The following is a 71,525-nucleotide window of genomic DNA, read 5'->3' as shown; positions in this document are numbered from 1 at the left end:
CTCATGTCTTGGAGTAAAGCTTCTCTAAGATGGAATAACATACCTTGGATGGTGGTGTGGTTCTTGCTCATGTAGTTGAACTTGTGTGGGTGCTCAAGGTTGATGTAGCTCATCAAGAGTTGGGAGCACCACTTGGAGTTTGAGTTCATCTACCTACATGGGTTAGTTCTTGCAAGGAAGAGCACTTGTGTATCCAAAAATGACAATCATGAAGCTCAACATAGAATTTGTCAAAGGATATGTTTGAATGGTTTTGTGCTTCCTTGTCTTCAACCACCATTGTGTAGAGTCTTGGTGATGTAGAGATTGCTCAAGATGTGAGTGAGTCGCAATCTCATGGAATTAGATTCAACCAAGCACCTACATGGGTTAGACAACATGCAAGGTGCAAATATATCCAAGACATAAGATAGTTATCATAAGAGATATATCATGGATTAGTCATAAGCTCATGTCTTGCATGTATCCAATGGAGTTTCTACTCCAAGTTCGAAGCATCAATGATGTTCAATTCTCCTCTCAACCTGCAAAACACTTTCTCATCAAGTGGTTTAGTAAATATATCCGCTAATTGCTTATCGGTGCGAACGTGCTTAAGATTAATGTCACCCTTAGCAACATGATCTCGAATGAAATGATGACGAACTTCAATATGCTTAGTTCGAGAGTGTTGTACAGGATTATGACCAATTTTGATAGCACTTTCATTGTCACAAAGTAGTGGAACATGTTTCACATAGATCCCATAATCTTTAAGAGTTTGGGTCATCCAAAGTAATTGAGCACAACATGAACCAGCGGCAATGTATTCCGCTTCGGCGGTGGATAAGGATACCAAGTTTTGTTTCTTGGAAGACCAAGACACAAGAGATCTACCAAGAAATTGACAAGTACCCGAAGTGGACTTTCTATCAACCTTCTCTCCGGCATAATCCGAGTCGGAATAGCCAACAAGATCAAAAGAAGACCTCTTAGGATACCAAATTCCAAAATTTGGTGTATGGATTAAATATCTCACTATCCTTTTCACAGCCTTAAGATGTCATTCTTTAGGAGCAGCTTGATATCGTGCACATATGCACACACTTAGCATAATATCGGGACGTGAAGCACATAGGTATAACAATGAACCAATCATAGAGCGATAAACCTTTTGATCAACCGGTTCACCATCTTTGGTCAAATCATTATGTCCACTAGTAGGCATGGGTGTAGACATACCTTTGCATTCTTGCATATTGAACTTCTTGAATAAGTCCTTGGTGTACTTTGTTTGAGAGACAAATGTACCTTCCTTAGTTTGCTTGATTTGCAAACCAAGAAAGAATTTGAGTTCACTCATCATAGACATCTCAAACTTCTCTGACATTAGCTTTCCAAACTTTTCACTAAAGAGAGGGTTAGTTGAACCAAATATGATATCATCAACATAAATTTGGCATACAAATAGTTCTCCATTAACCCTTTTAGTAAAAAGAGTAGAATCAATTTTACCAATTTCAAAACCACTTGTACTAAGGAACTTGGTCAAGCATTTATACCATGCTCTAGGAGCTTGTTTAAGACCATAAAGAGCTTTGTGAAGTTTGTAAACATGATTTGGTTTCTTAGGATTGATAAAGCCTGGAGGTTGTTTGACATAAACTTCCTCCTCTATTTCACCATTTAGAAAAGCACTTTTAATGTCCATTTGGTACAAGGTGATATTATGGTGATTAGCATAGGCAAGTAAGATGCGAATGGACTTAAGTCTAGCAACGGGAGCATATGTCTCACCATAGTCCATACCTTCGACTTGTGTGTATCCTTGGGCGACGAGACGTGCTTTGTTGCGAACCACTTGTCCATCTTCATCTTGCTTGTTGCGAAACACCCATTTGGTACCAATGATGTTGTGGTTGTTGTCGGGCTTCTCAACCAATGTCCAAACTTGGTTTCTCTCAAAATTGTGTAGCTCTTCATGCATAGCGTTTATCCAATCCGGATCTTCCAATGCTTCTTCAACCTTCATAGGTTCAATGCTAGAGATGAATGAATAGTTTTCACAAAAGTTAGCTAAACAAGTTTTTGAGCGAGTGATTCTCCCGGTTTGTATATCATTGAGGATTTGCTCGACGGGATGATCTTTGGCAATTCTTGCTCGAACTCGTGAGAGCTTTTGCTTGGGTCTTCGTTGAACATCTTCTTCATCTTGTTCTTCTTCTTGGCCTTCTTCATTGTTGACGTCGTCGTTCTCTTGTCGTGGTGGAGAAAGAGGTTGTTGATGTTCGTCTTGATGCATTTCCTTGTCTTCTTCATCTTGGTGTGTCCCACTTGTGGATGCTTCCGTGTCAATTCTTGGTTCACCTTGTCGTGAAGTAGAAGCTTCCACTTGGACGGATGAAGTACTCTCCTTCACCTTTGTTGGACGAATTTTGCCAATGGACAAGTCTTGGATTGCTTCTGAAGGGTCTTTGTCTCCTACATCAATTGGCAATTGCTCCACTTGCGAGCCATTAGATTCATCAAACTTCACATCTACCGTCTCTTCAACCTTTCGGGTGAAATTGTTGTAGACACGGTAAGTGTGAGAGTTTGAGCCATAACCAAGTAGAAAACCTTCATGAGATTTAGGAGCAAACTTTGAACGACGATGCTTATCAAGAATGTAGCACTTTGAGCCGAATACTCGAAAGTATCCAACTTGGGGTTTGTTACCGGTGAGAAGCTCGTATGTCGTCTTGCCGAGTAGCTTGTGAAGATATAAGCGATTTGTTGCGTGACAAGCTGTCTCAACCGCTTCTACCCAAAAGTGCTTCGGCGTCTTGTATTCATCAAGCATCGTTCTTGCCATTTCGATGAGCGTACGGTTCTTCCTCTCAACAACTCCATTTTGTTGAGGTGTGTACGTAGCCGAGAACTCGTGTGAAATCCCTTTTTCATCAAGAAAGGTGTCCACATTTGCATTCTTGAACTCCGTTCCGTTGTCACTCCGAACCTTCTTGATCTTCACGTCAAACTGATTTTGGGCCTTCCTAGCGAAGTTTCTGAAGATCTTCTGGACCTGCGACTTGTCATTAAGAAAGAACACCCACGTAAATCTTGAAAAATCATCAACTATAACTAGACCAAAAGAATTTCCACCGAGACTCTTGTAGGCGTTGGGACCAAAAAGATCCATATGAAGTAGCTCAAGTGGCCTTCTTGTGGTCATGATGTTCTTCACGGGATGCCTTCCTCCAACCTGTTTACCTGCTTGACAAGCACTGCAAAGTCTATCCTTATCAAATATGACATCGTTAACTCCAAGGATATGATTTCCTTTAATAAGCTTGTCAAGGTTTCTCATGCCAACGTGACCTAGTCGTCTATGCCACAACCAACCTTTTGAGGATTTAGCAACAAAGCAAGTTTTAGGTTGTGCCTTTTTAGAGAAATCGACAATGCAAAGATCACCTCTACGCATACCGGTAAAGACCATTTTATGATTGTCTCAACGAAAGACTTGGCAATCTACCTTAGTAAATAGGACATTCAAACCGAAATCAGCAAGTCTAGATACTGAAAGTAAGTTGTAGCCGAGTGATTCAACGAGCATGACATTTTGAATGGAACTATCATGTGAGATGGCCACCTTACCAAGGCCAACCACTTTACCCTTTGAGTTATCACCAAAGGTGACATATTTCCGAGGGCCGTCATTTTCAGCAATCTCACAGAACATCCCTTCATCTCCAGTCATATGATCAGTACATCCACTATCAAGAACCCATTCCTTTCCTCCTGACGCATATTCCCGAAGATTTGCCGTAAGGCCAAAATGTCTCATTGCATCGTCAAGATCGAAGTCACTATCATCATCATCATCATAGTATCCATGTTCATCATGATCATGTGACTCATCATTTCCTAGAGAGGGTAATTCATTAGATAAATGATCATCAAAGTGGTCACTTTTATGAATTCTTATAGCTTCGAATATAATATCACTAATGATTCCAACATCTCCTTTAGCATGCTTAAGATTGGTAAGTTCAAATAGACAATTGCCAAAACTAGGATCACTAGAGTTCATCTTACTCAAGGCAATAGATTTATGGAGAATTTCATCCAAAGTTTTCAAGGAATGATCGGGAAATCGTTCCTCAAGAAATTTCCATATAGTATAGGCACAATTAAGAGTAGGCAAACTAGCAATCAAATTTTTGGGCAATCCTCTAATGATGAGCTCAATAGTTCTAAGATTGCGAATCATGTCAATATCTTCATCTAGGGTAGGATGCAAAGGATCAATATGAGGTGCACAAGGGCTAGCAATATACTTGTTTAAATGATATTGATTGAAAATTACAAGCATCTCATTTTTCCACTCATGAAAATACTCTCCATCGAGAATAGGCACTCTATGTCTAAGACTCCCTAAGGTAGACACATCCATCTTCCTCCAATGGTGATTAAACCAAGGCAATGGAGACCAAAGCTCTGATACCACTTGTACGATCTAGAAGTAGATGTGTCTAGAGGGGGGTGATTAGACACTTAGTGCTAAAGTTGCAATTTTTAGGCCTTTTTGGTTTGAGTGGAGTTTTAGGCACAATTTCAACATACACAATACATATCAAGCAAGCATGCAAAGAGTATATGAGCAGCGGAATGTAAAGCATGCAACTTGCAAGAATATAAGGGGAAGGGTTTGGAGAATTCAAACGCAATTGGAGACACGGATGTTTTTCCCGTGGTTCGGATAGGTGGTGCTATCCTACATCCACGTTGATGGAGACTTCAACCCACGAAGGGTAACGGTTGCGCGAGTCCACGGAGGGCTCCACCCACAAAGGGTAACGGTTGCGCGAGTCCACGGAGGGCTCCACCCACGAAGGGTCCACAAAGAAGCAACCACCCACGAAGGGTCCACGAAGAAGCAACCTTGTCTATCCCACCATGGCCATCGCCCACGAAGGACTTGCCTCACTAGCGGTAGATCTTCACGAAGTAGGCGATCTCCTTGCCCTTACAAACTCCTTGGTTCAACTCCACAATCTTGTCGGAGGCTCCCAAGTGACACCTAGCCAATCTAGGAGACACCACTCTCCAAGAAGTAACAAATGGTGTGTAGGTAATGAACTCCTTGCTCTTGTGCTTCAAATGATAGTCTCCCCAACACTCAACTCTCTCTCATAGGATTTGGATCTGGAGGAAAGAAGATTTGAGTGGAAAGCAACTTGGGAAGGCTAGAGATCAAGATTCATATGGTAGGAATGGAATATCTTGGTCTCAACACATGAGTAGGTGGTTCTCTCTCAGAACATATGAGTTGGAATTGTGTATGTGTTCTGATGGCTCTCTCCATGAATGAAGAGGAGGTGGAGGGGTATATATAGCCTCCACACAAAATCCAACCGTTACACACAGTTTTCCAATCTCGGTGGGACCGAATCAACAAACTCGGTCGGACCGAAAAGGTAAACCTAGTGACCGTTAGAGATTTTCGGTGGGACTGACATGCAACTCGGTAGGACCGATATGGTTAGGGTTTGGGCATAACGTAATCTCAGTGAGACCGATTACACAAACTCGGTGAGACCGATTTTGGTAATTAGCTAACCAGAGAGTTGGTCAGGCAAACTCGGTGGGACCGATTTGCTCTTTCGGTGAGACCAAAAAGTTATAAAAAGGAAACACTGAATTTACATTGCAATTTAGGTGGGACCGATTCGCTTTTTCGGTGAGACCGAAAAGTTACGAAAGGGAAACAGAGAGTTTGCAATCCCATCTCGGTGAGACCGAGATCCCTATCGGTAGAACCGAATTGCTAGGGTTTGGCAGTGGCTTATGACAAGTGAAACTCGGTGGCGCCGGATAGAAAGAATCGGTAGGACCGAGTTTGGCTTTGGGTTTAGGTCATATGTGGAAGTGGGAAAGTAGCTGAGAATTTTGGAGCATATCATTAAGCACATGAAGGAAGAGGCTCATTAAGCAACACCTCATCCCTTCTTGATAGTATTGGCTTTTCCTATGGACTCAATGTGATCTTGGATCACTAAAATGTAAAATGAAGAGTCTTGAGCTTGAAGCTTTAGCCAATCCTTTGTCCTTAGCATCTTGAAGGAGTTCCCACAACCTTTAGTCCATGCCACTCCATTGTTGAACTTATCTGAAACATGCTAGATAGAAATGTTAGTCCAACAAGAGATATGTTGTCATCAATTATCAAAACCACCTAGGGAGCACTTGTGCTTTCAAGTCCCTGAAGCTGGTGAGGCGCCGCGGACGATCGGCCGAGAGGCCTCAGCAGTTTCTCTTTCCGGGTGCTCAACACATGGTCTTTGATTAACTTCTGCCGGGCCGACTAGGAGGAATCGGACTCGCTCGATTCGGACTCACTCAATTCCGACTCGCACAATGTTTCGAACGTCGTGGTGGGATCCAAGTGGCGTGCTAGCTAAGCCTCCAGGCCGCCGCCCGTTCTTGGCCTGTCACGCGACGGCACGTGACTGGGCCGTCTTGCCAGCCTACGCGCGCGACGGGACAGGCCCATAGGCGGGGCCCACCACTACCGTGCCTCGGCACCCGAGCGGATCCGCTGCGGCCCCGGCGGACGGTTGGGATTACCGTGGAGTTACTGCACGCAGTAACTTTATCGTGGATCGTGGGGGTTGTGGGGCCGTGGGCGCAGTAAATCCCCACGACCGCCCCCTCAGCTTCGCAGCCCACAGGGCTATAAGTAGGGGGAAGAGGGGGGCACGCGCACCCCTCCTTCCCACTACTCCTCACTCTCTTCCTTCTCACTGCTCCTCGCTCTACTCCCTCTTCTTCTTCTTCGCTTCGCTGCGCGCCCAAGCTCCGGCGAACGCCGCGGCGATCAGCTCGCGATGAGTTTTTCCTCCGCCGCCGCGCCTCCCCCGGTGCGCTCCAGCACCTGGGACGGCTCCGAAGTTCATGAAGACCACATCGAGTTCCTCCGCCGGACTCGTCGGCTCCCCGGCGAGGATCGCGTGCAGGTGCGTCTTGCGCCGAAGGGGGAGATTTCCCCCGCGCCGCAGGAGGGCGAGCGGGTTATCTTCTGCTCGCACTGCCTCTGCGGGTTGGGGCTGCCGGCGAGCAGTTTCTTCCGATCCTTCCTGGAGTTCTACGACCTCCAGCCGCACCACCTCACCCCCAACGCAGTGGTGCTGTTGTCCGCCTTCGTGGCCTTGTGCGAAGGCTTCCTCGGAGTCCTCCCCACCCTCGAGCTCTGGGGGGAGTTCTTCTTCTCCAAGCTTGGCACCCAGGCTACGGGCGTGCCGGCTCAGTGCGGCGCTTTCATCGTCGTGCGAAGGTCGGGGGCCGACAATCCCTTCCCCTCCATCTCGCTGATAAAGTCGGTGAAGATGTGGCAGAGATCCTACTTCTACGTCAGGAACGCCTCCGCGAGGGGGGACTGGGTTAACCTGCCGGCTTTCGAAGCCGGCCCGCCGGCTGGGCGACTGCCCAACTGGTCGTACCGGGCCAAGTCGCTGACGCCTGCGGGAGCCGGCGCCATCACGCGACTCTGAGTGCTGACGCAGTCAGAGGGTTTGACTGGTCCAGACCTACTGGCCGCCTTCGTGGCGCACCGAGTTCTCCCACTCCAAGCCCCCCCCACATGATATGCCAGATGAGCGGGCACCATGACCCGAGTCAGATGTGCACCAAGGACATGCCTCACAAAGAGGTGGCCTTCATGGTGAACTACCTCTCGGACAGCAAGCTCCTGGAGTATTGGCGGTTCGGCAAGGAGTCGTACTCCCACGCCAACCCCCCGCCCGTGGTGAGTTGCCTTTCCTTTCTTTCTTTGGACTGTCTTCTTTCTTGCCGAGTTTGTTTTGACCAGTCAGCTTTGGTCCGAATCCCCTCCTCCACCCGCCAGCCGGCACCTTAGGGCCGGCCCGCGAGTTCCTCGCCGACCGAGCGGAGAGCGACGTCGACGACCCCGATGTGGGGGCGGCGGCTCTGGAAGACGACGCCGAGGGAGGAGGAGGAACAGCAGGCGACTTCAGGCCTTCGGCCACTTTCACCGACTGGCCTGACGACGACGCCGAGGGAGAGGTCGCCCCTCGCCATCGGCCAGGAGCCAGCCAGCCTGGCGCAGGCTCTTCTGCCGTGCCAGGCGCTCCAGGCGGCGGGAAGAAGCGCAGGGCCGTGCCGACCTTGTTCGGCAGTCGGCCAAAGAAGCCCAAGGGCTCGGCTGTGGCGACCCGGCGGGACGAGGCGGCTGCGAAGGCCATCCACTTCCGTAAGGAAGTGAAGAAGCCGTCATTGATCTCCGTGTGAGTATTCTGTCTCGATGCTTTATTCTTTCTCTGTGGCTTTGCCTGAGTCTTTTGCTTGCTTCCCTTTCTTCAAGGCTCCCCTCACTCTTGAGAGGGTCACCGCCGCCTCCGTCATGGGGTCAGCGGAGACGTCCGCCACCACTCGGCGGATTGACCCCGCTGCTGACCTCCGGGAGGCGACGAAGCGGAATGCGCAGGAGAAGCACAACGAAGAAGAGGCCCTTCACCTGGAGAAGGCGGAGGCCGACAGGGCGGAGGCCTCCGCCAAGAAAAAATTGGCGGAGCCCGAAGCCGTCGCCGCGACGAAGCGGCAGGCTGAGGAAGCCGCACGCCGCCAGTCGGCGGTGCTCGTCACCCCGTTGAACTCTGTGCCGCCGCCTCCGGAGTTCACGGGGTAGACTGGGGAAGCCGGCGGGGAGAACCCCGTTGTGGAGAGGGAAGGCGGCGACCCCTCTGCGCCGGACGTGAACGTTCCGCCGCCGCCTCCGCCGCCATCTGAAGGTGTGCAAGGCAAGCAGCCAGCGGACCCTCCGGTGCCGCCGACCGAAGATGAGGCCGTGGCGAGGCTACTCCTCCAAGTCGGCTCACCAACGCGCCGCCTTCTGGAGAAGGCGACTTTGGCACCCCGCCCCCTGGAAGCCGGCACCGCCAGCTCGGCGATCCCAGACGCTGAAGCGACGAGCGCCGCGCCCATTGGGTGGGTGTGAGGAGGCGGCACAGGGCCGCTGAACCAGGCGCTTCTGGACGTCCAGGCGAAGCTTCGTGCCAAGGGCGACGCTCTCCAGAATTGCACCAAGGCGTACCTGGCATCACGGGCAGCCATCCGAGTATGTTTTTCCTTTGGTCTTTGTTTTCTTGTTCCTCTCTGTGAGGGCGCGCCAGCGCACCCACTGGGTTTAGTCCCCGAGTTTCAGGCTGGCTGCTGAGCAGGCGGCCCGGAACTCCAATTGATGAACTCTGGGTATTAACTTTTTGTCTGAAACGTTTGTTGCAGGACTACCACAACCTCCGCGTTACTGCCTTCAACCGTAACGTTGAAGAGCTAGGCAAGAGGACCGCCGATCTGTCGGAGAGCCGGAGTAAGTCTTTTTCCTTCTTTGCGGGGGCGCGCTGGCGCACCCGCGGGCTGTAGTACCCGAGATTCGGGCCGACTGCTGAGCAGTCGGGCCGGATCTCTCCGGCGACCGTCTTTACCTGATAACTTAATGCCTTCTTTCTTCCTTCTTTTCAGGAGCCAACGCTGCTCTTCAACAGCAGCTGAGCGATGCCAACTCCACTTTGCGTGCCAAAGAGGAGGAGTGTAGCAGCTCGCCACGGAGCGCGATCTGCTGGCCACTCAATTGGCAGATCAGAAGGAGCTGCTTGTGAAGACGCAGAGGAAGGCAGAGGAGACGAAAACCGCCCTCCTGGCTGAGTTCGCAAGCGAGCGCTCCTCTTGGTCTGACAAGGAGGCGATGCTGGCCTCCGGCTTCCATGAGATTGAAGACATCGTTGATGGTGAGTTTCTTTTTACTTTCTTTCTTCGAGCTGCCGATTTAAGTCGTGCCGACTCCTTGTTTTTGACTTGCTTCTTTGTTTCTTCTTGTCTTTGCAGACTTCTTTCCTGGGCACTCGCAGGCCGCCATCCAAGCCATCGAGGCTGACCGTGAAGGTTGGAGGGCGGAGGGTGCAGAGATTGCCGCCGACGCCCCCCGAACTCTTGACGAGCACATCCTGAGCATCGAGGCTCACCTTCGGCCGGCTCACCGGATGCTGCGCCGGCTTCAGTGTGTTGGTGCCCAGGCGATTGCCGCCCTGTGGCTGGACATGCAGGCTCCGCACACCCCCAGCCTGACGGCCGATTGGCTAGAGGTCATGGCTGGTCGTCTTGAGGCCTGGAAGGGCTCTTCGGCCCGAGATGGAGCGCTCCAGGCCTTGGAGTTCGTCAAGGATGGTATCCGGGGCTGGATCTAGACCGGCTGGCCACGCTTCGGTCGGAGGCCCAGCCGGAGCTGGTAGCTGCGGAAGACACCCTCGTCAAGCATGCTGTGGCGATCACCGAGTACACCGACACCAGCATCTTCGTCCCCGAGCGGTCTGAAGACGGCGAGGAGGTACCACCAGAGTGGTTTGGGATGAACCCAGACTACGGCGAGGACTCGGCGGAGGTGATTGGCTCCAGCGTCGAGGAAGAAGGCGAGGCGGAGGACGGAGGCAAGACGGGGGCACCAGAAGACGGAGCAGACGGCCAGCCTCAGCTTGACCGCGCCTCCAGCAACGAGCCGCGTGCGACCGACCCGACTGCTGCCGGAGGCGATCAAGCCGAGACTAGCCAGCCGGCCGCCCTGATGCCTGACGCTGCCGCCTCCTCCGATCCTCCGAATCCGTCTGCTGCTTCCTAAGCTGCCGCTTTACCTTTATTTTATCTGCTTCAGTAGTCTTTGAAGAACTTGTTAATTCGCACAATTCCACCTGCCCGCAGGGTGTATTTTGAACTTCTGCTCGAAAATTCGGCCAAGGGCCTATGTTATGTAAATATATTTATCCGAGTTCTATCTCTTCTTGCTCATTGTTCTTTTGGCTTTTTTTCCTTTGCCGCTTTTTCTTAGTTGCCTGCCTTGCCAATCAGACAGCCGCTCTGCGGACTGTCGCTAGATCAAGTGCTTGGCTACTTTGGGAAAGCAAGTACTTAGCTGTTTTTAAGAGTTTTTGAGCAAGTTGAATAGAAGGCGGCAATCCGACTATTCAAGAATCGGTTTGCGAAAAAAGGCTCGAAGCCGTCTTGAGCTATGCTTTATGCTTTGAGTCCTTAACCATTTTTCATGCGAACACCCATTCTACCTTACCTCTGCCCACCGTACAGTCGCTCTGCGAGCTGCGGCTTCTGACAGAAGACGGTTTAGGTGTTACACACTACTTGTCCGGCTGCAGGAAGCATTTCATAGTGCAAGGCGGCAAGTCCCCGGGCCGACTTGTCGAGCCCGGTGCCAAGCGGTATGACAAAAAGTAACATACTTGTAGGCATAATTTTTATCATACAGACAAAAGAGGGCAGTCCCCGAGCTCGTCTCGGGGGGCCCGAAGTCTTGGTACTTTAATACAAAAGGTAGCATGGTACATACTGCATCAACTGTAAAATCTTCGGAGGAGATTTGCATTCCATGGCTGCTCTGTCTCCTTGCTGGAGTCGTCCCTCTTGCGTGCTCGGGGCTTCTGAGCGTCAATCAGGTAGTAGGAATCGTTGCCCAGTACTTTGCTGATGATGAAAGGGCCTTCCCACGGCGCTGACAGCTTGTGCTGGCCGGCTGTTCACTGGATCAGCCGGAGCACAAGGTCGCCTTCTTGGAAAGATCTTGGCCTAACCTTCCTGTTGTGGTATCGGTGCAGGCTCTGCTGGTAGATGCTGGACCGGCTGAGTGCCAACAGCCGGCCCTCTTCCAGTAGATTGACGCCGTCTTGTCGTGCTTCTTCTGCTTCCTCCTTGGTGTACATGGTGACTCGCGGGGAGTCGAACTCTATGTCCGTTGGGATGACGGCTTCAGCACCGTAGATGAGGAAGAAGGGCGTGAAGCCGGTTGACTTGTTTGGAGTCGTGCGCAGACTCCAAAGGACGGCTGGCAGCTCGTCGAGCCAGCAGCCAGCCGAGCACTCCAGAGGCTCAATCAGCCGAGGCTTGATGCCGGACAGGATGAGGCCATTTGCTCGCTCCACTTGGTCGTTTGACTGTGGATGGGCGATGGACGCTAGGTCCAGACGGATGCCCTGTGTTGCGCAAAAACGGGCCAAGGCGCCTTTGGCGAAATTTGTGTCGTTGTCGGTGATGATGCTGTGTGGTATGCCGTACCGAATTGTGATATCGGAGATGAAAGTTATGGCAGTCGGACCGTTCAGCTTCTTGATTGGCTTTGCTTCTATCCACTTGGTGAACTTGTCCACTACGACAAGTAAGTGAGTTAAACCACCTCGTGCTGTCTTGAATGGTCCCACCATGTCTAGACCCCAAACTGCGAAAGGCCAGGCAATGGGGATGGTCTTGAGTGCAGAAGCTGGCTGGTGCGGCTTGGAGCTGAACTTCTGGCACCCTTTGCATTTTTGGACCAACTCCTTGGCCTCTTCCAAGGCAGTTGGCCAGAAGAAACCATGTCGAAAGGCTTTGGCGACGAGTGCTCTTGAAGCCGCATGGTGGCCGCACTCACCTTGATGGATGTCTTTGAGAATCGCTTGGCCTTGCTCTGGCTCTACGCAGCGCTGGTAGACACCAGTGACGCTGCACCTGACCAGCTCTCTGTTGACTATGTTGTAGGCTGCCGCCCGGCGTTGTATTTGCCGAGCTGAGGTCTCATCAGTCGGCAGCTCTTTGTTCACCAGGAATTTGAGGATGGGTTGGGCCCATGAGGGTGCTGCTATTTCTTCGACTGCCAGAACTGCGACTTGGACGAGGGCGGTTGGGCTGGGAGGCAGCGGGTTGGAGTCAACAACCGCTTGCTGGGTTAATGAAGTCCCCAGGCCAACTGGCGCGGTCCTTGGGCCGAGTTCTGGAGTCTTCGAGTCCGCCACCGCAGTCCCCGGGCCGGGTTTGATTGTGGCGGCTTTGGAGTCATCCGCCAAAATCCCCGCGCCGACTGCCAGGGCTCTGGAGTCGGATCCGATGTCTTCGGGAGGAGCCGGCACAAAAATGGAGTCTGATTCTGGTGAAGGCTTGGCAGACGGCTTGAGGAGGCGTTGAAGGGCGACGCCAGATGGTATTGCTTGGCGGGTAGAGCCGATTCGTGCCAAGGCATCTGCTTGGTCGTTGTCGTTTCTTGGCACATGGAGGAACTCGCACCCTTCGAAATACCCGCTGAGTTGCTGTACGAGGAAACGGTAACTCGCCATGTTTGCATCTTTCGCGTCCCAGTCGCCAGATGATTGCTGGACCACTAAGTCCGAGTCGCCATAACACAAGATCCGGCGGATACCAAGCTCTTTAGCAAGCCGGAGCCCATGAATGAGCGCCTCGTACTCGGCGACATTGTTGGAGGCGGCAAAATGGATTTCAAGTGCGTATTTGAGCTTGTCGCCTTTAGGAGAGGTGAGGATGACGCCGGCTCCCAAGCCGGTGCGCATCTTGGAGCCGTCGAAATGCATCCGCCAATGGGTGGAGTCAGGCGCTGGAGGTAGGTACTGGGTCTCGGCCCAATCGACGAGGAAGTCGGCCAGTGCTTGTGACTTGATAGCGGTGCGGGGCTGGTAGTAGATGGTGTAAGGAGCCAGCTCTATGGCCCACTTGGCCACTCGGCCAGAAGCATCTCGGCTGCCAATGATCTCGGCAAGTGGGGCCATGCAGACCACCGTGATTGGATGCTCTTGAAAGTAAGGCTTCAATTTCTTGGCAGAAAAGTGTACGCCATAGCACATCTTCTGGTAGTGGGGGTAGTTCTGCTTGGAGATCGACAGTACCTCGCTCAGGTAATATACCGGTCTCTGGATAGGTAGCGCCTTGCCTTCCTCCTTGCGTTCCACTACAATGACCGTGCTGACTGCCCGGCTGGTGGCGGCGATGTATAGGAGCATAGGTTCTTTGGGAGTCAGAGCCGCCAGGATGGGTGGAGTAGTCAGCACCTTCTTCAACTGGTGAAAAGCTTCGTCCGCCTTATGGTTCCACTCGAAAAAAGTGGTCTTCTTCATGAGTTGGTATAAGGGGAGAGCTTTCTCGCCCAGCTAACTGATGAATCCGCTGATGGATGCCAAGCAGCCGGTGAACTTCTGCACATCCAGTAGTCGGCTGGGTACCTCCATTCTCTCAATGGACTTGATCTTTACTGGGTTGCATTCTATGCCGTGTTCAGAGACCAGGAAGCCGAGGAGCTGGCCGGCTGGTACTCCGAAGACACACTTCTCGGGGTTAAGCTTGATCTGGAATCGACGTAGGTTCTCAAAGGTCTCCTTGAGATCTTCCAGCAGCGTTCCATGCTTTTCCGTCTTCACCACCACGTCATCTACGTAGACGTGGGCGTTCCTGCCGAGCTGCTTGAGGAGGCACTTCTGCATGCAACGCTGAAAGGTGGTGTCGGCGTTCCTTAAGCCGAACGTCATGGTGAGGTAGCAGAAGGCTCCAAACGGCGTGATGAAGGCGGTCTTCAGTCTGTCAGCTGGGTTTAGCTTGATCTGGTGATATCCTGAGTATGCATACAAAAAACTCAACAGCTCGCATCCGGCTGTGGAGTCTATCACCTGATCGATTCTTGGTAGAGCAAATGGGTCCTTGGGGCAGGCCTTGTTGAGGCTCGTGTAGTCAATACACATTCGCCACTGCTTGTTCTTCCTCAGTACTAGGACCGGATTTGCTAGCCATTCTGGAAAGAACACTTCCATAATGAAGCCGGCTTCTAGGAGTCGGGCTATCTCTTCTCCGACAACTCTTCTCTTCTCTTCTGATAGGCGGCGCAGGGGCTGCCTGGCCGGCTTTGCATCAGATCGGTCATGTAACTTGTGCTCGGCGAATTCCATCGGTACACCTAGCATGTCTTTGGGGGACCATGCGAAGATGTCCCGATTCTCACGGAGGAAATCGACGAGCTCGCCTTCCTATTTGCTGTCGAGGTTTGCCCCTATGACGGCGTACCTCTCTGGGTGCTCCGGATCCAAGGGTATCTTCTTTGTCTCTTTGGCCGGCTTGAACGAACCCTCAGCCTCCGACTCTTTTGGGTTGGGCGATACCTCAGGCTGCTTGCCGGCCATCGCCACAACTCGCTCAAGGAGCCGCTTCTCGGCCGCAATTACCAGGGACTCGGCCAGCCGACTGCGATCAGCCGCGAAGGAGACGACTTCCGGTAGTCGCCAGCCACAGTCAGAATTCCCTTGTAATTGGGCATCTTCATCTTGAGGTAGGCGTAGTGGGGGACCGCCATGAACTTGGCCAAGGCAGGTCGGCCAAGTAGCGCATGGTATGGCTCTCAAGGTCCACCACCTCAAACCAAACAGACTCTCTGCGGAAGTGATCTTTGTATCCAAAGAGGACGTCCATCAGGACCTTACCGATTGGCGAGCAGGAAAGCCCAAGAACAATGCTGTGGAACACAGTTCGGCTGTTCTGAAGCTGTCTTTGCTTGATTCCTAACTTCTCCATGGTGTCCTTGTATAGGATATTGATGCTGCTGCCTCTGTCTATCAGAACTCGCGAGAAACGCGCGGCTCGTCTGTCCGTAGCAAAGGTGGCGTCCAGGACCAAGGCATAGGAGCCCGGACTCGGCATCACTTCTGGGTGGTCAGCCATGCTCCAGCTGATGGGCTTCTCAGACCAGTGCATGAACTCTGGCGTCTCCGATGCTACTGCATTCACCTCTTTTCGCTGCAGCCGCCTGCTGCGTTGATCATCAGCCAGACTGGTAAACACCATGTAGGCTCCATGCTCTTCAGGGTATTCGTCTTGTACTGCACCGACTGGCCTGACAGCCGGCTGCTGGGGCGGCGGCGGAGGCGGCTGCCCAGCAGGCAGGGGAGGCAGGAGGTCGTCTCCCTTGGCGATCCTGGTGAGCCAGTGGCACTTCCGGGTGGTGTGATTCGATGGCTTCGCGCCGCTATGGAACTTGCAAGGTCCATCCAGGGTCTGTTCGTAGGAGAAGGCCGGCAACCAGTTTGGCTTGCCGCCTTTCTGTCGCTTGGGCGGAGGCTGCTCATCTGGCTGCTGGGCTTCAATGGTCGCGACCTGCCGGCTGCTGGAAGCCGGCTGAGGGGCCTTGCGCTTGTGGTCGCCCTACTGTTGTCGCCGGCTGGCGTCTGCCGCCGGAGTTCTTGGAGCTTGAGGAGCCACTTTGCCAGTTGTGCTGATTTGAATCTCCGCCTTCATGGAGGAGTCGGCCGTGGCGTACTTGTCCGCTATGATCAGCAGCTCGTCGAGGGTTTCTGGCTCGTCGCAGAGGAGCTTGTGCTTGAGGAGGATGCCTTCTCTGCACCCGGATGTGAAGTACTCGATGGCCTGCACCTCGTGCACGCCCTCGCAGGAGTTCCGAAGCTCGGCCCAACGCGTGAGGTAATCGCGAGTCGACTCGTCGGGGCCTTGCACGCACAAGCAGAGCTGACGAGGCTTGGAAGGACGCTTGTACGTGTTGGTGAAGTTGCGGACGAACGCTTCGGTGAAGTCGACCCAGCTGTTGATGCTGCGGGGCTTTAGGTTGTTCAGCCATGTCCGGGCCGTGCCCTCGAGCATGAGCGGAACGTACTTTACGGCAACACGCTTGTTGCCGTTCGCTATGCTAACAGCCGTGGAGTAGTCGACTAGACAGTCTTCCGGCTTCACGGAGCCGGTATACTTGGGCGTGTCTCTTGGGAGCGTGAACCCTCTGGAAAAGGGCTCGTCCCGAATGCGGGGCCCGAAACAAGGCGGACCCAGCTCGTCTTCTTCTTCCAGCGCTAAGTATCGGTGAAGTCGGTCGATCCGGTGGCGGGCGTCATTCTCTCCAACTCCCTCTCAGCGGCCAAGGCGGTCGCCGAGAGTCGAATGGTCAACAGGCGGCAGGGAGACTCGCCTCTCCTTGCGGGGAGGGGGGCGGACAGTCGTCCCGTCGTTCCACTGCTCTCGGGCGGCCGTCTCGGTCGCGCTCTATGGTAATGCGAGTCCGACTGTGGCTGACAGCCGGCATCTTGTCTCTTCTTCCTCGGGCGCCACCAGTCGGTGTCCGAGACGTCGCGCCTTGATCTCGGTGAAGGTCGTCGTTTGGACGCTGCGGCGCCTCCATGCGGCAGCCGGCCTCGTTCTGCGCGGCGACCGCGTCGAGGAGTCGCTGGACTCGCTCCATCATGAGGCGGCGCTCTTCGCCCTCAAAATTGTCCAGCTCATCCGCCGCTGCCTGGCCGGCTCGGATGTTCACCGCTGGTGTAGCGTACACAGGGCGGCTTGCCCCAAACAGGTTGGCGGTGGCCACGCCGCGCTGCTGGACCACGCCAAGGCGGCTCGGCCCCGCCGGGGCCGGCGAGCCGCCGACGGCACGATCCATTTCCCGCTGGTAGGCTTCTGACAAGCGTCTCATGCTGGCCAGCTTCTTCGCGCCTTCACCGAGCTGAAGGTGGCGCGCCTCCAACGTCTCTGTGTCAGCGTCTTCTGGAATGGGCGCAGTTAGGTCTTGCAGCGCCGCACTGAGTGAGTCGTGCGCTCCTCCGCCGGGGAGCTCATCATGACTGATGACTAGCACCTCGGTGACGGTGCTTCGTTGCTCTCCGTGCGAGGGAGAGGTTCGTCGTAGACCACCACATTGGTGGGGAACGCGTCGAGCAACGCGGTGTCGGAGTCAACCAGCATCGGGTCAGTGGAGCCTACGGAATCCAAGTCTACGTCAGGCTCACCAGAAACATGGAGTTGATCGAGGAGGCCTGCGAGGAGGTTCTCGGGGCCGCCCGTGCCTGCATTGGACGCAGGTTCGTCGGAGAGGCGGACCTTGCCGACAAGTTCGGCCAGGCAGCTGGCTGCGCTGGCGATCTCAACGCCGCTTAGCGCGTCGGCGCAAACTCCGTCTGGCGTGCCTGGCTGGCTGCGCTCGCCAGGGAGAAAAAGGGTTCCTATCCAGAACAGGTCTCCGGACGGCGGTGCACCAGGCCCCACGGTGGGCGCCAAATGTCGGGGGTTTGGCGCGACATATGCCAAAGGATGGCTTATCATGGTGGGGGCGAGTAGAACTTCGCCGGTGCATGGAAACGGGATGAGGCGAAGACATGCACGCCGGCGAATCTTACCCAGCTTCAGGGCTCTCCGAGGAGATAATACCCCTACTGCTGCTCTGCGGGGTCTACGCATGATCACTATGGCAAAGTGTTTACACGGTTGCTCCTTGAGCTGTTTCTAGGAGGTAGGAGAGGGCAGGGCTAGCTCTCTCCCTTCTATATGATCTGGTCTAGAGCTAATGGGTTCCAACCCTTTGCATGGGTGCCCTGGGGGTTTATATAGGCCTACCCCCCAGGGGTACAATGGTAATCCGGCTGAACACGGGCCCCGCCGTCAGTGCCTCTGGCCTCCGTCTTCTCTGCCAACCGCTGGGGCCCGCCGACGGGCGGGCCCCGCCGATTGGCCTGGTACAGAGCCGACAGGTCGCGTCCGCCGTGGGCGGGTCTTGCCGGCTGCTGATTACTGTAGCCGTGCTTCTGATGACGCGGGCTTGATCATGAGGTCGTGGCAACAGCCCCGTCGCCCGGCGGGTGATCACTGTCGCCACTCCCCATCACATCTTGATTAATGGCGCATGGGCCCCGAGGGAGGGCTCGACCGACCCCCCGGGCCGACTCCCGACGGGTCCGACTGGTGGTCCCCTTGCCGTCTCCTAGGGTCTCACCGACTGGTGGGACCTGCTGCCTCTAGGCCGTACAGATAAGCCGTCGTGGGTGCAGGATTCGGTCCTGTGGTGTTGATGTCAGGGCCGGCATGGCAACAGTGCCACGCTGCACGGAGATCTTCCGAGGTACGGCGTGCTGTGGCCATGCCTGCCCTTGGTAAAGGGCAGGAGCGGGCTTCATTGTTGCCACTCCCCTGCCCCGTCCCACTTGATGAGATCGTGAGGGGTGTTGGAGTGTAGGATCGAAAGTATGTCTAGAGGGGGGTGATTAGACTACTTGACCAAATAAAAACTTAACCTTTTCCCAATTTTAGTTCTTGGCAGATTTTAGCTAATTTAGGACAAGTCAAGCAATCATCACATAATTCAAGCAAGCATGCAAAGAGTATATAGGCAGTGGAAAGTAAAGCATGCAACTTGCGAGAATGTAAAGGGAAGGGTTTGGAGAATTCAAACGATATTGGAGACATGGATGTTTTTCCCGTGGTTCGGATAGGTGGTGCTATCCTACATCCACGTTGATGGAGACTTCAACCCACGAAGGGTAACGGTTGCGCGAGTCCACACAGGGCTCCACCCAAGGGTAACGGTTGCGCGAGTCCACACAGGGCTCCACCCACGGAGGGTCCACGAAGAAGCAACCACCCACAAAGGGTCCACGAAGAAGCAACCTTGCCTATCCCACCATGGCCATCGCCCACAACGGACTTGCCTCACTAGCGGTAGATCTTCACGAAGTAGGCGATCTCCTTGCCCTTACAAACTCCTTGGTTCAACTCCACAATCTTGTCGGAGGCTCCCAAGTGACACCTAGCCAATCTAGGAGACACCACTCTCCAAGAAGTAACAAATGGTGTGTAGGTAATGAACTCCTTGCTCTTGTGCTTCAAATGATAGTCTCCCCAACACTCAACTCTCTCTCATAGGATTTGGATTTGGTGGAAAGAGGGTTTGAGTGGAAAGCAACTTGGGAAGGCTAGAGATCAAGATTCATATGGTAGGAATGGAATGTCTTGATCTCAACACATGAGTAGGTGGTTCTCTCTCAGAACATATGAGTTGGAATGGTGTGTGTGTTCTGATGGCTCTCTCACTGAATGAGAAGAAGGTGGAGGCGTATATATAGCCTCCACACAAAATCCAACCGTTACATAGTTTTCCAATCTCGGTGGGACCGAATCAATAAACTCGGTCGGACCGAAAATGTAAACCTAGTGACCGTTAGTGATTTTCGGTGGGACTGACATCCAACTCAGTAGGACCGATATGGTTAGGGTTTGGGCATAACGTAATCTCGGTGAGACCGATTACACAAACTCGGTGAGACCGAATTTGGTAATTAGCTAACCAGAGAGTTGGTCAGCCAAACTCGGTGAGACCGATTTGCTCTTTCGGTGAGACCGAGTGGAACTCGGTGAGACCGAAAAGTTACAAAGGGGAAACACTGAGTTTACATTGCAATCTCGGTGGGACCGATTCGCTCTTTCGGTGGGACCGAAAAGTTACGAAAGGGAAATAGAGAGTTTGCAACCCCATCTCGGTGAGACCGAGATCCCTATCGGTAGGACCGAATTGCTAGGGTTTGGCAGTGGCTAATGACAAGTGAAACTCGGTGGCGCCGGATAGGAAGAATCGGTAGGACCGAGTTTGGCTTAGGGTTTAGGTCAAATGTGGATATGGGAAAGTAGTTGAGGGTTTTGGAGCATATCACTAAGCACATGAAGCAAGAGGCTCATTAAGCAACACCTCATCCCTCCTTGATAGTATTGGCTTTTCCTAAAGACTCAATGTGATCTTGGATCACTAAAATATAAAATGAAGAGTCTTGAGCTTTTGAGCTTGAGCCAATCCTTTGTCCTTAGCATTTTGAGGGTTCCACTTTCACATCCATGCCATGCCAATCATTGAGCTTTCCTGAAATAATCATCTTGGAATAGTATTAGCTCAATGAGCTATATGTTGTTATGAATTACCAAAACCACCTAGGGATAGTTGCACTTTCATGGAGTCGCAGGCCGACTCCCCAAAGCGGGCTTCTCTGGAAGTCACTAGTCAGGAGTCGGCTTTCCCTGAAGTCGTCCCTGGGACTCGACCATGGGTGGTCAGTCGGCCGTCTTGCCGTTGACGTCCTGAAGGCGGCTCTTCGTCCTGGGGCCTTGAGGGGCGCAGCCTGCCCCGATGTCTTGAAAGGTTCTGGGGCTCGGGTTGGCCTACCCGTGGCCCATTACTCCGACAAGTATTTTACGGTGGGTGAAGAAATTACTGTTGAGCAATTGACAGAATTGAGCATAGTTATGAGAATATCTAGGTATGATCATGAATAGAGGCATCACGCCCGAGACAAGTAAACCGACTACTGTCTTCATCTACTACTATTACTCCACACATCGACCGCTATCCAGCATGCATCTAGAGTATTAAGTTCATAAGAACAGAGTAACGCCTTAAGCAAGATGACATGATGTAGAGGGATAAACTCATGAAATATGATGAAAACCCCATCTTGTTATCCTCAATGGCAATAATACAATACGTGCCTTGCTGCCCCTACTATCACTGGGAAAGGACACCGCAAGATTGAACCCAAAGCTAAGCACTTCTCCCATTGCAAGAAAGATCAATCTAGTAGGCCAAACCAAACTGATAATTCGAATAGACTTGCAAAGATAACCAATCATACATAAAAGAATTCAGAGAAGATTCAAATATTGTTCATAGATAAACTTGATCATAAACCCACAATTCATCGGTCTCAACAAACACACTGCAAAAGAAGATTACATTGAATAGATCTCCACAAGAGAGGGGGAGAACTTAGTATTGAGATCCAAAAAGAGAGAAGAAGCCATCTAGCTAATAACTATGGACCCGAAGGTCTGAGGCAAACTACTCACACTTCATCGGAGAGGATATGGTGTTGATGTAGAAGCCCTCCATGATCGATGCCCCCTCCGACGGAGCTCCAGAACAGGCCCCAAGATGGGATCTCATGGATACAGAAAGTTACGGCGGTGGAATTAGGGTTTTGGCTCTGTATCAGATCGTTTGGGGGTACGTAGGTATATATAGGAGGAAGAAGTACATCGGTGGAGCAACAGGGGGGCCACGAGGGTGGAGGGCGCACCTGGGGGGGTAGGCACGCCCCCTACCTCGTGGCCTCCCTGTTGGTTGCTTGATGTAGGGTCCAAGTCTCCTGGATCTTGTTCGTTCCTAAAATGACGTTTCCGAAGGTTTCATTCCGTTTGGACTCCGTTTGATATTCCTTTTCTTCAAAACCCTAAAATAGGCAAAAAAAACAACAATTCTGGGCTGGGCCTCCGGTTAATAGGTTAGTCCCAAAAATAATATAAAAGTGTATAATAAAGCCCAATAATGTCCAAAATAGAAGATAATATAGCACGGAGCAATCAAAAATTATAGATACATTGGAGACGTATCAAGCATCCCCAAGCTTAATTCCTGCTCGTCCTCGAGTAGGTAAATGATAAAAACAGAATTTTTGATGTGGAATGCTACTTGGCATATTTTCAATGTAATTCTTCTTAATTGTGGTATGAATATTCAGATCCGAAAGATTCAATACAAAAGTTTAATATTGACATAAAAAATAATAATACTTCAAGCATACTAACTAAGCAATTATGTCTTCTCAAAATAACATGGCCAAAGAAAGTTATCCCTACAAAATTATATAGTCTGGCTATGCTCTATCTTCACCACACAAAGTATTTAAATCATGCACAACCCCGATGACAAGCCAAGCAATTATTTCATACTTTTGGTGTTTTCAAACTTTTTCAATCTTCACGCAATACATGAGCGTGAGCCATGGACATAGCACTTTAGGTGGAATAGAATGGTGGTTGTGGAGAAGACAAAAAGGGAGAAGATAGTCTCACATCAACCAGGCGTATCAACGGGCTATGGAGATGCCCATCAATAGATCTCAATGCGAGTGAGTAGGGATTGCCATGCAACGGATGCACTAGAGCTATAAGTATATGAAAGCTCAAAAAGAAACTAAGTGGGTGTGCATCCAACTTGCTTGCTCACGAAGACCTAGGGCATTTTGAGGAAGCCCATCATTGGAATATACAAGCCAAGTTCTATAATGAAAAATTCCCACTAGTATATGAAAGTGATAACATAGGAGACTCTCTACTATGAAGATCATGGTGCTACTTTGAAGCACAAGTGTGGTAAAAGGATAGTAGCATTGTCCCTTCTCTCTTTTTCTCTCATATTTTTTTATTTGGGCCTTTTCTCTTTTTTATAGACTCTTTTTTTTGTCCGGAGTCTCATCCCGACTTGTGGGGGAATCATAGTCTCCATCATCCTTTCCTCACTGGGAAAATGCTCTAATAATGATGATCATCACACTTTTATTTTCTTACAACTCAAGAATTACAACTCGATACTTAGAACGAGATATGACTATATGAATGCCTCCGGCGGTGTACCGGGATATGCAATGATTCATGAGTGACGTGTATGAAAGAATTATGAACGGTGGCTTTGCCACAAATACAATGTCAACTACATGATCATGCAAAGCAATATGACAATGATGGAGCGTGTCATAGTAAACGGAACGGTGGAAAGTTGCATGGCATATTATCTCAGAATGGCTATGGAAATGCCATGATAGGTAGGTATGGTGGCTGTTTTGAGGAAGGTATATGGTGGGTGTATGATACCGGCGAAAAGTGCGCGGTATTAGAGAGGCTAGCAATGATGGAAGGGTGAGAGTGCGTATGATCCATGGACTCAACATTAGTCATAAAGAACTCATATACTTATTGCAAAAATCTACAAGTTATCAAAGCAAAGTATTACGCGCATGCTCCTAGGGGGATAGATTGGTAGGAAAAGACCATCGCTCGTCCCCGACCGCCACTCATAAGGAAGACAATCAATAAATAAATCATGCTCCAACTTCATCACATAACGGTTCACCATACGTGCATGCTACGGGAATCACAAACTTTAACACAAGTATTTCTCAAATTCACAACTACTCAACTAGCACAAATTTAATATCACCATCTCCATATCTCAAAACAATTATCAAGTATCAAACTTCTCTTAGTATTCAACACACTCATAAGAAAGTTTTTACTAATCTTGAATACCTAGCATATTAGGATTATTTAAGCAAATTACCATGCTATTTAAGACTCTCAAAATAACCGAAGTGAAGCATGAGAGATCAATAGTTTCTATAAAACAAATCCACCACCGTGCTCTAAAAAGATATAAGTGAAGTACTAGAGCAAAACTATATAACTCAAAAGATATAAGTGAAGCACATAGAGTATTCTAATAATTTACGAATCATATGTGTCTCTCTCAAAAGGTGTGTACAGCAAGGATGATTGTGGTAAACTAAAAAATAAAGACTCAAATCATACAAGATGCTCCAAGCAAAACACATATCATGTGGTGAATAAAAATATAGCTCCAAGTAAAGTTACCGATAGAAGTAGACGAAAGAGGGGATGCCATCCGGGGCATCCCAAAGATTTGGCTTTTAGGTGTCCTTAGATTATCTTGGGGGTGCCATGGGCATCCCCAAGCTTAGGCTCTTGCCACTCCTTGTTCCATAATCCATCAAATCTTTACCCAAAACTTGAAAACTTCACAACACAAAACTTAAAGTAGAAAATCTCGTGAGCTCCGTTAGCGAAAGAAAACAAAAGACCACTTCAAGGTACTGTAATGAACTCATTATTTATTTATATTGGTGTTAAACCTACTGTATTCCAACTTCTCTATGGTTTATAAAATATTTTACTAGCCATAGATTCAAAAATAAGCAAACAACACACGAAAAACAGAATCTGTCAAAAACAGAACAGTCTGTAGTAATCTGTAGCTAGCGCAAGATCTGGAACCCTAAAAATTCTAAAATAAATTTCTGGACGTGAGGAATTTATCTATTAATCATCTGTTAAAATAATTAACTAAATATAACCTTCCAAATAAAAATGGCAGCAGTTCTCGTGAGCGCTAAAGTTTCTGTTTTTTACAGCAAGATTAACAAGACTTTCCCCAAGTCTTCCCCACGGTTCTACTTGGCACAAACACTAATTAAACACAACAAAAACAGAGGCTAGATCAATTATTTATTACTAAACAGGAGCAAAAGGCAAGGAATAAAAAATAAAATTGGGTTGCCTCCCAACAAGCGCTATCATTTAACGCCACTAGCTAGGCATAAAAGGCAAGGATAGATCTAGGTATTGTCATCTTTGGTTTTAAGGAAGAAAAGAGCAAACTTGCTATCTATGGAATTAATCTTTCTATTTTGATAAAGCACATGGCTATTAATGGTAGAAGAAAGATTAAGTATGTTACGGAAATTTGTATCTAAGCTAGACCTCATCTCTTTGATAGATTCGTTTTGGTAAGAGAGCAAAAGAGATGTAGATTCAACTTTCTCATTCATGGGGTGCCCAAATATGGTTTTCATATTCTCATAAGTGTCTACGGCATCCCCTTCAAGAAAGACTTCTTCAAATATGGAATCTAAGACATGCTTAAAAGAAGAAGGAAGGACAATATAAAAGCTTTTTAAGTAAATTTCAATTTGGTATTGAGGCACATAGCTAGCCCTGATCCTTAATAGTCTATACCAAGCATCTTTCAAAGATTCATCAAGTAAATAACAAAAAATTCTGGAATCATCTTCATCAAAATTATTAAGATTCTCATTGATAACTCCGGTAGGTTTTTCCATGGTATCCTTATTTATGAGCTTAGCAAGAATAGAAGGGTTGTCCAAAGTACTAAAACTCAGGAGAGAACCCCCAACCCTTTTTGATTCAGACATGGCGGAAGAAAGGCGAGCGAGAAAAAGAGAGGGCAAATAAAACGGCAAGGGTGAAGTGGGGAAGAGGAAAACGAGAGGCAAATGGCAAATAATGTAATGCGGGAGATAAGGGTTTGTGATGGGTACTTGGTATGTTGACTTTTGCGTAGACCTCCTCGGCAACGGCGCCAGAAATCCTTCTTGCTACCTCTTGAGCACTTGCGTTGGTTTTCCCTTGAAGAGGGAAGGGTGGTGCAGCAAAGTAGCATAAGTATTTCCCTCAGTTTTTGAGAACCAAGGTATCAATCCAGTAGGAGGCTAGTGCAAGTCCCTCACACCTACACAAAACAAATAAATCCTCGCAACCAACGCGATAAGGGGTTGTCAATCCCTACACGGTCACTTATGAGAGTGAGATCTGATAGATATGATAAGATAATATTTTTGGTATTTTTATGATAAATATGCAAAGTAAAATAAAAGCAAAGTAAAATAACTAAGTATTGGAAGATTAATATGATGAAAATAGACCCGGGGGCCATAGGTTTCACTAGTGGCTTCTCTCAAGAGCATAAGTATTTTACGGTGGGTGAAGAAATTATTGTTGAGCAATTGATAGAATTGAGCATAATTATGAGAATATCTAGGTATGATCATGTATATAGGCATCATGTCCGAGACAAGTAGACCGACTCCTGCCTGCATCTACTACTATTACTCCACACATCGACCACTATCCAGCATGCATCTAGAGTATTAAGTTCATAAGAACAGAGTAACGCCTTAAGCAAGATGACATGATGTAGAGGGATAAACTCATGCAATATGATGAAAACCCCATCATGTTATCCTCGACGGCAACAATACAATATGTGCCTTGCTGCCCCTACTGTCACTGGGAAAGGACATCGCAAGATTGAACCCAAAGCTAAGCACTTCTCCCATTGCAAGAAAGATCAATCTAGTAGGCCAAACCAAACTGATAATTCGAAGAGACTTGCAAAGATAACCAATCATACATAAAAGAATTCAGAGAAGATTCAAATATTGTTCATAGATAAACTTGATCATAAACCCACAATTCATCGGTCTCAACAAACACACCGCAAAAGAAGATTACATCGAATAGATCTCCACAAGAGAGGGGGAGAACTTTGTATTGAGATCCAAAAAGAGAGAAGAAGCCATCTAGCTAATAACTATGGACCCGAAGGTCTGAGGTAAACTACTCACACTTCATCGGAGAGGCTATGGTGTTGATGTAGAAGCCCTCCGTGATCGATGCCCCCTCCGGCAGAGATCTGGAACAGGCCCAAAGATGGGATCTCGTGGATACAGAAAGTTACGATGGTGGAATTAGGGTTTTGGCTCCGTATCTGATTGTTTGGGGGTACGTAGGTATATATAGGAGGAAGAAGTACGTCGGTGGAGCAACAGGGGGCCCACAAGGGTGGAGAGCGTGCCTGGGGGGTAGGCGTGCCCCCTACCTCGTGGCCTCCCTGTTGGTTGCTTGATGTAGGGTCCAAGTCTCCTGGATCTTGTTCGTTCCAAAAATCACATTCCCGAAGGTTTCATTCCGTTTGGACTCCGTCTGATATTCCTTTTCTTTGAAACCCTAAAATAGGTAAAAAACAGCAATTCTGGGCTAGGCCTCCGGTTAATAGGTTAGTCCCAAAAAAATATAAAAGTGTATAATAAAGCCCAATAATGTCTAAAACAGAAGATAATATAGCATGGAGCAATCAAAAATTATAGATACGTTGGAGATGTATCAAAGGACTCCTCCTCCTGGCGCACCTTACAGGGTCGGCTGGCCTCCCCCTTGCTCCTTTATATACGGGGGCAGGAGGGCACCCTAGGAAAGAGAAGTTGATCATTGATCTCTCCCAGCCATGTGCGGTGCCCCCATCCACCATAATCCACCTCGGTCATATTGTAGCGGTACTTAGGCAAAGCCCTACGACGGTAGCTTCGTCAACATCATCACCACGCCTTCATGCTGACGAAACTCTCCTTCGAGCTCTACTAGATCATGAGTTTGCGGGACGTCACCGAGCTGAATGTGTGCTGAATGCGGAGGTGTCGTACGTTCAGTACCGAGGATCGGTTGATCATGAAGACGTATGACTACATCAACCGCGTTGTCATAATGCTTACGTTTAACGGTCTACAAGGGTACATGGACGACACTCTCCCCTCTCGTTGTTGTGCATCACCATGATCTTGCGTGTGCGTAGGAATTTTTTTGAAATTACTACGTTCTCCAACAGTGGCATCCGAGCCAGGTTTATGCGTAGATGTTATATGCACGAGTAGAACACAAGTGAGTTGTGGGCGATACAAGTCATGCTGCTTACCAGCATGTCATACTTTGGTTCGGCAGTATTGTTGGATGAATCGGCCCAGACCGACATTACACGTACGCTTACGCGAGACTGGTTCTACTGACGTGCTTTGCACACAGGTGGCTGGCGGGTGTAAGTTTCTCCAACTTTAGTTGAACTGAGTGTGGCTATGTCCGGTCCTTGTGAAGGTTAAAACAGCACTAATTACTTGACGAACTATCGTTGTGGTTTTGATGCATAGGTAAGAACGGTTCTTGCTCAGCCCGTAGCAGCCACGTAAAACTTGCAACAACAAAGTAGAGGACGTCTAACTTGCTTTTGCAGGGCTTATTGTGATGTGATATGGTCAAGACGTGATATAAGTTGTCGTATGATATGATCATGTTTTGTTGAAGTTATCGGCAACTGGCAAAAGCCTTATGGTTGTCTCTTTATTGCATAAGATGCAAGTGCCATGTAATTGCTTTACTTTACGCTATGCGATAGCAATAGTTGCAAAAGCAATAGCTGGTGAGACAACCATGTGACGACATGTTGATAAAAGATCAAGATGATGGAGATCATGGTGTCATGCCGGTAACAATGGAGATCATGACAGTACTTTGCAGATGGAGATCAAAAGCACAAGATGATGATGGCCATATCATGTCATATATTTGGATTGCATGTGATGTTTATCTTTTATACATCTTATTTTTGCTTAGTTCGGCGGTAGCATTATAAGATGATCTCTCACTAAATTTCAAGGTACAAGTGTTCTCCCTGAGTATGCACCGTTGCCAAAGTTTGTCGTGCTGAGACACCACGTGATGATCGGGTGTGATAAGCTCAACGTTCATCTACAATGGGTGTAAGACAGTTTTGCACACGCAGAATACTCAGGTTAAACTTGACGAGCCTAGCATATGCAGATATGGCCTCAGAACACTGAGACCGAAAGGTCGAGCGTGAATCATATAGTAGATATGATCAACATAGAGATGTTCACCATTGAAAACTACTCCATCTCACGTGATGATCGGTTATGGTTTAGTTGATATGGATCACGTGATCATTTAGATGACTAGAGGGATGTCTATCTAAGTGGGAGTTCTTAAGTAATATGATTAATTGAACTTTAATTTATCATGAACTTAGTCCTGATAGTATTTGCATTACTATGTTGTAGATCAATAGCTCGCATTGTAGCTCCCCGTTTATTTTGATATGTTCCTAGAGAAAAACTAAGTTGAAAGATGTTAGTAGCAATGATGCAGATTGGATCCGTGATCTGAGCATTATCCTCATTGCTGCACAGAAGTATTATGTCCTTGATGCACCGCTAGGTGACAGACCGATTACAGGAGCAGATGCAGACATTATGAACATTTGGCGAGCTCGATATGATGACTACTTGATAGTTTAGTGCGCCATGCTTTGCGGCTTAGAATCGGGGCTTCAAAGACGTTTTGAACGCCACGGAGCATATCAGATGTTCCAAGAGTTGAAATTAGTATTTCAGACTCATGCCCATGTCGAAAGGTATGAAACCTTTGACAAGCACTTTGCCTAGAAGATGGAGGAGAATAGCTCAGCTAGTGAGCATGTGCTCAGAATGTCTGAGTACTACAATCACTTGAATCAAGTGGGAGTTAATCTTCTAGATAAGATAGTGATTGACAGAGTTCTCTAGTCACTATCACCAAGTTACTGGAACTTAGTGATAAACTATAATATGCAAGGGATAACAGAAACGATTCCCAAGCTCTTCATGATGCTGAAATCGACGAAGGTAGAAATCAATAAAAGCATCAAGTGTTAATGGTTGACAAGACCTCTAGTTTCAAGAAAAGGGCAAAGGGAAGAAGGGGAACTTCAAGAAGAACGGCAAGCAAGATGCTGCTCAAGTGAAGAAGCCCAAGTCTAGACCTAAGCCTGAGACTAAGTGCTTCTACTGCAAAGGGACTGATCACTGGAAGAAGAACTGCCCCAAGTATTTGGCGGATAAGAAGGATGGCAAAGTGAACAAAGGTATATTTGATATACATGTAATTGATGTGTACTTTACTAGTGTTTATAGCAACCCCTCAGTATTTGATACTAGTTCAGTTACTGAGATTAGTAACTCGAAACGGGAGTTGCAGAATGAACAGAGACTAGTTAATGGTGAAGTGATGATGTGTGTTGGAAGTGGTTCCAAGATTGATATGATCATCATCGCACACTCCCTATACTTTCGGGATTAGTGTTGAACCTAAATAAATGTTATTTGGTGTTTGCTTAAGCATCGATATGATTTGATCATGTTTATTGCAATACGGTTATTCATTTAAAGTCAGAGAATAATTGTTGTTCTATTTACATGAGTAAAACCTTCAATGGTCTTACACCCAAGGTGAATGGTTTATTGAATCTCGATCGTAGTGATACACATATTCATAATACTGAAGCCAAAAGATGCAAATTTAATAATGATAGTGCAACTTATTTGTGGCATTGCCATTTAGGTCATATTGGTGTAAAGCGCATGAAGAAAATCCATGCTGATGGGCTTTTGGAATCACTTGATTATGAATCAGTTGATGCTTGCGAACCATGCCTCATGGGCAAGATGACTAAGACTCCATTCTCCGGAACAATGGAGCGAGCAACAGACTTGTTGGAAATAATACATACTAATGTATGCAGTCCGATGAGTGTTGAGGCTCGCGGCAGGTATTGTTATTTTCTGACCTTCATATACGATTTGAGTAAGATATGGGTATATCTTCTTGATGAAACATAAATCTGAAACATTTGAAAAGTTCAAACAATTTCAGAGTGAAGTGGAAAATCATCGTAACAAGAAAATAAAGTTTCTACGATCTGATCGTGGAGGAGAACATTTGAGTTACGAGTTTGGTCTTCATTTGAAACAATGTGGAGTAGTTTCGCAACTCACGCCACCTTGGAACACCACAACGTAATGGTGTGTTTGAACATCGTAACCGTACTTTATTAGATATGGTGCAATCTATGATGTCTCTTATCGATTTACCACTATCGTTTTGGGGTTATGCATTAGAGATAGTTGCATTCATGTTAAATAAGGCACCATCTAAATCCGTTGAGACGACGCCATATGAACTATGGATTGGCAAGAAACCAAAGTTGTTGTTTCTTAAAGTTTGGGGTTGCGATGCTTATGTGAAAAAGTTTCATCCTGATAAGCTCAAACCCAAATCGGAGAAATGTGTCTTCATAGGATACCAAAGGAGACAGTTGGGTACACCTTCTATCACAGATCCGAAGGCAAGACATTCGTTGCTAAGAATGGATCCTTTCTAGAAAAGGAGTTTCTCTCGAAAGAAGTGAGTGGGAGGAAAGTAGAACTTGATGAGGTAACTGTACCTTCTCACTTATTGGAAAGTAGTTCATCACAAAAATCTGTTCCTGTGACTCCTACACCAATTAGTGAGGAAGCTAATGATGATGATCATATAACTTTAGATCAAGTTACTATGGAACCTCGTAGGTCAAGCAGAGTGAGATCCGCACCAGAGTGGCACGGTAATCCTGTTCTAGACATCATGTTACTTGACCATGACGAACCTACGAACTATGAGGAAGCGATGATGAGCCCAGATTCCGCGAAATGGCTTGAGGCCATGAAATCTGAGATGGGATCCATGTATGAGAACAAAATATGGACTTTGATTGACTTGCTCGATGATTGGTGAGTCATTAAGAATAAATGGATCTTTAAGAGGAAGACGGATATTGATAGTAGTGTTACTATCTACAAAGCTCGAATTGTCGCAAAATGTTTTTGACAAGTTCAAGGTGTTGACTACGATGAGATTTTCTCACTCGTATCGATGCTTAAAAGTTTGTCCGAATCATGTTAGCAGTTGCCGCATTTTATGAAATCTGGCAAATGGATGTCAAAATTTTATTCCTTCATGGATTTCTTAAAAGAAGAGTTGTATATGATACAACCAGAAGGTTTTGTCGATCCTAAAGGTGCTAACAAAGTGAGCAAGCTCCAGCGATCCATCTATGGACTGGTGCAAGCATCTCGGAGTTGGAATATATGCTTTGATAAAGTGATCAAAGCATATGGTTTTATACAGACTTGCGGTGAAGCCTATATTTACAAGAAAGTGAGTGGGAGCACTACAACATTTCTGATAAGTATATGTGAATGACATATTGTTGATCGGAAATAATGTAGAATTTTTCTGGAAAGCATAAAGAAGTGTTTGAAAAGAGTTTTTCAAAGAAAGACCTCGATGAAGCTGCTTACACATTGAGCATCAAGATCTATAGAGATAGATCAAGACGCTTTATAAGTTTTTTTAATGAGTACATACCTTGACAAGATTTTGAAGTAGTTCAAAATGGAACAGTCAAAGAAGGAGTTCTTGCCTGTGTTGCAAGGTGTGAAGTTGAGTAAAGACTCAAAACCCGACCATAGCAAAAATAGAAAGAGAATGAAAAGTCATTCCCTATGCCTCAATCATAGGTTCTATAAAGTATGCTATGCTATTTACCAGTCCTATTGTATACCTTAGCATCTTTCTGGCAAGGGAGTACAATAGTGATCTAGGAGTAGATCACTGGACTGCGGTCAAAATTATCCTTAGAGGACTAAGGAAATATTTCTCGGTTATGGAGGTGATAAAAAGAGTTTGTCATAAAGAGTTACATCAATGCAAGCTTTTTCTAGATGACTCTAAGTCTCGATCTGGATACATATTTAAATTGGGAGCAATTAGCTAGAGTAGCTCCGTGCAGAGCATTGTAGACATAGAAATTTGCTAAATACATACGGATCTGAATGTTGCAGACCTGTAGGCTAAACTTCTCTCACAAGCAAAACATGATCACTCTTTCGGTGTTAATCACATAGCGATGTGAACTAGATTAATGACTCTAGTAAACCTTTTGGGTATTAGTCACATGGAGATGTGAACTAATCACACAAAGACGTGAACTAGATTATTGACTCTAGTGCAAGTGGGAGACTGAAGGAAATATGCCCTAGAGGCAATAATAAAGTTATTATTTATTTCCTTATATCACGATAAATGTTTATTATTCATGCTAGAATTGTATTAACCAAAAACTTAGTACATGTGTGAATACATAGACAAACAAAGTGTCACTAGTATGCCTCTACTTGACTAGCTCGTTGAATCAAAGATGGTTAAGTTTCCTAGCCATAGACATGAGTTGTCAATTGATTAATGGGATCACATCATTAGAGAATGATGTGATTGACTTGACCCATTTTGTTAGCTTAGCACTTGATCATTTTAGTTTACTGCTATTGCTTTCTTCATGACTTATACATGTTCCTATGACTATGAGATTATGCAACTCCCGATTACCAGAGGAACACTTTGTGTGCTACCAAACGTCACAACGTAAGTGGGTGATTATAAAGGTGCTCTACAGGTGTCTCCGATGGTACTTGTTGAGTTGGCATAGATTAAGAATAGGATTTGTCACTCCGATTGTCAGAGAGGTATCTCTGGGCCCTCTCGGTAATGCACATCACTATAAGCCTTGCAAGCAATGCAACTAATGAGCTAGTTGCAGGATGATGCATTACAGAACGAGTAAAGAGACTTGCCGGTAACGAGATTGAGCTAGGTATTGAGATATCGATGATCGAATCTCGGGCAAGTAACATACCGATGACAAAGGGAACAACGTATGTTGTTATGCGGTTTGACCGATAAAGATCTTCGTAGAATATGTAGGAATCAATATGAGCATCTAGGTTCCGCTATTTTTTATTGACCGGAAATGTGTCTCGGTCATGTCTACATAGTTCTCGAACCCGTAGGGTCCGCACGCTTAAAGTTCCGTGACGATCGGTATTATGTGTTTATATGTTTTGATGTACCGAAGGTAGTTCGGAGTCCCAGACATAATCACGGACATGAAGAGGAGTCTCAAAATGGTCGAGACATAAAGATTGATATATTGGAAGCCTAAATTTGGACATCGGAAGAGTTCCGGGTGAAATCGGGATTTTACCGGAGTGCCGGAGGGGTTACCGGAACCCCCCGGGGGTTAATGGGCCTTGTTGGGCCCTAGTGGAGAGAGAGGGGCCGGCTAGGACAGGCCGCGTGCCTCCTCCCCCTCTATTCCGAATTGGACTAGGAAGGGGGGCGGCGCCCCCCTTTCCTTCTCCTTCTCCCCCTTCCTTTCCCCGCCTAGTAGGAGTAGGAAAGAGGGGAGTCCTACTCCTACTAGGAGGAGGACTCCTCCTCCTGGCGCGCCTTACAGGGCCGGCCGGCCTCCCCCCTTGTTCCTTTATATACGGGGGCAGGGGGCACCCTAGGAAAGAGAAGTTGATCATTGATCTCTCCCAGCCATGTGCGGTGCCCCCCTCCACCATAATCCACCTCGGTCATATTGTAGCGGTGCTTAGGCGAAGCCCTGCGATGGTAGCTTCATCAACATTGTCACCATGCCGTCGTGCTGGTGAAACTCTCCTTCGAGCTCTACTGGATCATGAGTTCATGGGACGTCACCGAGCTGAACGTGTGCTGAATGCGGAGGTGTCGTACATTCGTTACTGAGGATCGGTCGATCATGAAGATGTACGACTACATCAACCGCGTTGTCATAATGCTTCCACTTAACGGTCTATGAGGGTACGCGGATGGCACTCTCCCCTCTCGTTGCTATGCATCAACATGATCTTGCATGTGCGTAGGAACTTTTTTGAAATTACTACGTTCCCCAACAGAAATTCCCGTCTACCCTCAAGAACGCTTTGTTTATCATAAGAGACCGTTTTGGCCTGTCCTTTTCCTCAAAAGGATTGGGCTACCTTGCTGAACTTTTGTTACTACTATCATTACTTGCTCGTTACAAATTATCTTGCCATCAAACTACTCTTCTGCTTACAATTTCAGCACTTGCAGACATTACCTTACTGAAAACTACTTGTCATTTCCTTCTGCTCCTCGTTGGGTTCGACACTCTTACTTATCGAAAAGAGCTACAATTGATCCCCTATACTTGTGGGTCATCAAGGCTATTTTCTCGCGCTGTTGATGGGGAGTGAAGCGCCTTTGGTAAGTGGAATTTGGTAAAGAAACATTTATATAGTGTGCTGAAATTTATTTTCACTTGTTACTATGGAAAATAATCCTTTGAGGGGTTTGTTCGGGATATATTCACCTCGTCCGGAACCACAATTAGCTACCCCTCAACCTACTACACCTACTGAAAATATTGAATATGAAATTCCTTCTGGTATGATAGAACAACTGCTAGCTAATCCTTATGCGGGAGATGGAACCGAACATCCTTATATGCACCTGATATATGTAGAACAAACGTGTGGATTGTTTAAGCTTGAAGGTTTACCCGGAGACAAAGTTATGAAAAAGGTTTTCCCTTTATCTTTGAAGGGAAAAAGCATTGGCATGGTATAGGCTATGTGATGATATTGGATCATGGAATTGGAATCGTTTGAAATTGGAGTTCCACCAAAAAAATATCCTATGCATCTAGTTCATCGTGATCAGAATTATATATATAATTTTTGGCCTCGTGAAGGAGAAAGTATCTCTCTAGCTTGGGGGAGGCTTAATTCAATGTTATATTCATGCCCCAAGCATGAGCTCTCAATAGAAATTATTATCCAGAACTTTTATGCTCGGCTTTCTCGTAATGATCAAACCATGCTTGATACTTCTTGTGCTGGTTCTTTTATGAAGAAGACTATTGAATTCCGATGGGATCTTTTGGAAAGAATTAAATGCAACTCTGAAGATTGGGAACTCGACAAAGGTAAAGAGTCGGTATTAAACTTAAGTATGATTGTGTTAAATATTTTATGGATACCGATGCTTTTCAAAAGTTTAGCGCTAAATATTGACTTGACTCTGAGATAGTAGCCTCCTTTTGTGAATCATTTGCTACTCATGTTGAACTTCCTAAATAGAAGTGACATAAATATCACTCACCTATTAAATAAGAAATTAAAGAACCGGTACCAGTTAAAGAAGAAACTATACTTTATAATGTTGATCCAGTTGTTCCTTCTGCTTATATTGAGAAACCACCTTTCCCTATTAGGATAAAGGAACATGCTAAAGTTTCAACTGTGGTTAACAAAAGCTATATTAGAACATCTATACCTGATGAACAAATCAAAGTAGAACCTAGTATTGCTATGGTTAAAGTTCTCTTTGAAGAAGATATGGATGGGCATGTTATTTACTTTTCTCAAGAAGCTGCTAGAATTGCCAAACCTAATAAAAAAAGATAAACATAGACCTGTTGTTGGCATGCCCGTCATCTCAGTTAAAATAGGAGATCATTTTTATCATGGTTTATGTGACATAGGTGCTAGTGTGAGTGCTATTCCTTATACCTTATATCAAGAAATTATGAATGACATAGCACTCGTAGAGATAGAAGAAATAGATGTTACTATTAAACTTGCTAATAGAGACACTATATCACCAATTGGGATTGTTAGAGATGTTGAAGTCTTGTGTGGGAAAATAAAATACCCTACTGATTTTCTTGTTCTTGGTTCCCCACAAGATGACTTTTGTCCCATTATCTTTGGTAGACCTTTCTTGAACACCGTTAATGCTAGAATAGATTGTGAGAAACAAACTGTCGGTGTTAGTTTTGGTAATGAGTCTCATGAATTTAATTTTTCCATGTTTAGTAGAAATCTTCATGAAAAATAATTGCCTAGTAAGGATGAATTAATTGGTCTTGCTTCTATTGTTGTACCACCTACAGATCCTTTAGAACAATATTTGCTAGATCATGAAAATGATTTACATATGCATGAAAGAAATGAAATAGATAAAATTTTCTTTAAACAACGTCCTCTGCTTAAACGCATTTTTCCTATTGAAACTCTAGGAGGTCCTCCTGCACCTAAAGGTGATCCTATGTTTGAATTAAAACAATTGCCAGACACTTTGAAATATGCTTATCTTGATGAAAAGAAGATATATCCTGTTATTATTAGTGCTAACCTTTCAGAACATGAAGAAGAAAGATCATTGAAAGTTCTAAGGAAGCACTAAGCTGCTATTGGATATACTCTTGATGATTTAAAGGGCATTAGTCCCACTCTATGTCAGCACAAAATTAATATGGAACCTGATGCTAAACCTGTTGTTGATCACCAACATCGATTAAATCCGAAGATGAAAGAAGTGATAAGAACTGAAATATTAAAACTTCTGGAAGTAGGTATAATCTATCCTATAGCTGATAGTAGATGGGTAAGTCTTGTTCATTGTGTTCCTAAGAAATTAGGTATAACTATTGTTCCCAATGATAAGAATGAACTTATTCCACAAAGAATTGTTACAGGCTATAGAATGGTAATAGATTTTAGAAAATTAAACAAAGCAACTAGAAAAGATCATTACCCTTTGCCTTTTATTGATCAAATGCTTGAAAGATTATCTAAGCACACACACTTTTGCTTCCTTGATGGATATTCTGGTTTCTCACAAATACTTGTTTCGCAACCTGATCAAGAAAAGACCACTTTTACTTGTCCCTTTGGAACCTATGCTTATAGACGTATGCCTTTTGGTTTATGTAATGCACCTGCTACCTTTCAAAGATGTATGACTGCTATATTCTCTGACTTTTGTGAAAATATTGTTGAGGTTTTCATGGACCACTTTTCTGTTTATGGGAAGTCTTTTGATGATTGTTTAAGCACTCTTGATCGAGTTTTGCAGAGATGTGAACAAAAAAATCTTGTCTTGAATTGGGAGAAGTGCCACTTTATGGTTAATGAAGGCATTTTCTTGGGTCATAAGATTTCTAAAAGAGGTATTGAAGTGGACAAAGCGAAGGTTGATGCAATTGAGAAAATGCCATGTCCTAAAGATATAAAAGGTATTCGTAGTTTCCTAGGTCATGCTGGTTTATATAGGAGATTTATCGAAGACTTTTCAAAAAAATCTAGGCCTCTTACTAGTCTCTTGCAAAAGGATATTCCTTTTGTTTTTGATGATGATTGTTTATAAGCTTTTGAAACACTTAAGAAAGCTTTAATTTTTGCACCTATTATTCAACCACCTGATTGGAACTTACCTTTTGAAATTATGTGTGATGCTAGTGATTGTGCTGTTGGTGCTGTTCTAGGACAAAGAGTTGATAAAAAACTTAATGTAATTCATTATGCTAGTAAAACTCTAAATAGTGCTCAAAGAAATTATGCTACTACTGAAAACGAATTCTTAGCAGTTGTGTTTTCTTGTGATAAATTTAGACCTTATATTGTTGATTCCAAAGTAACTGTTCACACATACCATGCTGCTATTAAATATCTTATGGAAAATAAAGATGCTAAATCTAGACTTATTCGATGGGTTCTCTTGTTACAAGAATTTGATTTACATATCATTGATAGAAAAGGAGCTGAGAACCCAATAGCTGGTAATTTATCTAGGCCTAAAAATGTGCTTGATGACCCACTACCTATTGATGATAGTTTTCCTGATGTGCAGTTAGCTGCAATAAACGTTTCTCGTAGTACTCCTTGGTATGCTGACTATGCTAATTACATTGTTGCTAAACATTTACCACCTAGCTTTACATACCAACAAAAGAAAAAATTCTTCTACGATTTAAGACATTACTTTTGGGATGACCCACATCTTTATAAAGAAGGAGTAGATGGTATTATTAGACGTTGTGTACCTGAGCATGAACAAGGACAAATCCTACGGAAATGTCACTCTGAAGCTTATGGAGGGCATCATGCTGGAGATAGAACTGCTCACAAGGTATTGCAATCTGGATTTTATTAGCCTACTCTCTTCAAGGATGCCCATAAGTTCGTCTTATCTTGTGATGAATGTCAAAGAATAGGTAATATCAGTAAGCGTCAAGAAATGCCTATGAATTATTCACTTGCAGTTGAACCATTTGATGTTTGGGGATTTTATTACATGGGACCTTTTCCTTCCTCTAGTGGGTATACACATATTTTGGTTGCTGTTGATTATGTTACTAAATGGGTAGAAGCTATTCCAACCAGTAGTGCTGATCACCACACCTCTATTAAAATGCTTAAGGAAGTTATTTTCCTAAGGTTTGGAGTCCCTAGATATTTAATGACTGATGGTGGTTCACACTTTATTCATAGTGCTTTTCGTAAAATGCTTGCCAAGTATGATGTTAACTATAGAATTGCATCACCATATCACCCTCAGTCTAGTGGTAAAGTTGAACTTAGCAATAGAGAAATAAAATTAATTTTGCAAAAGACTGTCAATAGGTCCAGGAAGAATTGGTCTAAGAAATTAGATGATGGACTTTGGGCTTATAGAACAGCTTCTAAAAATCCTATGGGTATGTCTCCTTATAAAATTGGTTATGGAAAAGCTTGTCATTTGCCTCTTGAGTTAGAACATAAAGCATTTTAGGCAATAAAAGAACTCAATTATGACTTCAAACTTGCTGGTGAAAAGAGGTTATTTGATATTAGCTCTCTAGATGAATGGAGAACCCAAGCTTATGAAAATGCAAAATTATTCAAAGAAAAAGTTAAAAGATGGCATGACAAAAGAATCCAAAAGCGTGAGTTTAAAGTCGGAGAATATGTTCTTTTGTACAACTCTCATTTCAGATTCTTTGCAGGAAAAATCCTCTCAAAATGGGAAGGCCCATATGTCATCGAGGAGGTTTATCGGTCTGGAGCCATCAAAATAAATAATTCCGAAGGTACTAACCCGAAGGTTGTCAATGGGCAACGAATAAAGCATTATATCTCAGGTATGCCCATTAATGTTGAAAGTAATATTATTCAAACTTTGACGCTGGAAGAACACATAAAAGAGTCCTTCCGGAACACTCCAGAATCATGAAAATAAGGAGGTATGTGATACGGTAAGTAAACGGGCTCCGAAAAATTCGCAAAAATATTTTTTATCAGTTTTGGAATATTTAGAATTTTGGAAATAAAGAAACTTCCAGGAAGCGTGCCCCGGTGGGCCAAGACACCAGGGCGCGCCAGGCTTGCCTGGCGCACCCAGGTGGGTTGTGCCCACCTGGGACACCTTCCGTACTCCGTTTTTCTTCCGTATGCTTGTCCTCCAAGATAAAAAAAATCTATATATACTTCCCGAACCTGTTGATCACCGTATTGCAGAGAAATCCCCTGTTCTTTTTTCTTGTTGTTTTCTGTCAAATCTGTTGAGCCAGGCATCATGTCTTCTTCTTCCTCCAACAACGTGGAAGAGGATGCTTTGTTGATGAAGATCGAGCTGAAGATAGAAGAGCCCGCGGAAGCCGTCAGAGGAGACGAGAGCAAGGAGATTACCTTAGATCAACCTCGGGTCTTCGAACAAGCGCTGCCAGCTGAGGAGGAGGAGGAAGATATTCTTAAACCTTACCTTACTCATCTTACTCCTGCTGAGATTGAAGCCTTTCGCATCATTGAAATAGTTCGCATACAAAATAAGTATCTCACTCGTGAGAATATTCTGCATCAAGAGCACATCACCCACCTCCAGAGTGTCATCCGTAGATTGGAGAATCTCTTGATCCTTAAGGATAGGATCGCTTCATCACCACCATCATCTTCTTCACCACCAAAGGAGAACTGAGTAGCGGGTATGGGCACTCCCCTTGGCTTTTGCCAAGCTTGGGGGAGGTGCCCCGGTATCGTATCATCCCACTATCTTTTTGCTTTTACTTATTTTAGTTTGATCTTTTGCTTTAGATGAATAAAAGTTTAGTTCGATCCTTTCTTCTTCGAGAGTTTGCTTAGTGATCTATCCTTGTAATCGTGTGCAAGTTATATAATAAAGTTTAGTGTGAGTTTTTGCTTTCTTTACTCTCATGTTGCAAATAAAGAAAAGAAATAAGAAAGGAAAATATAAAGGAAATAAATAATAGAAAGGAAATAAATCAATAAAATTATATACTAATCCTATGGTAGGTGATGGCACCACATAAGGAAAAGTATAAGTAGAAAATTTTATTAGAGATTGACAAACATAGCATTAGTCAATGATGCAATTCATGAAAGAATTAATAATGGAAGAGAAGATTCACATATGAATATACTATCCTAGAAATCTTTTGTGATTGTGAGCCCTCATCAAAATATTATATGCCAAAATTGTTGACGTTGGACAAGGAAGACAACGTAATGATTTATGTTTGTTCATATTCACATAGAAATCATATTTTCATGGATCCTTTAACATGTGGTGCTTGCCCCCTATCTTTGCTAGCCAAAAATTCTGCACTAAGTAGAGATACTACTTGTGCACCCAAAAACCCTTAAACCCAAATCTTATTTTCAAGTGTCCACCATACCTACCTAGGGATTGAGCAAGATCCCTCAAGTGAGTTGTCATCGATGCACAAAGGCAATAAAAATTGCTTCTAAAAGTGTGAGATCATTTAGTGTAAGAGAAAATTGAGCGTTGCATGAGCTTGTGATGGTGAAGAATAAAAGCGACAGACTGCATAATAAAGGTCGCTATCATAAGGGGCAATGTAACGTGATGTTCTTTTGCACTAGGGGATTGAGCATACAAACAAATAAGCGCATGGAAACCTCTGCTTCCCTCTGCGAAGGGCCTATCTATTACTTTTATGCAAGAGTCAAAGTTTTTCTCTTTATTCCTTTTATTTTTCTCCTTTGGCAAGCATCATGTGGTGAGGAAAGATCTAGGCACATATGTCCAGTTGAATATGGATGGCATGAGTTATTATTGTTGACGTCACCCTTGGGGTGAGTACGTTGGGAGGCGAAACCATAAGCCCCTATCTTTCTATGTGTCCGGTTGAAACATTTTGCTCATGTGTACGCGGTGAGTGTTAGCAATCATAGAAGACTATATGATGGTTGAGTATGTGGACTTGCCTAAAGGCTCCGACACATGACCCTTCCTGAAAAGATGATGAATTGTAGTTGCAAAGTTGACTGAGAACATAGTTTGTTAGTTTCTAATAGAGTTTTTGTTTTATACTTCGATTGTGTGATGAACTATTACTTATTCATGAGAAGTATATGATAAAAGTCTATGATGAAAGTCCTATGTTTAATTTTGTTGTTGTTATAATAATCAACATGATGCTTCTATGTCCGTATTTTTTTTTATCGACACCTCTCTCTCTCAAAGCATGTGGACATGTTTTTCGATTTTCGGTTTTTGCTTGAGGACAAGTGAGGTATAAGCTTGGGGGAGTTGATACGTCCATTTTGCACCATGTTTTCTTACTATTATTTAAAATGCTTTTATCCATAATAATGCTTTTTGGAGTAATTATAATGCCTTTTCTCTGATAATATGCAAGGTATACACAAAGAGGGAGAATTTCGGCAGCTGGAAATCTGGACCTGGAAAAGCTACATCAGGCCACCTATTCTGCACAACTCCAAACAAGCTGAAACTTCAAGGAGAGTTTTTATGGATTATTTAAGAATTATTGGAGCAAATAACTATCAAAGGGGGCCACCAGGTGGGCACAACCCACCAGTGCGCGCTAGGGAGCCCAGGCGCGCCCTGGTGGATTGTGCCCTCCTCGGCCCACCTCCAGTGCTCATCTTTTGGTATATAAGTCATTTTGACCTAGAAAAAAAAATCAGAAGAGGACTTTCGGGACGGAGCACCGCCGTCTCAAGGTGGAACTTGAGCAAGATCACTTTAGCCCTCCGGCGGAGCGATTCCGCCGGGGAACTTCCCTCCCAGAAGGGAAATCATCGTCATCATCATCACCAACAACTCTCCCATCTTGGGAGGGCAATCTCCATCAACATCTTCAACAACACCATCTCCTCTCAAACACTAGTTCATCTCTTGTGTTCAATCTTGTTACCGGAACTATAGATTGGTGCTTGTGGGTGACTAGTAGTGTTGATTACATCTTGTAGTTGATTACTATATGGTTTATTTGGTGGAAGATTATATGTTTAGGTCCAATATGCTATTTAATACTCCTCTGATCATGAGCATGTTTATCATTTTTGAGTAGTTACCTTTGTTCTTGAGGTCACGGGAGAAATCATGTTGCAAGTAATCATGTGAATTTGATATGTGTTCGATATTTTGATAGTATGTATGTTGTGATTCCCTTAGTGGTGTCATGTGAACATCGACTACATGAAACTTCACCATATTTGGGCCTAAGGGAATGCATTGTGGAGTAGCAATTAGATGATGGGTTGCGAGAGTGACAGAAACTTAAACCCCAGTTTATGCGCTATTCTGCAAGGGACCGATTGGATCCAAAAGTTTAATGCTATGGTTAGAATTTATTCTTAATACTTTTCTCATAGTTGCGGATGCTTGCGGTAGGGTTAATCATAAGTAGGAGGTTTGTTCAAGTAAGAACAACACCTAAGCACCAGTCCACCCACATATCAAATTATCAAAGTAGCGAACACGAATTAAACCAACATGATGAAAGTGACTAGATGAAATTCCCGTGTACCCTCAAGAACGATTTGCTTATCATAAGAGATCGTTTTGGCCTGTCCTTTGCCTCAAAAGGATTGGGCTACCTTGCTGGACTTTTGTTACTACTATCGTTACTTGCTCGTTACAAATTATCTTGCTATCAAACTACTCTGCTACTTACAATTTCAGCACTTGTAGACATTACCCTACTGAAAACTACTTGTCATTTCCTTCTGTTCCTCGTTGGCTTCGACACTCTTACTTATCTAAAAGAGCTACAATTGATCCCATATACTTGTGGGTCATCAGTGTCCTGCGATGACTATCACAGCATGTGTACAAGCCGCGATGAGGGGGTCCTTGGAGTCCCAAGTCCCAGAAACTTGCTAAGCAACCAAGTCTGAGTCGCCCATACATCTGACCCAGCTGAGGTTCATCTCCTTAGACATATGGAGTCCATGTAGCAAAGCTTCATACTCAGCTGCATTGTTAGTACAGGGAAACATGAGCCTCAAAACATAACAAAATTTATCACCCTCAAGTGCTTAGTGATATTACTCAAAAACCATCAGTCATTTTCTCAAAACACATATGTCCAAACCCTAATTTCCTATCTCAATCGCACCGAAAATATCCCATCCGGACCCACCGAGATGACCACTACCATTGCTACTGCCAAGCCCTAGCAATTCAGTTTGACCGAAAAGGATCTCGATCCCACCAAAGATGGCAGTGCCAAGTTTCTGTGATGACATTGTTTCACTTTGGAATCACCGAGTTGAAATAATCGGAAATTCCAAAACTGGGTTCTGCGCTAGCCATTGCACTTTGGTCCCACCAAGTTGTTCCACTTCGGCCCCACCAAAAACCGCACATTCTTATCTTTTACACTAATCGGTCTCACCAAGTTTAATATTCGGTCTCACCGATTTGGGTCACAAAAGTGTAACAGTTGGATTTTCAGTAAAGGCTATTTATACACCTCCACCCCACCTGCTCTCCAAGAGAGCCATCAGAACGAAACACACTTCCACCATTCATTTTGTGAGAGAGAACCACCTACTCATGTGTTGAGATCAAGAGATTCTATTCCTACCATTTGAACCTTGATTTCTAGCCTCTTCAAGTGCTTTCCACTCCAATCTTTCTCCTACCCAAGCCAAATCTGTGTGAGAGAGATTGAGTGTTGAGGAGACTATCATTTGAAGCACAAGAGCAAGGAGTTCATCACCAACACAACATCTATTACCTTTTAGAGAGTGGTGTCTCCTACATTGGTTAGGTATCACTTGAGAGCCTCCAAGATCATGTGGAGTTGAACCAAGGAGTTTGTAAGGGCAAGGAGATCGCCTACTTCATGAAGATCTACTCGAGTGAGGCTAGTCCTTCGTGGACGGAGACCATGGAGGAATAGACAAGGTTGCTTCTTCATGGACCCTTCATGGGTGGAGCCCTTCATGGACTCGCGCAACCATTACTCTACGTGGGTTCAAGTCTCCATCAACATGGACATATGATAGCACCACCTATCGGAATCACACCAAAATCATCGTGCCTTCATTGTGTTTGAAATATCGAATCCCTCCTTTACGTTTATGCAAAGTCTTTACTTTTCCTGCACAACTCTTACACTTGCATGTGTAGGTGTATTTGACTTGGTAGAATTTCTAAAACTTGCCCACAACTAAAATTGGGAAAAGGATAAGTTTTTATTTGGTCAAGTACTCTAATCACCCCCTCTAGACATACTTTCGATCGTACATGTGGTATCCAAGCTCGTCTGGAGATCCTGTTCATCTCTACGCCGTAGTTCTTCTCTTTGTTCCACAGTAAGAGCTCGCGGGTAGTACTCATCTTCGCCATGCGACGGGTTATCGCTTCCACCACCGCGGGAAAATCCTGGTGGGCTATGATGGGAGCCAACCATGAGGACTTCTGCCGCGAGGTCATTGCTTTCACACTCGGAAAGCGTATCCGAACGACCAGTTGACAGATTGAATAGGCCATAAAGGGACTCGTCAGGCTCAATCACCGCGATCTAAGGAGTGGACGTTTGACGTGCCACCGCGTGCTTTACCCACCGCTGGAGGCGCGAGCGACCGGATCGCTTGCGACGACGAGCAGCGGGACGGGAAAATGCCACGGGAGCTGACCGATACTGAGTCGACGGCTCCCGCAAGAGGACGCCGCAAGCACTCACGCGGAAGTGCACCGCCCTGCGAATAGGGAGCGCCTCGACATCGAGGAGGGCTTCCCGGAGCCAGTCCGAATCATCGGTGATGAAGGTGAACGCGTCGAGACAGATCTTGTGGCCTAAGGGCAATCCACCGCCGGAAACCATGTCGATGGAGATCGAAGATCGCAACCTCGCCGGAAGTTGCTTAGACGCCTGCCCCATGGTGGGCGCCAACTGTCGTGGGAACGAATCTGACAGTAGAGATGGGGGGTACGTAGGAGAGGGCAGTGCCTAGCTATGGCGAGGTTGTACACTCTGATTTATGAGTTCAGGCCCCTCTCGGAGGGGGTAACAGCCCTACGTCTCGGTGTCGCGGAGGCTTTGTTGATTGGAGTGTTGAGTTACAGGGGGTGCAAACCCTTGTGCAAGAGGGGAGGGGTGGCTTATATAGAGTACGCCGACTCCTCGCGGCCCTCGGTAACACAAGGGTTCAATGAGAGTATAATATCACGAACGCTGTTGGTAACACCTTCATTTAATGATCTTTAAGGTGACAGAGTGAATGACCGACCATTGCTATCTAGAGGTGACCCTAGGTCTTCCGTCCTTCGAGTGGATTCTTGTATTCTGAGTGAATGACGACGGTCAAGTGGAATTTGGATGGTCGAGTGGATCTTTTGTCGAGTGGATTGCACTCTGAGGTGAATACAGTCGGTATCTTCTTTCTATCTCCGTAAGCCTTGGCTTCTCGTGTATTGTCCTTGGGTAGGGCATATAGGTCAGGCGCAAGACCCTACCCTAGGTACATGTCACCGTCAATTAGCCCGCAATGTCACTTAGGGTTATCTCACTATGTGGGCTTACAAGGCATTGCATTGCAAGGGCATCTTCGATGCGAACCCTGAAAATGCATGCGTACGTTTGGACATAGCTGTCTGTACATAGTTTGCCATCCAACGCGGCACCGCATCGGCCCGCGAACTGGTGTGGACCTCCGTTTTCCTGTAAATCGGACACAAACCAGGGGGGCTTTGCGGGCGTCCAGACCGCTGTCACATACTCGCCTACCACCCCGGACCCACCCAAAAAACTCCCCGCCCCCACCCACTCCCATGCGTGAAGCGGTTGCCACACATTCATGTCGGTCAATGTGCGACGCTCTAGAGCGTCAACGCCACATTCATGATGGCTCAAAGCAGACGCGACCTCTCACTGGGGGCAACATTGAAGCGAGGCACTGACCGAGAGTGTTGCCCAGTCTCCACACTTGTTCTTGGGATATGCATGAACAAACGTGACTGGACGGCTCCGCACCACATTCAAACCGTCTCTCGTCGTTCGCCTGCCAGCATTAAACAGGCGTGGCGGACAAGAAACCCACTTCGGTGCCACATTGACACTGCCTGCCGCTTGGCCTGGTCGGCACACGCTATTTGAATGTCGCCTCCTCATTCGACACAACCAGCAAGAGGGATGTGGGAGAGCCTCTCGGCGGAGCAGAAGCAGAAGCTAGATGGCATTGCGGCCAGCTGGTAGGCCTGTCATGCGCAATATGAGGCCAGCCTCCCAGCAAACTCGTTGGAGGTTAACGACGAGTACTAGATGATGGAGGGGGCATCCAACAATAATACGATGCCCCCGTCAATCATGGTGGCAGACCAGCCAGCGTCGCTCTGTGTTGGCATTCCGGTAGGCACATGAGGACCAAGGCTACAACCTCCAGCTCCTCGACGAGCATTGGCTCGCGGAGGGAAAATCACCGGCGAACAGGCGAATGATGATGTCGTCGTGGCCATGGTCGCAGAGGACCTGGGCTTCTTGGATGAGCAGCGGGCATTGTACCAGTCCATGCGCAACACCCATGAGATCCGCCGCGAGCGATGGTGGCTGCGCATCCTGCGGGTGGAGAGATACGTCATGTTCATAGAGACCAGCGAGGAGGTGCAGGCGACCGCGGATGGCGCCAGCTCCGTGTCAGCCACACCTCCACCACGGTTCGCACCCTGCCACCACGACCACGAGGCTGGCCCGTCCACGTATGATGTTGTCGACACAACAGACTCCAACAAGGAAAACTAGGACATGGGATGCTACCGTGGCTTGGGTGCCACATGAGCCACTTATTCTCCCCCTCCTGCAAATTCACTTCTCGGGGCTCACGACCAGTAAGCTTGCTAGACATGGGGAAGAAAAGACGCCGCCACGCTCGACGATCACTTATATTAGGTTAACAAAGTCTCATACGCTTTTGTTGAGTTAAAATATGTAAAAAAATGTAATGAATTTGGTCCATTTTAAATGACAATCATGAGGTTTGCCATGAAAATCGTCGGGTTTGTTCAAATCACGTTTGAAATTTATGCGGTCACGGTTGGATGGTTGGCTCCTGTATACTGTCTGTGGGTGCGTCCGGACGCGTCCGTAGACGGATTACAGTGTTCGTTTTTAGGGATCCTTGTTGGAGATGCCCTAAGATGGGCCTTGTGCTTGCCTTGATAAGTGTAAGTGTTCCATTTTCTAGGGAGGAACCTAAGCTAACATGCTGCTATGCCGAGCCTCACATGTACTTATAATTGTTTTTCTAGTAAGCAAATACTAAGATCCTTTAAGATAAAAACCCAACTATTGCCACAACTTCCTCCGGGGTCCCTTTTACTCCCCTATGTTACAATTCATGAACTTAGGGAACAGTCATTTCTCACTCCGGTCTCCCATCCTACATTCCTTGTAACACATTGTAGCACCTTAAGTGTTGCCCTATGCATCGTGTGCACTCGTACATAAGCTACAAAAGATTGCATAGAAACCAACATATAAAAGTTCAACCAATCATTATATTACCAGCTGACCAGTTGTGCCCTTGGCGCACAAAGCAAATGCAACCAAAAAGTGAAGGAGTTTTTTTCCAAACATATCTACAAAATATGATGACAATAACTATGTTCATGTTGTGTTATTTTACCGGGCATTGTTGGACGAGGGCTTCTCGGACGAAAACCGTGGTCGGATGAGCGTTGGTGACTCAGTGACCATGTAGTCATTGTTGAGTTCGACGGTGTGTTGTGGAGGATGACTGGAGGCGGAGGAAGGAGGCGGCGGAGCGCTGCGTCGGTTGCTATGTGTTGGGTTGACCATTTAGATGGCCGGCATAGTAGTACGGTGACTTGTACTGGGCGGGCCAGGGTTGTGATTGGCTGGGTGGCACCGGTACGGCGATCCACTGTGGAGGAGGAGCTCGGCGGCCCTCTCACTCAAGCTTGCCATTCTGTGGGTTTGGTAGGACGACAAAGATCGCGAAGGGCACTGACGGATCCATCGCAGCAGTGGTGGACGGTGAAACAGACGGGGACAGAGGAGATCGAGGCGCAACAGACAAGCTTTGACGTGAAAAGAATGGCAGGACTGTGAAAATAGATGGTCTCCAGCCTCCGAGTCAGATTTTAGGTAGGTCCGAGGTGTTGGAGTCCAACGTGGCTGACGCCCAGACTCCCACAGAGCTCCTCTTCCGATTTGGGACAGTCCATAGAATGTCGAACTTGCGGACTAGTTCTGCCCAATCCCGCATCGAATGATTAACAACGTTGGCCGACTTGATCCAAATATTTACGGACATTTTGATGATCCGTGTTGGAGACGTAAAAAGAAAAAAAACTGGGTCTTGCGCACCGAAGATTTTTTTTTTGAGCATCGGTACAGACACAAACGCTCATATACACGCGCATACACTCATCCCTATGAACGCACACACGCACACCCTACCCCTATGAGCACCTCCGAAAGACTGAGCCGGCATATCATCTTGAGATTTACGAAGTCATCGTAGGCGCCTCGTCGTCGACGAGAACGTCTCCTCCCACTGAAAGCGTATCGCCAAAAATCCTGAAATAAATCCAAAAATAATGCGAGCACCAGGATTTAAACCCTGATGGGTTGGGGATATCACTGTCCACCTAATCAACTCAACCATAGGTTGATTCGCTTGCGCACCAAAAATCTGGGGGAGAAAGCACGATCGGAGATGATGTTTTCCACGACGACGCGTCTGGAAACGTGGACGTCGACCCGTGCTACCTTTGAAAACGATGGCTCTCCTCTTCCTCTACTCACGGCACCAGAGATGTATAGATTAGCTCATAGCTGGACGCGCTTAATCTAATCCGATCCGCGGGATACCCGGCAGACCCTCCAGGCTTTCCACGTCGATAATGACTGGATAAGGTTTCAATCAATCAACCAGAAAAAAATGGATAATACCCCACAGGGACCAGGACGGTTATTATTTACCCAAGTTACCAAACTACCCTCGGATACAACCAGATATCTAAGATAATAAACGGCCAACCTTTTTGCATTCTTTGCGATTTTTCCTGGATTTTATATGCTTTATTATTTACACTCCACGTAGGAAAACGAATGCCGAGACATGAAAACCATTGGCGGCCACCAAAAAAGCTCCGCGAATTTCCCACCAACCGACCGACCAAGGGGCAAAACGGGAAACCGAGCGCCCTATATCAGTTGACTTGCGGTGGCCATTCAGCGTCGCCGTGAGATCGCACCGCGGCACGCAGACAAAGGAGACGGGGACAGCACAGCCTCAGCGCACGGAAAGAGAGGGGGGAGAGATTCGCACGTCGCCGAGATGCTGGCCGTGTTCGACCAGACGGTGGCCAAGTGCCCGGAGGGCCTCCGCAGCCCGCCGGCGGCCGGTGCGGCGGCGGGGGGCGGAGGCGCGGCCGCGCTGATGAAGGGCTTCGCCGCCGCCAACGACGCCGCGGTCACCGTCAGCCTCGGCTCCGCCGGCGCCCTCGCCTACTCCTCCGCCAACAAGAACCCCCTCGTCCCCAGGTACTGCTCCGTTATCCGCTAGCCTTGCTCAATAACACTACCAGTAAGCCGGTGCTTGTAGTGCTGTCGGGTGGCGCTTGATCCGGTGACGCGATCGCTTCGCTGGGACTTTGGAGGTTCCCGTTTGGGCCTGCGGAGATCTCCCTTTCTCGTTTGGTTTCTCCGGGCCAGGCCAGCCAGAGATGTAGCTTTCAGCGGCGTGCTGGTTTTGGAGCTTTCCGGCGATTTCTAGTCTGTAGTCGGGGGCTCCGTGGCGTAAATTCTAGGCCAGACTCTTCATCAGATCTGCAACATAAGTTATGTGACAGCACCATTATGACGCGTTATTGACTTCTGATTTAATCATTGTTTCGTATATATGTTCAGATCCTGTCCAAATTAGGAACGGCTTAACTGAGTTAGTTTCCTCCGGCTGCTGAGCAGTTATTTATTTGATCATTTGAGTAGGCTTGTAGATTGGAGAACCTATTCTGAGCTGTGCTTAGTGGCACCCAGAGAAACAATCTAGCGAACGCTTAGCTCTAGCCCAAGGTTGCAAGTACTTCTGAATGTTATGCGCTTAAACAGTCAAAGATCCAGCTTCCCATTGGAGCTGGCTTGATTCCTGCTGTTCTTCTGGGTCCAACCGTGTTATTCAACACCGATGATTTTGCTCCAGCGTGAAGAGATTCAACAATTCTTGTGATGTGAGGAACTGGAGTCTTGCCTGAACCCTTTATGTAGATATAATATGCCATTATTTTTCCTACACTATGTTTTGCATCCCTGTCTGGCGATTCGTCATGAAAATGGGAAGTAACATTGAAGTTTCTGATACTGCACATGTCCATCTTACCATTGTCCACAGTTGGATTACGTGTCAATTGATACTTGTTAATCAACTGTTATTTGTCAGCCGGCCCACCGGTGATGGTGGTGACTATTGCTCTTTTTTATACGGTACTAGCAACATGTCATGTGCAACGAACGCGCATACCACTTGGGAGCTGAGCCTCATTAAACTAACGAGCTGAGCCTCATTAAACTAACTCATAAGTGAAGATCAATTTTTCTTTCGACAGGGAAGCAACTTTTACTTAACTATCATGCTTGCTGACAACATACTTGTCAAACCTACTAGCAGTATTGGGCTGCCAAGTTTTGAATAACATAATGAAACATTGATGTGACTCCAGTAACATCGTTTTGTTGCCTTTGTAGAAAAAAATTCACATGATGGTGTCTTTTTAGGCATGTATAGTGATTCCAACAAATAGCAGTAACATGGAATTTCTTTTCTACCTTATTAGTGATCCTGAGAATTGTTGTTCTATCTGAGTATATTGACCTGACTCTGTATTTTTGTCTTTGCACTTGTATCCAGGATGTTCGGTTCTGTAAATGACATATTTTGCCTGTTCCAAGGACATGTTGAGAACATTGGCAACCTGAAGCAACACTATGGTCTGAGCAAGACAGCAAATGAGGTTACCATCCTGATTGAGGCCTACAGAACCCTCCGGGACAGGGGCCCACTCCCAGCTAGCCAGGTCGTGAGAGATCTCAGTGGAAGGTTCGCTTTCATCCTCTACGATACCGTGTCGAAATCCACCTTCGTCGCTGCTGTGAGTAGATCATCTCTCTTCTGAAAGGATGTAAATTTTTAACCCGTAGTTGAATATGGTTTTGAGTTACAACCGCTTTTCTTGAACAGGATGCTGATGGCAGTATCCCCTTCTTCTGGGGAGTTGACTCTGAAGACCACCTTGTGTTCTCTGACGATAATGAGCTTCTCAAGGCAGGCTGTGGAAACTCATTTGCGCCATTCCCCAAAGGTACACTACAAAGAGCAGCGTTGCCACAGTTCACCCTTCTCATCTTTGTTTGTATCCCTATAATTCAGCTGCGGCACTCATCATCTTGACACTACATTTTCGTTGATCATCAGGCTGCTTCTACACCACATCTGGAGGGCTGCAGAGCTTCGAGCACCCGCTGAACGAGCTGAAGGCCGTGCCACGTGTGGACAGCCAGGGCCAGATGTGCGGCTCCACCTTCAAGGTCGACAGCGAGGCCAAGAAGGACTCGGGGATCCCTCGCGTCGGTAGTGCTGCTGATTGGTCTAACCACTTCTAGCTCGATGACCCTTGTTGTAAACTGCCAATCTTGACACTGAATCGCTGAGACACCGCACTGCATCTGCATTTTATTTTTGAGCAGTTTACAACGCTCTAGACAATGCTGTTTCAATAAATGTACTGTCTGATGGGTAATGATACTGCTGTAAGTTTACCGATACTCGAAGAAACTCTGATGCCACCACCTGGTGGTAGAGGTTTATCAGCCCCCCTATATATGTCTCAATAAATAAAGTTCAGTGAAGGCTTAGTTTGTTTGTCTTTTGTATCGTGTTACTAGCTTGCAGCTAGTGTTTTTGTTTTAGGCAGTTTTTCATGTACTTTGATTTAGGCAGTTTTTCATGTACTTTATGTTGTACAGTAAGGCTCCGCTTGGTATGGGTGTAACATTTTACATCCGTATTTACTTTACAGGTGTATTTCACAGGCCACAACGTGATTTCCGTCTGGAAAAAGAACGACGGATAGAGGTCTGTATATTTTATCGCTCTGAAACGATGATCCAATCAGGGTGTAAATGATTTCCATCCACTTTGTTTCATGATCAAATTGGAAGGAACAGACATATTATCATTCTGAAACCACTGTGACAAAACCTGAGAGGAGGACCATTTCAAAGTCTAGAATCTCTTTTGGACTCCACAATGAAAAATCGATTGCCTTCACGATTACATGGAAATGTTGCGTAGCAGCATCCACATAGACTAGACCAAGTACTTGTATATAGTATAAATAAACGACCAATTCCTAAATAGAACAGTAGGTCTTGAGGATCCTTCTTGCCAGATCAGTTGCTCCGCTTTCCTTGTAGATCAGATGCAGATTGAACGCAGCCTCTCTCCGGAGGTCGCAGTAGCCAGGCCTAAGAGCCTGGTGCTCATGGAAATCCTCCTCGAATGGAAGCTTGGGTATGGGGTGATCTTCCACCTCCATGGCTAAAACCTTCTCGTAGTAGATGGCCGCCAGGGTTTTGAGCCCGACATGGTGGTAAGCCCGGGCTATGTTGTACAGGGCCTCCTGCCTGTTGCTGCCGATGCGCAGGCACTTGTAGAGGAACGCAAACGCCTGGACGATGCACTGGTTCTTGTTCTGAAGCCTGAAGCCCAGGGAGAGGTTGATCAAGGACGAACCAACGCAGAGATTGATTAGAGGATTCTCCGAGTCCAGCTTGTACGCTTCCAGATAATCCCGAACAGCGGACTGGTGTTGACTGATAGCAGTAAATCGATGCCCAGATATGATTTTAGGGGGCACACACTTGGGATCCCTTCTTGCCCGAAGAAGAAACTTAAAATGACCTTTCTCTTCTGCTCTTGATGTCACTTTGTAGTAGGAGTTCCATGCGGAGATGGATTGCGGGTGCTTGTGAACTACATAACGGACATAATCAAAACCAGGACTGGGATCTGGAGCTCTGTATGCAATTTCAGCGCCCAAGGACCGGAGTTCCTCCTTGATGTCATCAGAGAGGGGGTCATTTCCAAGTTTAAGAGCATGATTGATAATTTGCAGCGCCTCAAAGTATCGCTGAAGCAAAGTCAGTGTTCGACAGAGATCTAACACAAGCTGATGGTTCTCCACATTTGTCAGCAGACCAGGAAGAGGAGGTTTCTGCTTTGCTCTCCGTGTATCATCTCTTATCGTATCTTCATTTGACTCTGCTGCCCTTCTCTCTAGCAATTTCTTTGCTCTGTTTGCCTTCACTAACTCTGCAGTTGATGCTATAGGCCTGCATCCTTGAAATACGCTGTCTTGACGCGCTTCCCCCAGCACTTTCGTTCTTTCCTGCAGAACATCATTTGTAAGCTTTCTATTCATCTTGACCTTTCTATTAGCATACTCGATATCCAGTGTCTCAAGAATGGGAAGAAAAATGGTTTTCACAAATTTCTCCATCATGCCTTTGTTGTAATAAAGTTTGGCAAGCTGCATCTTTACTTCCCCATGAAGCCACCAAGGTTTCTGATGATCCGGGATATCAGCGGACTGCAACTCTGGATTTTCAGGAGGAGAAAGCACAGTGATAGCTTTATCACTCTTATCCTCGTCAACGAGAAGAGAAGATAAGGTTATCCGTACATCGACATTGTCCTCCATCCCTTCTAAAGCTTGATAGAGGTAAGGGATAGCTTTTCCTTTGTCCCCCATTACCATGTAGCATCGAGCAGCTTCCACATATGAACTAACATCATTGTGAACAGCAACGTCTTCCATAACCGAGTAAAATTTTAGTGCATACTCATACTGCCCCAAACTTTGAAGAGTGCTGGCGACCTCCTTAACCATATCAGCATTCTCTTTTGAACGCCCCAGATGCACATCCTGAAGGAACACCTCAGCATGTTTCATATCTCCAAGATAAGCATGGCAGATTACTGCCTTCGCCTGCAATCGTACTGGTAATTTGTGTCCAGATCCCAACACCAGTTGTGCCTTCTTGATCTGCCTAAGGGCTTCACCATGGGCATCATTTCTCAGATGAAGGGATATCAGTAAATCAAGAAGACCCCAATCGATGTTTGAAGTTTGAGCATTGATAAAATCCTCCAACAAATCAATCGCCTTATCAATTTGACCAGAGTCTCTGTACATCTGCGCCGCCGCTTTACGAGCGACGGTGTTGGAGGGATGGATCCCGACTATCTGCTCGTATATCTCCGCGGCCTTGTGGCAGTCACCAAGGGTGCGATATATGTTGGCGCAATCAAACTTGAGCCCCACATCCTCCGGATCAGCCCTCATTGCCTTGATAACACAGTGCCTTGCCAGAGCAGCATCCTCCTTCTTCAGGGCCAGGTCGATGAGCTTCTTCCACAGCGACACGTCCTTGGGCGAGACGTAGGCGGCCAGCATCACGAAGTTGATAGCCTTGTCGATCTCGCCATTCTCCTTGTAGATGCTGCCGAGCAGGTTGTACGAGTTGGGCAGGTTGGGCGCGATCCGCACGATCTCGTGCAGGATGGGGATGGCCTCCTTGAACCTGTTCTCGGTGAAGAGCAGGGTGGCGTCGCCCAGCTTCTTGATGACCTCGGGGCTGCACCGGTTCCTCCGCCCTCTCGCCCGCCCCTTCCTCTTGCCGTCCTTGGACCGCCGCCGCTTCTTCCGCCGGAGGCCGAACCCCTCCATCAGCTGGTCGAAGAGGTTCGCCGACTCCGCCTCGGAGAGCTCGCCCTGCTGCCTCCGCTTCTTGGAGGGCTCGTCCCCCTGCGGCGGCTCCTCGGGGAGGGCCTTCCGCTTGCGCGACAGCGCCGCCAGGGCCTCGAAGTCGCGGATGCTGACGGTGGCCACGGCGCCGCCGGGCCCCCGCTCCGCCATCTCCACGCACTGCGCCGCGTCCGCCGCGTCGCCGAACTCGTACCCCTCCTCCTCATCCTCGTCGTACTCCTCCCCGTCCCCGTCCTCCTGCTCGTACGCCCCCGCCGCCGCCGCCGCCGCCGCGCCTTCCTCCTCCGTCGCCGGCATCTCCGAAGCACGGGCCGAGGAAAGCGGCAGAAGGAGTCGCTCCTGCCGGCGGCGAGAGCCGGGGACTAGAGCAGCGATGTGGATCACCCAAAACCTTGGAAGGAGAGTGGGCCTCTTTCAAAGTGGGCCTTGAGCCCTTGAACACACAGGCTCGGGTCCGACCCGGACCGCGACCGCGACCGCGACCGCACCCGAGCCTGACGGCGACCCCGTCCGAGCCGCACCAGCTTCGTCTTCTCGGAGAGCGCGGGGTGACCGCGTGGCCGCCTTCCATTTTACCCCTCGAGACAGAAGCTAATCAGAACCCGGTCCAAATCTCAGTATTAGGATGGCTTAACTTATACAATTCCCACCCGCCCGCTCTCTCTCTCTTTCCCCTCTTCCCCGTTCACACTCTCTCCCCGCCCCCCGTACGAAACCCTAGGCCGCGCCGCCCCAAAACCCCGCGGCGGACGGTGGCGCCCGCATGGACGCCGCCGCGCCGGACCCCGACGCCGGCGGCGGCCTCCCGCCGCGCGGATCCGACGCCGCCGACGTCGCCGGCAACACGTGGGACCTCGCCCCCTTCTCGCCTCCGCCCGCCGCGCTCCGCGGCGGCGAGCTCTACATCTACCGCAACGCCTACAACCTGGTCCCGCGCTCCATCGGCGAGTGCCGCGGGGGGCTCAGGGCGCTCAAGTTCTTCGGCAACGACGTCGAGGTGCTGCCCCCGGAGGCCGGGGACCTGGACGGGCTACAGAGCCTCCAGCTCAAGGTCTCCGCGCCCAGGGTGTCCGGGGCCGTGCTCCGGCGGATGCGGGCGCTCAGGGAGCTCGAGCTCTCCATGGTGCCGCCCAGGCCCTCCGCCTGCTCCATACTCGTCGAGATCGCCAGCCTCAAGTGCCTCACCAAGCTCACCATCTGCCACTTCTCCATCAGGTATGCTGCACGACAACACTACCTCAATTGACAGCTGCCTGCCTGCCTACCTGCCCACTGCTAATTTTGCTACAGTGCGTCAAATTGCTTATGGTTAATTGACTGTTCTCGTGCCTAATCAGCCAAATGCTAGCGTTCCGTCTGTGATTGGCGGCGTAAGAATGCTTTTTTATGTGTTTTCTAGTGCCATTTTATGTTTATTTCAGCAGCACGACCCCGGGAGAAATTGATGTGTATAAGAAACCTTTAGCAGGCTAGCTTCTAAGTATAAATCTATGCTGGTTTGGTGCAATTTTTCCACGCCAACTGTCCAATAGCTTCTGGCAACCATGATGCTTTTGCCATGTGTTAAATCAGGTTGAATTGTTTGTTGTGGCTACTTTTAAGTTTTATAACCTGCACATTAGCTGCTACCATTATGTCTGCGATATTTGCTATGTCTCTACAGTTGTTTATAGAGGTCATTGGTGTTTGTAGGAGCATTCAGTCTACCCACCTTACTTTAACTAGCTGTTCTGAGTCGTGTCCCTAGTTTGGCAGTGCAGGGGCATTTGTCAACTTTGTTATGCAGTTTGATTATAAATGGTTGTTGTAGCCAAGTTACTTTGTCTCAACACTGAAGATGTACTGATCTGATGGTTAGTGCAGATGTTTAAAAGTTCAAATGCTTGAATGGTGATTACATGATTTTGTAGTCGAAATTTAGTTGTAGCAAAACTCTCAACTGGTAGCATATCGGTTGGGTGCTGAGTAGGGATAAGTTGGCGAATCGCCCTATTAACTGATTGGATGATGATTAAATGATTTTGTGGTCTAAATTTAGCTGTAGCAAAATTCTCAACTGGTAGCATATTGGCCGGGTGCTGAGTAGGGATAAATTGGCGAATCACCCTATTAACTGATTGAATGATGATTAAATGATTTTGTGGTCTAAATTTAGTTGTAGCAAAATTCTCAACTGGTAGCATATCGATCTGGTGCTGAGTAGGGATAAAGTGGCGAATCGCCCTATTAACTGAATTTATCGGTAGGTTTACTAGGGCCGTATCTGTATGTCCCAGCCTACATAGCAACATGTTGTAGTAGAAGCAACCGTAGATTGCTACAAATGCCAAATGCACCACATCAGCACATACTAGATGTCTAGATACTACATAGGAGGGTAGCAGGGCGCATTATCAGCAGCAGGAGTACAACACAGAGGAGAGAACTGAGTTTACTTGCTGCCTGGGGACACCATGCACAGGAGGAGCAGACAATGAAGCATCTCGGGAGGGAATGCTGGCTGCCCGGGGAGGGGACAGCGCCGGCGACTGCTTGGGGAGGGGACAAAGCCGGCGACTGCTTGGGGAGGGGACGAAGCTGGCGATTGCTTGGGGAGGGGACGAAGCCGGCGATTTCTTGGGGAGGGGATGAAGCCGGTTGCTGCTCAGGGAGGGGACGGAGCTGACAGCTCGTCAGGGGCTGCTCAGGGAGGGGACCAGGGATTGGCCTGCGCCGGCTTCTGCTCGGGTAGGGGAGGGAGCCGGCGGGAGCTGCTCAGGGATGGGACGGCTGCGTTAGCTGCTCTTCCACGAGTGGGAGAAGGGAGGGGGTTGTCTAACCTAATGCCCGCACAGCTGTGAAAGAAGGGAGGGAACGGGCCACTTTTGGGCCAAAAATTCCCTAGCAATTAATCGGCCCAGACCGAGAAATTGCCCCAAGCAGTTAATGGCGCGAATAGGGCCTTTTCATATCTGGAGGTGTCCGAGTAGCGATTAATTGACCGAGATGCCGATTAACTGGCTCTGGCTGATATGTGGAACAATGAAAAAAATGCCGATACTGATGTGGTATGTGGTATGCACCTCTTAAGAGGCATATTTTCAATATCCGATTAGCAAGCGACAATCTTCAGCATCTCTTGAGTTCACAGAAGTTGATATTCTTGATCTAGGCTATTAGAATCTTTGTCGACTGTGGACACTTGAACCAAATATGGGGAACTTGTATGGTGTTCCTGATGATGATTTCTATTTTATGCTATATTGACTTATTTATTTCAATTGTTCCCTGGAAAAAATGGTGGTTTCACATTCCTTTTTAAATATCTTTAGGTTCCTCCCCCCTGAGATTGGTTCCCTCAGGAAGCTCCAAGAACTTGATCTGTCTTTCAACAAGCTGAAGAACTTGCCTAACTGGATAACCGAGTTGCGGGCCCTGAAATTCCTCAAAGTGACTAATAATAAGTTGGTAGATTTACCATCAGGGATCTCTTCTTTGAGATGTCTTGAAAGCCTTGACTTATCGAACAATAGATTGACATCCCTTGGATCAGTTGAACTTGTCTCTATGCTTACACTGCAGTATCTTAATCTTCAGGTATGTTCTCATCAGAAGTTTTGCTTTCCACCTGTTCCTAATTATTGCTATGTCTTGATCATGTTGACATAATTTACATTATCTTCAGCAGTGTTGATTCTGATCTTTGTTGTCTTGTTTATATTTGTCATTTGTCATTTTGGTGCTTATTCTATGGCATTCATTCACTTCTGGAACAAAACATTCAACATTTGTCAGGACCTGATTAACAATTATACTTGGAGTGAGATTAGTGTGTCATTTTTGAGGAAAATGATTATAATCGAATCAACATGCGATCTTTCTAAATGTAATGAAAATTAGGGGAAGGAGGGTGTTAGCAAGCAGAACAACACTTGCATGGGGGGGTGTTTGCCAGAGAGAGAAGTTGTGGAGGTGTTAATATTAGCCATTCATTTTCTTACTAACTTTTTTCATGAGACACTATATGACTTACTCATCAAGTCTATCGATGATGTATTGTGGATGTTTTCTTATGTCTTCTATTTATGCTTAGAAATTCAAATATCAGATCCTGATAGTTTTCTTTTTCTATCTTCAAGTTTAATAGGATTTCCCATTCTTTTATGATACCCTCTTGGGTATGCTGTGACATGAGGGAAAATGGTGAAATTCCTTTGAAGAGTGACAAGCTACAACGTCTAGGTATCGCAAATATAAACAGATCAGCAGAACCTAGACCTGCAAGTCATGCTTGCAATGGCGTGCTCTCATGCTCACCCACAGATATTTCCCCCAATTTAAAAGCTCATACCGCACAGAAAATGAAGAAGGGCTGGAAGCGACGGGATTGCCTGCAACAGCAGGCTCGCCAGGAGCGTTTGGAGTCCAGCAGGAGCAGGCTTTGTGAAAATGACATTGATGAAATGGCTGTGAACATGACTGAAGATGATATGGAAAACAGGCCAGTGATGAAAGACATTGTTGAAGAAAGTTCAGCACAGCATTTGAAAGAAACAAGTTCTATATCTGAAGACCTATCTTGCATAATCGATTATGACTCAGATGGGCTTATAAAAGATAGTGGCATGATGCTTCAGGACCAATATGACGATGGAAAAACTGGAATAAATATGAGAAGTTGTCATGACAACAATTCTGGTATCAGCACCGATCCAGCTTGTTTGGGCAGTATTGAAAATGAACTTGAGGATACTGCTTCATCGACCCGCAATGCAGTTGATGTTGTTGAAGAGAACACTTCAGAGGCATGTAAGCTTACACTGAAATCTAAAAGGCATCCTGATATGGACAATAATCCCAAACCCAGCAAATGCCCAAGACCAATTGATGAATCCTCGAAGTTATCCTATAAGTACAGCGTGGAGTCATTTTGCAGCATAGATGACCATTTACCGGATGGATTTTATGACGCGGGACGAGATATGCCGTTCATGCCATTAGAGGAGTATGAACGGAGTCTCGGACTGTATGCACGCGAAGTTATTCTTTTGGACAGGTTAGTGCACATTCCTATCCGTTGTTTGGTAATTTGCTTTTTTATATGCTGTATGCTCTTTCTGATTGGTCTATTTGAGAGCATAGGATATGTTTGCAATCTGCCTGACTTTTTTTTTTGCTTCTTTCTCTTAAGAGAACAAGATGAAGAATTGGACGCAATTGCTTCTTCAGCACAACTGTTGTTATCCAGTTTGAAGAGGCCAAGTTATTCCGAAACAGATGAAGATGCAGGTCAGGACTTGCTAAGGGCATCAGTTCTTGCTTTGTTTGTCTCTGACTGTTTTGGAGGTTGTGATCGAAGTGCTTCTCTGAGGAGAACACGGGGAGCTATTGTTAGCTTGAGGAAGGAGCAACCATTCATTTGTACTTGTTCTGCCGGTAGCATGTGTGATAGCAATGAAGCATCAAAACAAGCCAGTACTCCTCCTGGGCACTTCAATTTTACTGGTCTCTGTGATAAATCAATACACATCATCAAGGAAAGGAATAATTCAGGCATTGTACCAATAGGGGCATTGCAGTTTGGTGTTTGTAGGCACCGAGCTGTCCTAATGAAGGTACCTTGTTGTTCTGTTATCTGACTTATGTTTTATGTTTATCAGTTGAGGCTTTGACATGGCTACCTTATCTATTGCAGTATTTGTGTGACCGGGCGGACCCTCCAATTCCTTGTGAGCTTGTGAGGGGGCATCTTGACTACACGCCTCATGCTTGGAATGTTGTCCCTGTTAGACAAGGGAATATCTTGGTAAGGATGATTGTTGATGCGTGTTACCCCACAAACATAAAGGAAGAGACGGATCCAGAGTACTTCTGCAGGTGAGTGCCTTGTGATCGTATAGGGAAAAATACTGACTCCACTTTACCTTGAATTTATGGTAGCAACTAACTTGCACTATGCTGGTTCTGTCATATTGTCATTATATTGTTACTGCTGTTTCAGTGTTATGTCAATTCTGTGATCAGGTCAAAAACATGGCCTACATAAATGCCATATGTAGTTTATACTGTATTCATGTGCTATGTACTACTCCCTCCGTTCCAAATTACTCGTCGTGGTTTTAGTTCATCAAATTTGAACTAAAACCACGACGAGTAATTTGGAACGGAGGGATTACCTCCGTCCTGGTTTACTAGTTCTCCTCGTACTTTCGGTTAAAGTTTGATCGTATATTTGACCAACAAAATGTTAATGCATGTCGCCAAAAAATATTATTTTGGATTCGTATTTGGATGTAGTTTGCAATGATATTATTTTTGCTACATATAACTTATATTTTATTAGTTGAAATCATGGTCAAAGTATGACCCAAAATATGAGGGGGACTAGTAAACCAGGACGGAGGTAGTTATCTAACTTTATTATGACTTAAATTGCAAAAGGTCAGTAATATTGTAATAGTATGTGTAATAAGATGAGAACTTATAATGCCAATTGCCGATGCCTTATGTGTGCGATTGCAAAATTGGATATTGTGAAATATTGTACGATATGTAGCTGTCAGGCTGTCAGGATATGCTAGTACATCGTGTCTAATCACTCTGTATTGGTATGATATGGTATGTTATGTCTTTCATTTCAGTTATTGCGTTGTTCTTGCATACTCTTTTGTTTGTTATTTTGTTTGCCTGATATTAGGGGGCGTTATCTGCTGATCTAGTATTTAAATTTTAATCATGCTGCTTCATGGAGGTGTTGAAAACAAAAGTACTCCCTCCGTTCCGAATTACTTGTCGCAGGTATGGGTGTATCTAGATGTATTTTAGTTCTAGATACATCCATTTCTTCGACGAGTAATTTGGAACGGAGGGAGTACATGCTACATGCTTATTCAGTGATTCTTCTTGACTACAAAATTATTTCGTTACTAATTATGTGCACGTGGTTTTAGGTATGTTCCCCTCAGTCGACTGCACGTTGCGCTTGATGATGAAGGCTATACACCTCGGTCTTCCTTCCCTTCGGTCTCACTATGCAAAGAAATTGAAGCTACAGCTTCTAGCGCTGTCTACCACTGCAAAATTGGTTCAGTTGATGCAGCAGCAAAGGTTTTTTTTTTTTTTTTGCCTTCTAAATTTCTTCGGTGCCTTTACTATGTTTCATGTATTTACTTGGCGTTGGTTTCAAATGCAGATACGGTACCTAGATACCCGGCGTGCTTCTAATGATGAAGTAAAAAAATTTGAATACAAGCTTCTTGGGGAAGTAAGAATGATGAATGCTCTAAGGAAGCACAGATCCATAGTGGACATATATGGTCACCAACTTTCTTCTAAATGGGTTCAAGATGATAGTGATAAGGAGTACAGGATAATGCAGTCTGTAATTTTAATGGAATATGTGAAAGGAGGTTCACTGAAGGTAAATTCATTTGTTCATCGTTATGAGCCTTCTTGTATTCGTTGATGTCTTTTTTGTTTTATATGTTCTCAGTGATAACTGGATCTTTTAATTTCAAATTAGGGCTATTTGACAAAACTACTGAAAGAGGGCAAGAAACATGTACCTGTGGACCTGGCATTTTACATTGCTCGAGAAGTTGCTTGTGCTTTGTTGGAGATGCACAGGAAGCTAGTTATTCACCGGGATATAAAAAGCGAGAATGTTTTGGTTGATCTGGATTCGAAGAGGAGTCATGGGACACCAGTAGTCAAACTCTCTGATTTTGATAGATCCATTCCTTTGCATTCTCTATCCCATACATGCTGTATAGCTCACCTTGGCACATATCCACCCAATGTTTGTGTTGGGACACCTTGTTGGATGGCTCCAGAGGTTCTTCAGGCCATGCATGAGAAAACCCAGTATGGACTGGTAAGCATTCATTTAAACATTGCGCTGTCCTTTTTTTTTTGCTCAACTCATATTGAACAGCTCTGAACAGTACTGTATGTACTACGGAGTAGCTCAGCCATGTTTCTGATTGAAAATTCCAATATTTGGTAGTTATTATCATGATGTGTTACTGGAACACTAATTTTTCTTCATTGCTTGCATTAGCTAATCTTAAACATTTATACTTGTGTGTGGTAATGTGCATTGCCATGTATCCTGTGTGATGATTGTTACTCTGATTGCTGACTATCCTGTGTACAGTAATGTGCATTGTCATGTTATTGGTTAGTGTAAAGCCACTTGGATTTCAGTATATTATAAACTATGTTAATATCAGCAAATAGGCCCCTAGCTACCTACCAGATTATGCTAATTAGATATAGTCCTAGCCCCAACCAACACCCCAAAATAAAGCGGTATTGATGCGGTTAAATATGGCTTTTGATGCAGGAAGTGGATATCTGGTCATATGGATGTTTTATATTCGAGATGCTTACACTTCGTATACCCTACGAGGGACTACCAGATTCAGAAATATATGATCTCATAAAGGTAAGACCTCTACATCAGAAGTTGGCTCTTGTATATTTTGTATTTGCTTATTGTTTTGGGTAAACATATACGAAGTAACATCTTGTGAATTCTATGTCATCAGAGGAAGAAACAAAGGCCAAGGCTAACTAAAGAATTAGAAGCGTTCTGGACAGTGGACGAGCCAATTACGAGGCTGAAGTTGGGGATCACATCTGATGCTCATGCAGAGAAACTGAGATTTCTAATTGATCTATTCTACCAGTGCACCAGAGGAACCGCATCTAGGCGCCCCAAGGCCGAGCAAATTTACAATTCGCTTTGCTCCTTACCCACATGCTATGACCTGAGCTGAACCTGTGGACCCTGAATGAGAAAGCTGATGGTGAGGCAGCCTTGCTGCCAGATTGGCCTAGGTCAGGACAGGTTAAACCGGGCGCTTATAGCAGGTCGCTGGATCTGGCCAGCGTCCGAGTTCCTCGGGGCTCGGACCAGAACACTCCGCATTTCACTGATGTTGGTCTTCGGGTGGTGGCGGAAAAAGTCAAACCAAGGCGAGGGGTGACTTTGGCCGCGGAAGCTCCTCCTGGGTCAGTTTTGTAGCTGCACTGCATGCTGGCTCTCCATCCTGGTCGTGTGTGTATGTGTATGTCATGTAATTATCTTCTTCATAGTAATTTCCAATTTTCCATAACTTATATTATTCAGTTGAGTCTAAGTTATCGATTTTAGGTCAAGGCTCCATTTTTATGTATCTGTGTACGTAAGATTGTTGGTCCAGCGGTGATCCATGTAACCTTAGAATGCTGAGTTGTGTAACAAACGGGAACGGTTGCTACTTTTTTTAACGAGGCTGTGTGTTATGATTTCCCTGCCAGCAGTTGTATTGGTGGTTGTCGTCGGCAAAAACGTTACAGGCGCTGTGGCTGTGCAAAGTCAAGATTTTCATCAGTATATTATTAGTAGTATTACCTATACAGTGTTAGTGCATGGTATGCACTTGGCGTAAAAGATTGGATGCAAAGTCTCGGACGTACTCCTAGATGGAATGGCACTTTCTCTCTTTAATGCGGATCTTGCAGGCCAAATCTTGGAAAGTGCGGCAGCACGCATCGACGTTGGATGCTCAAGTCAACCGGACATTTCCGTACGTGCTCCTGCGCACTCGACAGATATATTACGCAGACACTGCAGTTGTGGGTGGACAAGTGCCATAATCACAAGCCGGCAAGTGTTTGTCCAGACTGTTTCTACCAGCAGTAGAATTCTCACCTGCAAGCTAAAATGTACTACAGCGCAGCATCGTTTTTTTTCTCTGTTGCGAAGAAGCATCAACTTCGCTTGCTGCCGCTGATCTTGACCGGTAAATTAGCGGCACGCCCTTGACCAGATGCAGGGCAGCACCGCTGAACCGATCTACCCCCAGCTGGCGCGTGCACGCACGTCTGCCTAGCTTGCTCCTCCTCACAAAAATGAAAACCAAATGTATTATATGCGGCCCGCGTCTGATTTTGGCTTCTCGAGGGCGGAGGTGTCCGCGGGCTAAGACAAGATCGGGGGGTGGCGCTGGTTTAACTATGATCCCCTGTCCGGGGGGACCAGGCCCGGCTCCCTCCATCCACGGCGCGCCACGACAAGGCCGTGCATGTGAGGCCTTGTGACTTTGCGCCCATTGGCCGCACGACTGCCAGTCCAGTCCAGTCCAGTCCAGTCCAGCTGCATGCATCGGCGATGGGCAGGCGCTCCCGTCCGTCTCGGATCCGCTCCGCCGGGAGTCAGCGACAATGCCGCGCGGGAGCACGAGACCAGTCTTGACCGGCCGGACGGCCCCCATGTGATCCCTCCATCAATCTTGTATGTAGCGTCGTCTATATAAGCATGCACGGGGGTATCGATCCTCCATGGATTCGAAGCTAGCTAGCTAGGGCGGTAGTTAGTTCGAGTGCCCAAGAGAAAGCGTGAAGCTGCCAGCATGATCTAACTCTTGAAGCTGTGGTTAGATCGTGCTGTGACAGTTTCACTCTTTCCCTGTTGGGCACATGACAGAGAGCGACACCGCAATCCGCAGCTGTGTGTGTGTGTGCAGGTTGCGGGCATCGACGCAGCACCAAAATAAGGTGAGCACATCCGTCCATATCTTCTCTTCTCTTCTCTCCCTCCACCGTCCCGCCGGCATATACATCGCCCTCCCCAAGTTGTCAATCGCCTTGCCTACTAGGCTTATTCAAGCCAGAGGGAAGGAATCGTTCATTCCAATGTCGATGCTATCGTAGTAGTAGTAACAGCTAGCCATTTGTTGGAGATGTTTCAGACATTCGTCATGCTTGGAATCAGCCGGTCATCCTCGCAAACGGCATCATTGCTCCTTCCCATTCTCCTTCGTAGTACTACGGCTTCTCCAGGTCCAGGCGCGTGGCTCTATCAGCTCTTGGTTAGCTACTGCTTCAAGCCAAATAGTCCACGACTATGTACGTCCATTCAGATTCATATGTGTAAAGACCTTTAAAGCAAAGTAATATGAGAAAAGCATATGTTTTGTCCATGTTCTTATCAATTAGTACGGATTTGATCCCTCAACTTCAACCAAAAATGTCACATCCTGACCTTTTCATTCCGGACAAGTTTCGTCCCTCCAATTTGAAGCGGTGTCTATGTTTGACCAGTCTTGCCCACATGGTAATATTCTCTCTTATTCATCTATCTTTTTTTTCCATCATAATATCTCTGGTGGGAAATTTTCCCCAACACTTGGCGCGCGCATGCACTTTCGACACCTCATCCTCAGGCGATAAGCCACCAGCGAGAAGCACGTCAGGCTGCTGCCAATGCAATGGTACTTAGATGTTATCTAAGCTTCCTTCCTTTAATGAGTTAGCAACTAAAGTTTCTCATGCATTGATAGGCTTCTTTCAGTTAGATGTTTTGCCTAGGTTCACATGTTTGTCATTGTTTCTTTTCGGGGTCATCACACTTAGACTACCCGCAGTGGGAGTAACATAAGTAGTAACATCACACTTATCTAGGCAAAATAGATGATGTGGCATGTAATTAATAAAGAAAGAGAAGAATGTAGTAACATAGCTAGTTACTGTAACATCACACATATCAAGAAAAGATGAGTCTATAGCCTAATAAATAAATTGATGTATAACACAATACATATGTTACTACCCACTGTGGAGGTAGTAACAAGTAACATATGCATGTTGCTACTCTAAGTTACCCCCATTGTGACTAGTCTTATCTCTCTTCTCTTAATTAACTTGTCACATCAGATTTTTTCGCTTACATGGCAGGCTTAGCACCTGTACAAGGTGGAGCATTGGGAGGGGCCTCACTGTTAGACCGTGTGCATGTCCCTTGACAAAGTTATTGTTGTGTTTTACTGAATTTAGTGATCCATATTGGGAAAATGCTTATGGCTGACTCAATTTAGTGGTGGATTTGGACAGGTGCCCGCTACAGCTATTTTAGAAAAAGTAGCAGTGGTGGGCAAAAATGACCACCCGCCACTCATAATCTTTTACTACAAATTTACCTGTGGGATAAAAGCAGCAGTGACGTCCTGCGCTTTTTGATGACCGAAAAATCAGTTAATGCTTGAAAAATAGTAAACCAACACAAAAAGTGCCCAAATTTGAGCATGACATTTTGGATGGTGTGTATTACACATAGAAAAATATTGAAGTCGAAATGGTGTAGAAAAATCAGTTAATGATGTAGAAAAGAACATTCAGGCCTCAGTAAATGCAGTTGCCAGGTCTTTAGTTGTGGCCGGTGTCGGGCCGCACCCGTCACTGCTCGACCTACGTGGAGAACATTTAAAAAACCCCAAAACTTCTTTAAACCAGATTCATTCCCCCACTAAAAACACGTCGTTGCCCTCCTCTCCGTCACAGCCGTTCTCCGTCTGCCATCGCGCCCGCCTTCCCTGGCCCTGACGCCATAGCCTCCTCCTCCAACAGCGGAGGCCTCCCCCCGCCGCCGCCGGCGCCACTCCCACTTCCTCCGCCTCCTCACTCTTCAGCGGCTTCAATCTCCAGGTCAATGGAGTACCAACCGCTATTCAAGACGGTGTGCCATGGGTGGTCAGGGAGGTTTTTGCCCAACATGAGTGGCATCATAATCTCTCGATCGATCCATCACCTCATTCGATGTGGGCATAGTGCTAGTCCTATATGACTCTACTTTTGCCGATATGTCGTTTTTTTAATGTTTGGCAGTTGTTAGTGTTTGACTGCGTGCATCTTAATTAAGTAGAGGTCAGATGATGCTCATCATGCTTTGTATCATTTGATTCTATAGTTTTTAGTTCATAAAAATGCCCTTTATCAAAAAAATACCTGGAATCAAATTACCGGCTCATTTTGAATTGCTTGTTTTTTTTTTTGTAGTTTCATGGTTTCGTTCAGAGTACAATCACCACAGAAAGATCAAAGATGAACGTGTTCAAAACTTAACGAACCTATCACCTCTCCTCGGCTTGATCCCGGCGGACCGTGCGCCTCCGGGGACGTCGACGTCGACGTCAGCGTTCCACATAAAGTGGTCTGATGATGACCAACGGCAGGTCTGGTCTCTAATCTAATCTGCGTGTTCACCTAGGAGTCCGAGTTGATGATACCTAACCCAACTCGGAAAACGGCAATTAAGTCGCAACGAAGCACTCCTTCCATAAAAAAATAGAAACCCTGAAATCACAACTCGATCGACTTCAAGGTTCAAGTTGCCGCCGTCGCGTCGCGTCGGTCGATCGACAAGCATTAGCGATGGGACAACGTCGGCGGCTGCTGGAGCCAGATGGCGGCGGCGGCGGCGGCGGCGAGATCCCTAGCGAGTTGCTGCAGGAGATCCTGGTGAAGCTGCCGACGAAGGACGTCGCCCGGTCCCGCTGCGTCTCCAGGCTGTGGCGCGGCGTCGCCAGCCACCCCTCCTTCCGCAGCCTCCACGCCGCCACCCACGTCGCGCCCGCGGCGGAGGTCCTGCTCGTCTCCGAGACGCGCGAGCCTGACGAGGCCAGCTTCTTCCTCACGTCCTCCGGCAAGGCCACGGCCATGCGCTCCGTCGCCATCCCCGGCGACTACGGCCTCGCCAACGTCTGCAACGGCCTACTCTGCTTCGTCCACCGCCACAATGCCGACGCGCCGGCGGTGGTCTGCAACCCCGTCACCGGCGAGACGCTGGCGCTCCCGGAGCCGCCTCCGCTCGCCGCCGAGGGCGAGGCGCAGCACCTCTTCGCCCTGGGGTTCAGCCCGCCCACCAAGGAGTACAAGCTGTTCAGGCTCGCGTCCACGGTCGTGGACGTGTACACCCTGGGCGACGCCAGAGGCTGGCGCCGGCACGCGCACCTCTCGCTGCCTCATCCAACCAAGATCACGGCATGGGCGCCACGGCTGATCGGCGGCAAGCTGTACCTGCTCACAGCTGCTTGGAATCGAGTCTTGGTGGTCGACGTGGCTACGGAGACGTGCCGAGCGCACCGTCTCCCGGCGCAGATGATCATCGCCTATGATGAGCGTATACCGCGGGTGGGCGCCTTTGAGCTCGACGGCCGGCTGTACTTCGCGCTGCACACCGACAGCACGCCCACGGCCATCCAGTTTTGGGTCATGTCGCCGCCGGAGGACGGGAAGCAGCTGCGGTGGGATCGGCACTACTGCTTTGAGATCAGCGAGGCTTTCAACCACTTGGGGCCTTGGAGCGCATGGGTTGACGGTGGCGAGATGCTCTGCTACATGCACGGCGACACTCTGCACATGTATGGCACGAGAGGACGCTCGCCGCCGACGGTTCTCGGCGACGTTCAAGGGTTGCAGTGGGACCAGCGGCTCCACATCCCAGAGTTCCCATTATGGTGGGAAACTTCGAAATGTCAATGGAACTTCCACGGGGGTTACCGTCCCACCCTTCTCTCGCCTCTCAGCTTTGCATTGCCGCCTTCCCAAGACGATGTGCAAAAGAAAAGGAGCGAAGGAATATAAACAAAATAGTCAACACAAGCTTTCGGCGGTGACCGACCTGGATGTCTTTGGACTAGTCGCATGTGAAGTTGGTGCTACCCTCATTGTTAGCAGTGAGTGTTAGTTGTGTTGTATTTATAATTCTCTTCTTATATAAAGTTAGAGCAACTTCAATAGGGCGACCCATTTCGTCCGCCCACGTCCGTTTGGATCGGCGCGGACAAAAATGACGGTCCAACGCGCCGATCGAAACGGACGCGCGTCCGTTTTTCGTCCGTGGGCGACCCATTCTAGGCCTAATATTGAGCCGGATTTGCGTCGGCGCGGACACGAGACGGACGCGCGCGCCCCTACTCCTCTCCCCGGGCCCGCCGGTCCCCCCCCCCCAATTTTCTTCAAAAATGCTCCCGTCCGCGCGCGCCCCCGCCCCCAACCAGCCATGGAGGACGCCATCGACCTCGACCTCGACGCCGCCACCGGCCTCGCCTCCCTTGCCTTGTCCGGCGCCGTCGCCCCCTCCGGGAAAGGCAAGCCTCGTGCCCCGCGCAAGACCACCGCCGCGACCAAGCTGAAGAAAGCGCTGACGCCCGAATAGCGGGAAAGGGAGTCGGCCAAGAGGAAGGGACGGAGGCACGCCGCGGACGCGAGGGATGAGGCCGCCACGCAAGCTGCCGCCGCCGTTGCCGCCGCGCAGCAGTTCACCAACGCCCGCGTCGCCGCGGCAACGAGGGAGGCGCTCTACATGCTAGGGGTAAACCCTAGCCAACACAGCGTCCTCCAAGCCGCCGTCGCCGCGGCCAGCACCGGCTCGTCGGCGTTTCCTCGGATGGTGATGCCCGACTCACCCCGCGCGTCGGCTTGCAACCCGGTCCCCGGCTTCCACGTCTACCCGCAGGCCTCCCGCCTCTCCGGGAGTGCTCACCGGACGTGAGCGTGGTCGCGCCTTCCACGCCCGCGCCCGCGCCCATCGACCTCAACGCCAACCCGGTGGTCGGTGGCTCGTCGCCCGGCAGCACGAGGAAACGCGCGCGACAGACGCCGGCCGGCGGGCTCCCGGACGCCCGTAACCTGTTCGAGGAAATGTCGTCCGCAGTCGACGAGGACTACATGCAAAACCTCATCTTCGAGGGTGGTGCGCCGGGTGCTGGCTACGATCCCGAGGAGACACAAAGCCAGGACGGTCGCGGGGCGTTCACGCCGGCCGCTGGCTATGATCCCTATCAGGCGGCCTTCATGCGTGATCAGGTCGGCATCGACCTGGACGGCTTCGCCCTCGACCACGAGTTCCCGGACGACTATGGGCTAGAGGAAGAGGACGAGTGCGACATCGAAGTGGAGCCTTTGTTCGAGGACATGCTCGCCAACCAAGCCGCCGGTCCTAAGCCGAAGCGCAAGAGCAAGTGCACGAAGGCGTACACAGCTGCCCATATGCTTGCATGGAAACATTTTGTAGGCATTTCAAGCTTTGGAGGCATTCAAGGTTCAACACAATGGCAAGTGCTTCAACCTCTCCCATAGCTATCGGGTCATCAAGGACGAAGAGAAGTTCAAGGCGCAATATGCCGCCCTCAAGGCACGTGGGGGGAAGAAAGCCGTGGAGGATGTTGGGGAGGGCGAGCCGGCACGGCCGAGGGGGAAGACCAACTCCAAGAAGGAGGACAAGCGAGATGCGCCACCAACGCCTTGATCGCAAGCGTGGACGACATGATTAACAAGAAGGACTCAAGGAAGGAGGAGCGCCGACGTTTCAAGGC

At 47.2% G+C, this 71,525-nt stretch overlaps 3 protein-coding genes across 3 annotated transcripts; 2 read left to right on the top strand and 1 right to left on the bottom strand.

Annotated features, from left to right (window-relative positions):
• The first annotated feature begins 49,812 nt into the window (after positions 1 to 49,812).
• On the top strand, positions 49,813 to 52,492 carry LOC123104990 (stem-specific protein TSJT1). Its single transcript, XM_044526948.1, has 4 exons — positions 49,813 to 50,125; positions 51,489 to 51,729; positions 51,819 to 51,939; positions 52,053 to 52,492. Exons 1-4 carry the CDS (start codon positions 49,920 to 49,922, stop codon positions 52,238 to 52,240), a joined length of 756 nt encoding a protein of 251 aa, XP_044382883.1. The 5' UTR covers positions 49,813 to 49,919; the 3' UTR covers positions 52,241 to 52,492.
• Positions 52,493 to 52,748: 256 nt separating this feature from the next.
• Positions 52,749 to 55,825, bottom strand: LOC123104989 (general transcription factor 3C polypeptide 3). Its single transcript, XM_044526947.1, has one exon. It carries the CDS (start codon positions 55,702 to 55,704, stop codon positions 52,990 to 52,992), a length of 2,715 nt encoding a protein of 904 aa, XP_044382882.1. The 5' UTR covers positions 55,705 to 55,825; the 3' UTR covers positions 52,749 to 52,989.
• A 249-nt stretch (positions 55,826 to 56,074) lies between these two features.
• On the top strand, positions 56,075 to 64,681 carry LOC123104988 (uncharacterized). Its single transcript, XM_044526946.1, has 10 exons — positions 56,075 to 56,622; positions 58,719 to 58,983; positions 59,526 to 60,442; positions 60,578 to 61,001; positions 61,082 to 61,263; positions 62,337 to 62,493; positions 62,579 to 62,806; positions 62,909 to 63,259; positions 63,731 to 63,832; positions 63,936 to 64,681. Exons 1-10 carry the CDS (start codon positions 56,171 to 56,173, stop codon positions 64,164 to 64,166), a joined length of 3,309 nt encoding a protein of 1,102 aa, XP_044382881.1. The 5' UTR covers positions 56,075 to 56,170; the 3' UTR covers positions 64,167 to 64,681.
• The last annotated feature ends 6,844 nt before the right edge of the window (positions 64,682 to 71,525 follow it).

The sequence above is a fragment of the Triticum aestivum genome, chromosome 5A (genome assembly GCF_018294505.1).
Source record: "Triticum aestivum cultivar Chinese Spring chromosome 5A, IWGSC CS RefSeq v2.1, whole genome shotgun sequence".
NCBI lineage: Eukaryota > Viridiplantae > Streptophyta > Magnoliopsida > Poales > Poaceae > Triticum > Triticum aestivum.
Note: the sequence above shows the minus strand (reverse complement) of the source record. Positions and strands in the feature narration are given on the sequence as shown.

Excerpts from the sequence above, each read along its gene's own strand:
- LOC123104990 (XM_044526948.1), top strand. The coding sequence starts at position 49,920 with ATGCTGGCCGTGTTCGACCAGACGGTGGCCAAGTGCCCGGAGGGCCTC. Across the intron at positions 51,730-51,818 it reads AATCCACCTTCGTCGCTGCT|GATGCTGATGGCAGTATCCC; the intron begins GTGAGTAGATCA and ends TTTCTTGAACAG. Across the intron at positions 51,940-52,052 it reads ATTTGCGCCATTCCCCAAAG|GCTGCTTCTACACCACATCT; the intron begins GTACACTACAAA and ends GTTGATCATCAG.
- LOC123104989 (XM_044526947.1), bottom strand. The coding sequence starts at position 55,704 with ATGCCGGCGACGGAGGAGGAAGGCGCGGCGGCGGCGGCGGCGGCGGGG.
- LOC123104988 (XM_044526946.1), top strand. The coding sequence starts at position 56,171 with ATGGACGCCGCCGCGCCGGACCCCGACGCCGGCGGCGGCCTCCCGCCG. Across the intron at positions 58,984-59,525 it reads TGCAGTATCTTAATCTTCAG|TTTAATAGGATTTCCCATTC; the intron begins GTATGTTCTCAT and ends TCTATCTTCAAG. Across the intron at positions 62,494-62,578 it reads CAGTTGATGCAGCAGCAAAG|ATACGGTACCTAGATACCCG; the intron begins GTTTTTTTTTTT and ends TTTCAAATGCAG.